This window comes from Ranitomeya imitator, chromosome 3 (genome assembly GCF_032444005.1).
Source record: "Ranitomeya imitator isolate aRanImi1 chromosome 3, aRanImi1.pri, whole genome shotgun sequence".
NCBI lineage: Eukaryota > Metazoa > Chordata > Amphibia > Anura > Dendrobatidae > Ranitomeya > Ranitomeya imitator.
In genome coordinates, this window is record NC_091284.1 from 826,368,469 (window position 1) to 826,440,557 (window position 72,089).

The window sequence follows — 72,089 nt, forward strand, 5'->3', positions numbered from 1 at the left end:
CGCCTGCTGAGCAAAATTATGATGTGGGCAATCGAGAGTTGCTGGCCATGAAGTGGGCATTCGAGGAGTGGCGTCATTGGCTTGAAGGAGCTAAGCATCGCGTGGTGGTCTTGACTGATCATAAGAACTTGACTTATCTCGAGTCCGCCAAGCGGTTGAATCCTAGACAAGCTCGTTGGTCGTTGTTTTTTGCCCGTTTTGACTTTGTGATTTCATATCTTCCGGGCTCTAAAAATGTGAAGGCGGATGCTCTGTCTAGGAGTTTTGTGCCCGACTCTCCTGGTGTATCTGAGCCGGCGGGTATCCTCAAAGAGGGAGTAATTGTGTCTGCCATCTCCCCTGATTTGCGGCGGGTGCTGCAAAAATTTCAGGCTGATAAACCTGATCGTTGCCCAGCGGAGAACTGTTTGTCCCTGATAGGTGGACGAATAAAGTTATCTCTGAGGTTAATTGTTCGGTGTTGGCTGGTCATCCTGGAATCTTTGGTACCAGAGAGTTAGTGGCTAGATCCTTTTGGTGGCCATCTCTGTCGCGGGATGTGCGTACTTTTGTGCAGTCCTGTGGGATTTGTGCTCGGGCTAAGCCCTGCTGTTCTCGTGCCAGTGGGTTGCTTTTGCCCTTGCCGGTCCCGAAGAGACCTTGGACACATATCTCTATGGATTTTATTTCAGATCTTCCCGTCTCTCAAAAGATGTCAGTCATTTGGGTGGTCTGTGATCGCTTTTCTAAGATGGTCCATTTGGTACCCTTGTCTAAATTGCCTTCCTCCTCTGATTTGGTGCCATTATTTTTCCAGCATGTGGTTCGTTTACATGGCATTCCAGAGAATATCGTTTCTGACAGAGGTTCCCAGTTTGTTTCGAGGTTTTGGCGAGCCTTTTGTGGTAGGATGGACATTGACTTGTCTTTTTCCTTGGCTTTCCATCCTCAGACTAATGGCCAGACCGAACGAACCAATCAGACCTTGGAAACATATCTGAGATGCTTTGTTTCTGCTGATCAGGATGACTGGGTGTCCTTTTTGCCTTTGGCTGAGTTCGCCCTTAATAATCGGGCCAGCTCGGCTACCTTGGTTTCACCGTTTTTCTGCAACTCTGGGTTCCATCCTCGTTTCTCTTCAGGGCAGGTTGAGTCTTCGGACTGTCCTGGTGTGGATGCTGTGGTGGACAGGTTGCAGCAGATTTGGACTCATGAAAACACAAAAAAGCACAGTAAAACCAAAAACACTCTGTTGCAAAAAAATCACAGTGGACAGCAAGTGCTGGTAAAAAGATGGAAAAAACAGGGTATTTGGTTGATACGTTTTTTGCAAAAAATGTATATTAAGCCGCTCTACCAAACGTCAAGGTATACCCGTATCAGAGCAGTCCTAGCTAATGTATGTAATCCCTATCTGATGTATTTAAAACCTGGTCATATGTACAATACCTGTATGAGCAGGATTCTGAAAAGGAATGTCCATGTGGACACGCTGGACAGAACGGCTCCTGTGCGCACAGCTCAAAAAAAGAGGGGTGGAGGCCTCCCCAGTCTTGTGGACACAAGAAAACAATAATGTAAAACCAGAACACATGAGCTGCGCGCACAGTGAACAAGCCCGTAGAGACATGTTCACACCACCAAGATTTGGACTCATGTAGTGGACAATTTGACCTTGTCCCAGGAGAAGGCTCAACGTTTCGCTAATCGCAGACGCTGTGTGGGTCCCCGACTTCGGGTTGGGGACTTGGTTTGGTTATCTTCTCGTCATATTCCTATGAAGGTTTCCTCTCCTAAGTTTAAACCTCGTTTTATTGGTCCGTATAGGATTTCTGAGGTTCTTAATCCTGTGTCTTTTCGTCTGACCCTTCCAGATTCTTTTTCCATCCATAACGTATTCCATAGGTCAGAGGCATAGCTAGAGCTTTTGCCGCCCGGGGCTGTTCCCGAGTTTGGCGCCCCCCCCCCCCCCCCCCCCCCCCCCCCCCCCCCCCCGGCTCAATACACACGAAGGTTACCAAAAATGGTTTTCCTGTTTTGTAGAACTTAAACTGGGCCTAATGGTGTCACCCCCACATGCCAAACCTGTGACTTAATACCACCACACCGTGACCACACCACATAGTGACCGAATAATACTACATACAAGGGACAAATACCACCGCACCATTTCCAGACCACATATTACCACCACATAGTGACTGAATACTACAATACTGATCAGTAATAAAAAAAAAAAACCACAATACTATCACCATAAGTGCCAGTATTCACAGGAGATCTGTACTTAGTATGCAGTGTCTGTGTAGAGGTAATACAGTGATCACCGGTGACATTGTACACAGGACCTCTGTATATAGTATACAGTGTATAGTGTCAGTGTATAGGTAACACTGACTCACCAGTGACGTCTCTAGGTGAAGTCCTTCATCTTTCATCCAGCACAGACAGCCATCATTCCTTCCAGCCAGGACTCGTTTCTGCAGGAAATAACAGTTATCTCGAGCTCCGCTTGCAGAACACATTACTTAATTTTTCACAACTTCTACATTACACCACATGAAGACAAAAAGGCGATATAGTGTCACTCTGCACAATAACAGTACCGCCCCCCCATTTAAAACAGTATACTCAAAAAATAAAATAAATACATCACTGCAGTAATAATATCCCTTAATTAGCCCCTATGGTAACACTATTCCCCACCCTGGCCCCGTTTATCTCATTCCTGGCTCCAGCCATATGTTCTCGTATCCTGCCCTCATGACTATCCATTCTACACCATATGATCTCCCCATCCTGCCCCATATGATCTCCCCATCCTGCCCCACCAGCCTCCATCGTATCCGTCCTGCCCCATGATCCAATCCTGCCCCGTGTCTCCAATCATGCCCCATGTCTCCAATCATGCCCCAAGTCCTGCCCCCAGTGTGTCCAGCAATCTGCCCCAGTGTGTCCAGTATATTACCCCCATGTTGTCCAGCAATCTACCCCAGTGTGTCCAGCATATTACCCCCATTGTGTCCAGCATATTACCCCCAGTGTGTCCAGCAATCTGCCCCAGTGTGTCCAGCATTCTGCCCCATGGTCTCCAGTATTGCCCCAGTGTGTCCAGCAATCTCCCCCATGGTCTCCAGTATTGCCCCAGTGTGTCCAGCAATCTGCCCCATGGTCTCCAGTATTGCCCCAGTGTGTCCAGCAATCTACCCCATGGTCTCCAGTATTGCCCCGGTGTGTCCAGCAGTCTGCCCCATGGTCTCCAGTATTGCCCCAGTGTGTCCAGCAATCTGCCCCATGGTCTCCAGTATTGCCCCAGTGTGTCCAGCAATCTACCCCATGGTCTCCAGTATTGCCCCGGTGTGTCCAGCAATCTGCCCAATGGTCTCCAGCATTGCCCCCAGAGTCAGACATAAATAAAAAAAAAAAGTAAAATCCTCACCTCTCCCGTTCCCAGCGCAGGTCCGGTGCAGTCAGCGTCTCTCCGGCTCTGCGACGCTCAGGACAGAGAGGCAGAGCGGCGCGCACAGTAGTGACGTCATCGCGCCCTCTGCTCTGAGACGTCGCAGAGTCAGAGGGCGCTGTAGCTGCCGGCGCCGCAGGAACCAGGAGAGGTGAGTATTAGAGCGGGGGGCGGGGGCCCCGGGGGTGGGGAGAGCCTGGTCGCGGCGGCGGACGGCGCCGCCCGAAGATTTAAAGGGGCGTCTTTTTTTTTTTTTTTCCTTTCTCCTGCAGCGCCGGCCGCCCCCCGCATTGTGCCGCCCGGGGCGGACCGCCCCCCCCGCACCCCCCTTCCTACGCCACTGCCATAGGTCATTGTTGCGGAGATACGTGGCACCTATGGTTCCATCTGTTGATCCTCCTGCCCCGGTTTTGGTGGAGGGGGAGTTGGAGTATATTGTGGAGAAGATTTTGGATTCTCGTGTTTCAAGACGGAAACTCCAGTATCTGGTTATGTGGAAGGGTTATGCTCAGGAAGATAATTCCTGGGTCTTTGCCTCTGATGTCCATGCTCCCGATCTTGTTCGTGCCTTTCATATGGCTCATCCTGGTCGTCTTGGGAGCTCTGGTGGGGGTTCGGTGACCCCTCCTCAAGGGGGGGGGGGGTACTGTTGTGAATTCTGTGGCAGAGCTCCCTCTTGTGGTCACAAGTGGTACTTCGGCTGATTCTCTCTGTGAGCTTCCATTGGTGGAGGAAAGTGGTATTGCGGCTTCTGAATTTCCTTCCTCGGGTGATATGGTGAGGTCATTAGGTGCTGCTCTATTTAACTCCACCTAGTGCTTTGATCCTGGCCTCCAGTCAATGTTCTAGTATTGGACCTGTCTCCTCCTGGATGGTTACTGTGGCCTGCTGCTCTGCATAGCTAAGTTATTCTTTGCTATTTGTTTGCTGTTTTTTTCTGTCCAGCTTGTCTATTTGTTTTTTTTCCTGCTTGCTGGAAGCTCTGGGACGCAGAGGGTGTACCTCCGTGCCGTTAGTTCGGTACGGAGGGTCTTTTTGCCCCCTTTGCGTGGTTTTTGTAGGGTTTTGTGTTGACCGCAAAGTTACCTTTCCTATCCTCGCTCTGTTCAGAAAGTCGGGCCTCGCTTTGCTAAATCTATTTCATCTCTACGTTTGTCTTTTCATCTTAACTCACAGTCATTATATGTGGGGGCTGCCTTTTCCTTTGGGGATATTTCTCTGAGGCAAGGTAGGCTTATTTTCTATCTTCAGGCTAGCTAGTTTCTCAGGCCGTGCCGAGTTGCATAGGGAGCGTTAGGCGCAATCCACGGCTGCCTTTAGTGTGGTTGGAGAGGATTAGGGATTGCGGTCAACAGAGTTCCCACGTCTCAGAGCTCGTTCTTGTTTTTTGGGTTATTGCCAGGTCACTATATGTGCGCTGACCTCTATGTCCATTGTGGTACTGAATTACCTTTCATAACAGTTTTCCTACTTCACATTCTTGAATTTCACTGTTGGTTTGTTAAGGTTTTGAGTCAGCTCACGTAGAGAACATACCGACAACTGTGAACATTTGGTTTTCTTTTTATTGTTATGCAAATAATAAGACAAAATAACTGAAAACTTCAGTGTGCATAACTATTCACCCCCTAAAGTCAGTACTTTGTAGAGCCTCCTGTTGCGTCAATTCCAGCTGCAGTCATATTGGATAAGTCTATGAGCTTTCCACATCTGGCCGCTGGGATTTTTGCCCTTTCGTCAAGGCAAAACTGTTCCAGCTCCTTCAGGTTAGATGTTTCCTCTGATGAACAGCGATGTTCACATCTGACCACTCATTCTCCTTTGGATTAAGGTGTTTGGAGATCTCCCTGGTCGTCATGGTGGTGTTTGGAGATCTCCTGTGTCTTCATAGTGGTGTTTGGAGCTCTCCTTGGTCTTCATGATGTTGCTTGGAGATCTCCTTGGTCTTCAGGATGGTGTTCGGAGATCTCCTTGGTGTTCATGGTGTTTGGAGATCTCCTTGATCTTTGTGGTGGTGTTTGGAGATCTCCTTGGTCTTCATTGCGATGTTTGGAGGTCTTCATGGTAGTGTTTGGAGATCTCCTTGGTCTTCATGATGTTTGGAGATCTCTTTGGTTTTCATTATGTTGTTTGGAGAAATCCTTGATTTTCATGGTGGTGTTTTGAGATCTGCTTGGTCTTCATTGTGATGTTTGGAGGTCTCTTTGGTCTTCATGGTGTGGTTTGGAGATCTTTGTTATTTCTCCTTGGTCTTCATGATGTTGTTAGGAGATCTCCTTGGTCTTCATGGTGTGGGGATCTAACTGCATGCAGCTATATTCCTTCCAATGTCTCCCCCTAGTGGACGATGCTGGTAGGTACAATTGAATCATTGATCTCTATGGTAGAGCTAAGGAAGGAAGGCACAGAGGGGCATCAAGCAGAGAATATTCTTATATTGGGGGTCTTTCCTGCCTGTTTATGGAGCCATACTGATGGCACTTTGAATACAACTTTTTCCCATTTCAGGAGCTTTTCATTTTTGATCTCATATTGCTCTAACGGGTCTTTTTTTGTTGTTGTTGGGAGGGGGGGGGGGGGTTGCGGTTTGATTTTTCCATGTTTTATTTTCCATGACTTACGCTGTCACCGATCAGGCATTGATCTACGATAGCGGTTCTCGCCCTCTGAGGACGCCAGTAATCAGTGCCCGGTGTGGCGTCTGCTCCTGCACATTATTAGCCTCTCTCAGCGCCGGATGAGACGACATCGCCCCACAGTTGTTATAGAGACATTCCATTGTACAAAACAAATCTGTTTTATAAGATTTTATTATTTTATTCCACATATAATTCCAGGTGTTCTTTTTATCTTACCCCAATGTCACCTGCTCCTTCTCTAAATCTGACCATTGTATTATAGAGGAAGTAAACTGCTTCAAATTAGTCCCCTTCCAGGCCAGGGTCCCCTCTCCAGGCCAGTGTCCCCCTTCATACCAGTGTCCCCCCTTAAGGCCAGTGTCCCCCTTCAGGGCAGTATCCCCCTCCAGGCTCGTGTCCTCCCTCCAGACATGTATCCTTTTCCGACATCCCACTTCATACTCCTGTTATCTTCCTCCTCCGGGCTCCTGCATCCCCCTCCAGACCCGTGTCATCTTCCACCAGGCCCCTGTGTTTCTCTCCTGACTTACGTGTTCTCCTCCTCCGGACTCCTGTGTCCCCCTCCAGACTCGCGTCCCCCCAGGCCTGTGTGTCCTCCTGTTGGAGATCAATATCCGGGTAGTATAACATATATGCACATGCAGATGTTTATCTTACATACATGTATATCTACGTCTCCAAATTGTCTGGAAATTGAGGAGTGGGCTGTCTCGTTACCGAATCCACAGCCCTGATTTATATATGAAATGTATTTATTTCTTTAAGGTGTAATTAAAAAAAAAAAAAAACCCGGACATTAACCGCAAGAGACTTGCCCATACCCTATATGTCGGTATGGAAGTATGAAGTGGGCATGTTCTAATCTGCAGAAAGGAGGTGAGCTGCAGTATCACCTATTATGTATGGTGGCTCCTGTGTTATCTCCTGTATATAGAGGTGTTATCAGTCATTGTACAGGAGGAGGAGGTGAGCTGTGATATCACCTATTGTGAATGGTGGATCCTGTGTTATCTACTGTATATAGAGGTGTTATCAGTCATTGTACAGGAGGAGGTGAGCTGTGACATCACCTATTATGAATGGTGGATCCTGTGTTATCTACTGTATATAGAGGTGTTATCAGTCATTGTACAGGAGGAGGAGGTGAGCTGTGACATCACCTATTGTGAATGGTGGATCCTGTGTTATCTACTGTATATAGAGGCGTTATCAGTCATTGTACAGGAGGAGGAGGAGGTGAGCTGTGACATCACCTATTGTGAATGGTGGATCCTGTATTATCTACTGTATATAGAGGTGTTATCAGTCATTGTACAGGAGGAGGTGAGCTGTGACATCACCTATTGTGCATGGTGGATCCTGTGTTATCTACTGTATATAGAGGTGTTATCAGTCATTGTACAGGAGGAGGAGGTGAGCTGTGACATCACCCATTGTGAATGGTGGATCCTGTGTTATCTACTGTATATAGAGGTGTTATCAGTCATTGTACAGGAGGAGGAGGTGAGCTGTGACATCACCTATTGTGAATGGTGGATCCTGTGTTATCTACTGTATATAGAGGTGTTATCAGTCATTGTACAGGAGGAGGAGGTGAGCTGTGACATCACCTATTGTGAATGGAGGATCCTGTGTTATCTACTGTATATAGAGGTGTTATCAGTCATTGTACAGGAGGAGGTGAGCTGTGACATCACCTATTGTGAATGGAGGATCCTGTGTTATCTACTGTATATAGAGGAGTTATCAGTCATTGTACAGGAGGAGGAGGTGAGCTGTGACATCACCTATTGTGAATGGTGGATCCTGTATTATCTCCTGTATATAGAGGTTATCAGTCATTGTACAGGAGGAGGAGGTGAGCTGTGACATCACCTATTGTGAATGGTGGATCCTGTGTTATCTACTGTATATAGAGGAGTTATCAGTCATTGTACAGGAGGAGGAGGTGAGCTGTGACATCACCTATTGTGAATGGTGGATCCTGTGTTATCTACTGTATATAGAGGTGTTATCAGTCATTGTACAGGAGGAGGAGGTGAGCTGTGACATCACCTATTGTGAATGGAGGATCCTGTGTTATCTACTGTATATAGAGGTTATCAGTCATTGTGCATGTTCTTTTAAGAGAAGCAGACATATATATGTAGATTATGCACTGTCATGTAATCAGCCTCAGGAAGAGATCGGAGCACATACTCTTATACCCATGGAAAAAATGGATTTTTATTAATACCAAGAGAAATAACATAGTCAAGTGGTGCTGACGACAGACAGAAGACCTTGTGCTGCGCCAATCCCGTGCCGGCTGTGAACTGCCGACCTCATCGCTGCGATAATAAAAGGGGAGTAAACTTTTCTGTAAATAAAGCTGAATTAACTATACATAACGAAAAAAAAAAAAAATCAATTCAACGCATTTTGTTCCTTTAACCTTTACATTGGATGTAGCCGGCAGTGTAAAGAATGGCGCTTTTGCCATGCCTGCACCCACACATCTCTATGGCAACAGTTTCTTTAAAGAGATCTGCACGTTCCCAACTCGTCACTCACGTAGCAGGAAGCGTAGAGCTTTAACTAGAATTAAATCCTCCATGCTTTACACTGCAGGATGTCTCTAAAGAAGAAAATGATGCCAAATGGGAAAGAAAAAAAAAGTAGCTTTAGGTAGAGAAAAGTTTAAGACCCCCGGCAAAGCGGGATGGGAGAATATCACCCACCCCCCAGGCAGCATGGTGGCGGCAGCTTCCGCCGTACGTTTATAGAGGGCGGTCGGACTTCCGGGGCGGGACGCGGCAGTTCATGCGTTTCATTGTCAGGACCGTGCTCCTCCGCCACCCCCCGGCACGGCGAGATTCTGCTTGGCCACATTACAAAGTGCATTATTTATACTTTATTTTAATTAAAAAAAAAAAATCAAAAGAACAAACAACAAATGTTAATAAAAACAAACAAAAAAAACTATCGAAAAGCAGCAATTCACACCTCGGAAGCAGGGACATGCTGCGATATAAGACAACGGCGGGTATGACCAAACCCAGCGCACGGTGGAAGCTGCCATTTTCTGGGACGGACCATTATTTTTGGTGGGGGGGCCGTCTATGCTATTAGTGTGAAGATGCCTTACTGAGGCGCGGGGCTGCCGGTGCCTCGCACCTCGGAGAGGTTACTGGTCAGCCCATAAAATGGAAGTGTCCGCTGGGAGCACACGCTGTATCCCATCGATGCGAGTCTTCGGGGCCAGGCGTCCTGTAATACCGCCACTCACCAAGGGACGATGTGACCAAGAACAGGCAGATTCTTTCCTTGATGCCATTAGTTTCATTTACATTATGAAGACGCTGTATAGATTTATATATATATATCATTAACGATCCTTGCAGAACCAGAGATGGACAGGCGAGAAGGGTGAGCCCGTATTCACACTGCGGTTAATGAAGAGTTAATGGAGCGGGGGGGAGGGGGGTCTGGGAGGATCGGGAGAAGTAGTGACATGTCTGACGATGGAGGAGACGGGACGCGGAGGAACCGGGAGATTAACAGGAGCAGCCGCCTTCGCTGACAGGAGCTTCCTGAGGCTTATCCAGTCTGACGTCAATCACTGGGGAGGAAAGGGTTAAAGAAAATGCAATGAACAGATTAAAATGCCTAAAAAAAAACAAAAAAAAAACGCCCACCTAGATCAAGGATGATCGTCCGCTCAGCACACACAACTACATAAGTACCAGCACCACCTAGTGGCGAGGAAGTGCATTACACTGAGACCAATGTGTAACCAGTGCGTTATTAATGCTTCCACGCTCATGTCCTGCATAAGCCCATCCCCCTCGCCTGCTTTCTTCGCGCCACTGCATGATCCAGAACAAAATCACGAAAACAGCAAAGGGAAAATAATCCAGGACAAGACAATCAGTCAGGTCCAGACAAAAGCTTCAAATCGCAACCCAGAACTCACCCCAATTACTGCCGTATAACGAGCTCCTCACAAGTACAAGAAGTTCATCATCCGAGAGGAAACGTCAGCTCAACCGCAATCTATCTCCAGCGCGACCATCATACGACCACAACAATAAAATCGATCTCAACCTATGTGTCTGCAATTCAACATCACCCCACATTCAATTCATATTCACGGCCACAGGAGGCAGCATCATAGCAGTTATATTCCTTTACATAGGAGCGGTATTATAGTAGTTATATTCTTGTATATAGGAGCAGTATTATAGTAGATATATTCCTTTACATAGGAGCGGTATTATAGTAGTTATATTCTTGTACATAGGGGCAGTATTATAGTAGTTATATTCTTGTACATAGGAGCAGTATTATAGTAGTTATATTCCTGAACATAGAGGCAGTATTATAGTAGTTATATTCTTGTACATAGGAGGCAGTATTATAGTAGTTATATTCTTGTACATAGGGGGCAGTACTATAGTAGTTATATTCTTGTACATAGGAGCAGTATTATAGTAGTTATATTCTTGTACATAGGGGCAGTATTATAGTAGTTATATTCCTGAACATAGAGGCAGTATTATAGTAGTTATATTCTTGTACATAGGGGCAGTATTATAGTAGTTATACTCCTGAACATAGAGGCAGTATTATAGTAGTTATATTCTTGTACATAGGGGGCAGTATTATAGTAGTTATATTCTTGTACATAGGAGCAGTATTATACTAGTTATATTCTTGTACATAGGGGCAGTATTATAGTAGTTATATTCCTGAACATAGAGGCAGTATTATAGTAGTTATATTCTTGTACATAGGGGGCAGTATTATAGTAGTTATATTCTTGTACATAGGAGCAGTATTATAGTAGTTATATTCTTGTACATAGGAGCAGTATTATAGTAGTTATATTCTTGTGCATAGGGGCAGTATTATAGTAGTTATATTCCTGAACATAGGGGGCAGTATTATAGTAGTTATATTCTTGTACATAGGGGGCAGTATTATAGTAGTTATATTCTTGTACATAGGAGCAGTATTATAGTAGTTATAGTCTTGTACATAGGAGCAGTATTATAGTAGTTATATTCTTGTACATAGGGGCAGTATTATAGTAGTTATATTCTTGTACATAGGGAGCAGTATTATAGTAGTTATATTCTTGTACATAGGAGCAGTATTATAGTAGTTATATTCTTGTACATAGGAGCAGTATTATAGTAGTTATATTCCTGAACATAGAGGCAGTATTATAGTAGTTATATTCTTGTACATAGGAGGCAGTATTATAGTAGTTATATTCTTGTACATAGGGGGCAGTATTATAGTAGTTATATTCTTGTACATAGGAGCAGTGTTATAGTAGTTATATTCTTGTATATAGGGGGCAGTATTATAGTAGTTATATTCTTGTACATAGGGGGCAGTATTATAGTAGTTATATTCCTGAACATAGAGGCAGTATTATAGTAGTTATATTCTTGTACATAGGAGGCAGTATTATAGTAGTTATATTCTTGTACATAGGGGGCAGTATTATAGTAGTTATATTCTTGTACATAGGGGGCAGTATTATAGTAGTTATATTCTTGTACATAGGAGCAGTATTATACTAGTTATATTCTTGTACATAGGGGCAGTATTATAGTAGTTATATTCCTGAACATAGAGGCAGTATTATAGTAGTTATATTCTTGTACATAGGGGGCAGTATTATAGTAGTTATATTCTTGTACATAGGGGGCAGTATTATAGTAGTTATATTCTTGTACATAGGAGCAGTATTATACTAGTTATATTCTTGTACATAGGGGCAGTATTATAGTAGTTATATTCCTGAACATAGAGGCAGTATTATAGTAGTTATATTCTTGTACATAGGGGGCAGTATTATAGTAGTTATATTCTTGTACATAGGGGGCAGTATTATAGTAGTTATATTCTTGTACATAGGGGGCAGTATTATAGTAGTTATATTCCTGAACATAGAGGCAGTATTATAGTAGTTATATTCTTGTACATAGGAGGCAGTATTATAGTAGTTATATTCTTGTTCATAGGGGGCAGTATTATAGTAGTTATATTCTTGTACATAGGAGCAGTGTTATAGTAGTTATATTCTTGTATATAGGGGGCAGTATTATAGTAGTTATATTCTTGTACATAGGGGGCAGTATTATAGTAGTTATATTCCTGAACATAGAGGCAGTATTATAGTAGTTATATTCTTGTACATAGGAGGCAGTATTATAGTAGTTATATTCTTGTACATAGGGGGCAGTATTATAGTAGTTATATTCTTGTACATAGGGGCAGTATTATAGTAGTTATATTCTTGGGTAAAAGGATACTGTCTTCTTTACTCTTGTCCTGTGAGCTTTCCATACCAGGTAGAGCGGCTGCAACACGTCTGAAGAGCTGAAAGACACAGGAACATTCAGAAGCGAGAATTAAAGGAACAGTTTTCATGGAGAAGTAGATGAACCGACAATAATCTGCGTTCATCAATGTGAATGGTTGGTGCAACTGGTCGGGTAGGATTCAGACATTTAATGTTAAAAAAATAAATAAATAAATATTGCGGCAATAGCCTCTTAATCAATCAGTTGATAAAAACGTCATGTAGTCTCTGTATGGAGTGGAATCGACAACTTCCCACCCATCCATCCTCTTGACTGCTTTGGCCTTTGACTGATGGATGGAATGTCATCACTTTGATGGCCTTAAGCCAGGAGTTCAGTGTGGAGACTTTGTATTGTATCTTAATTAACCTTAATTTGCTTGTTTTTAGCAAACCAAGAACAATAGACTTATCTGTGTGTTGGCTTTTGAATTTAAGTTGATTTCTGGTTGGTCAAGAAAACAGACTTTTGTTGGTGTAAGCCAGTAATATTGACTTGTATTGTGCTTATCCTTGATCACTAGTGATGTTTGCCGATATGCTAATTATGCATTGTGTTATGGAGCCAGTTTGTTGACTTCAAAAGCAGAGAGGGAAAAACTAAGCAAATAGTTTAAATAATCAAGTAATGCTACTTGATCTCATCTCCATTCTTAACCCCTTCATGACCCAGCCTATTTTGACCTTAAAGACCTTGCCGTTTTTTGCAATTCTGACCAGTGTCCCTTTATGAGGTAATAACTCAGGAACGCTTCAACGGATCCTAGCGGTTCTGAGATTGTTTTTTCGTGACATATTGGGCTTCATGTTAGTGGTAAATTTAGGTAAATAAATTATGCGTTTATTTGTGATAAAAACGGAAATTTGGCGAAAATTTTGAAAATTTCGCAATTTTCACATTTTGAATTTTTATTCTGTTAAACCAGAGAGTTATGTGACACAAAATAGTTAATAAATAACATTTCCCACATGTTTACTTTACATCAGCACAATTTTGGAAACAAAATTTTTTTTTGCTAGGAAGTTATAAGGGTTAAAATTTGACCAGCGATTTCTCATTTGTACAACGAAATTTACAAAACCATTTTTTTAGGGACCACCTCACATTTGAAGTCAGTTTGAGGGGTCTATATGGCTGAAAATACCCAAAAGTGACACCATTCTAAAAACTGCACCCCTCAAGGTACTCAAAACCACATTCAAGAAGTTTATTAACCCTTCAGGTGCTTCACAGCAGCAGAAGCAACATGGAAGGAAAAAATGAACATTTAACTTTTTAGTCACAAAAATTATCTTTTAGCAACAATTTTTTTATTTTCCCAATGGTAAAAGGAGAAACTGAACCACGAAAGTTGTTGTCCAATTTGTCCTGAGTGCGCTGATACCTCATATGTGGGGGTAAACCACTGTTTGGGCGCACGGCAAGGCTTGGAAGGGAAGGAGCACCATTTGACTTTTTGAATCAAAAATTGGCTCCACTCTTTAGTGGACACCATGTCACGTTTGGAGAGCCCCCGTGTGCCTAAAAATTGGAGCTCCCCCACAAGTGACGCCATTTTGGAAACTAGACGCCCCAGGGAACTTATCTAGATGCATAGTGAGCACTTTGAACCCCCAGGTGCTTCACAAATTGATCCGTAAAAATGAAAAAGTACTTTTTTTCACAAAAAAATTCTTTTAGCCTCAATTTTTTCATTTTCACATGGGCAACAGGATAAAATGGATCCAAAAATGTGTTGGGCAATTTCTTCTGAGTACACTGATACCTCATATGTGGGGGTAAACCACTGTTTGGGCACACGGCAGGGCTCGGAAGGGAAGGCGCGCCATTTGACTTTTTGAATGGAAAATTAGCTCCAATCATTAGCGGACACCATGTCGCGTTTGGAGAGCCCCTGTGTGCCTAAACATTGGAGCTCCCCCACAAGTGACCCCATTTTGGAAACTAGACCCCCCAAGGAACTTATCTAGATGCATATTGAGCACTTTAAACCCCCAGGTGCTTCACAGAAGTTTATAACGCAGAGCCATGAAAATAAAAAATAATTTTTCTTTCCTCAAAAATGATTTTTTAGCCTGGAATTTCCTATTTTGCCAAGGGTAATAGGAGAAATTGGACCCCAAATGTTGTTGTCCAGTTTGTCCTGAGTACGCCGATACCCCATATGTGGGGGTAAACCACTGTTTGGGCGCACGGCAGGGCTCGGAAGGGAAGGCACGCCATTTGGCTTTTTAAATGGACACCATGTCACGTTTGGAGAGCCCCTGTGTGCCTAAACATTGGAGATCCCCCAGAAATGACCCCATTTTGGAAACTAGTCCACCAAAGGAACTAATCTAGATGTGTGGTGAGGACTTTGAACCCCCAAGTGCTTCACAGAAGTTTATAACGCAGAGCCATGAAAATAAAAAATAAAAAATTATTTTCTCAAAAATGATCTTTTAGCCTGCAATTTTTTATTTTCCCAAGGGTAACAGGAGAAATTTGACCCCAAAAGTTGTTGTCCAGTTTCTCCTGAGTACGCTGATACCCCATATGTGGGGGTAAACTACTGTTTGGGCACATGCCGGGGCTCGGAATTGAAGTAGTGACGTTTTGAAATGCAGACTTTGATGGAATGCTCTGCGGGCGTCACGTTGCGTTTGCAGAGCCCCTGATGTGGCTAAACAGTAGAAACCCCCCACAAGTGACCCCATTTTGGAAACTAGACCCCGAAAGGAACTTATCTAGATGTGTGGTGAGCACTTTGAACCCCCAAGTGCTTCATAGAAGTATATAATGCAGAGCCGTGAAAATAATAAATACGTTTTCTTTCCTCAAAAATAATTATTTAGCCCAGTATTTTTTATTTTCCCAAGGGTTACAGGAGAAATTGGACCCAAAAAGTTGTTGTCCAGTTTCTCCTGAGTACGGTGATACCCCATGTGTGGAGGTAAACCACTGTTTGGGCACACGTCGGGGCTCAGAAGGGAAGTAGTGACTTTTGAAATGCAGACTTTGATGGAATGGTCTGCGGGCGTCACGTTGCGTTTGCAGAGCCCCCCTGGTGTGCCTAAACAGTAGAAACCCCCCACAAGTGACCCCATTTTGGAAACTAGACCCCCCAAGGAACTTATCTAGATATGTGGTGAGCACTTTGAACTCCCAAGTGCTTCACAGACGTTTACAACGTAGAGCCGTGAAAATAAAAAATCATTTTTCTTTCCTCAAAAATGATGTTTTAGCAAGCAATTTTTTATTTTCACAAGGGTAACAGGAGAAATTGGACCCCAGTAATTGTTGAGCAGTTTATCCTGAGTACACTGATACCCCATATGTGGGGGTAAACCACTGTTTGGGCACACGTCAGGGCTCGGAAGTGAGGGAGCACCATTTGACATTTTGAATATGAGATTGGCTGGAATCAATGGTGGCGCCATGTTGCGTTTGGAGACCCCTGATGTGCCTAAACAGTGGTAACCCCTCAATTCTAACTCCAACACTAACCCCCCCACACCCCTAACCCTAATCCCAACTGTAGCCATAACCCTAATCACAACCCTAACCCCAACACACCCCTAACCGCAACACACCCCTAACCCTAACCACAACCCTAATTCCAACCCTAACCCTAAGGCTATGTGCCTACGTTGCGGATTCGTGTGAGATTTTTCAGCATCATTTTTGAAAAATCCGCGGGTAAAAGGCACTGCGTTTTACATGCGGATTTCCAGTGTTTTTTGTGCGGATTTCACCTGCGGATTCCTATTGAGGAACAGGTGTAAAACGCTGCGGAATCCGCACAAAGAATTGACATGCTGCGGAAAATACAACGCAGCGTTCCCGCGCGGTATTTTCTGCACCATGGGCACAGCGGATTTGGTTTTTCATATGTTTACATGGTACTGTAAACCTGATGGAACACTGCTGCGGATCCGCAGCCAAATCCGCACCGTGTGCACATAGCCTAATTCTAAAGGTATGTGCACACGCTGCGGAAAACGCTGCGGATCCGCAGCAGTTTCCCATGAGTTTACAGTTCAATGTGAACCTATGGGAAACAAAAATCGCTGTACACATGCTGCGGAAAAACTGCACGGAAACGCAGCGGTTTACATTCCGCAGCATGTCACTTCTTTGTGCGGATTCCGCAGCGGTTTTACAACTGCTCAAATAGAAAATCGCAGTTGTAAAACCGCAGTGAAATGTGCAGAAAAACGCGGTAAATCCGCCATAAATCCGCAGCGGTTTAGCACTGCGGATTTATCAAATCCGCAGCGGAAAAATCCGAAGAGGACCAGAATACGTGTGCACATACCGAAGCCCTAACCCTACCCCTATTCTAACATTAGTGGAAAAAAAAAAAAATTCTTTATATTTTTATTGTCCCTACCTATGGGAGTGACAAAGGGGGGGGGGGGGGGTCATTTACTATTTTTTTTATTTTGATCACTGAGATATAATCTATCTCAGTGATCAAAATGCACTTTGGAACGAATCTGCCGGCCGGCAGATTCGGCGGGCGCACTGCGCATGTGCCCGCCATTTTGGAAGATGGCGGCGCCCGGGGAGAAGACGGACGGACCCCGGCAGGATCGGTAAGTATGATAGGGTGGGGGGAAAGCACGGGGGGGGGGGGGGGGGGAGGGGAATCAGAGCATGGGTGGGTGATTCGGAGCGCGGGAGGGGTGGAACGGAGCACGGGGGGGGGGGGGGGTGGAACGGAGCACGGGGGGGTGGAACGGAGCACGGAGGGGGGTGGATCGGAGTGCAGGGGGGGTGATCGGAGCACGGGGGGAGCGGACACGAGCACGGGGGGGGGGGGGGGGGGGGGGTCCGGAGCACAGGACAGAGGGGAGCCGGAGCAGTGTACCGGACAGATCGGGGGGGTGGGGGGGGGGGCGATCGGTGGGGTGGGGTGGGGGCACATTTGTGTTTCCAGCCATGGCCGATGATATTGCAGCATCGGCCATGGCTGGATTGTAATATTTCACCCGTTATAATAGGTGAAATATTACAAATCGCTCTGATTGGCAGTTTCACTTTCAACAGCCAATCAGAGCGATCGTAGCCACGAGGGGGTGAAGCCACCCCCCCTGGGCTAAACTACCACTCCCCCTGTCCCTGCAGATCGGGTGAAATGGGAGTTAACCCTTTCACCCGATCTGCAGGGACGCGATCTTTCCATGACGCCGCATAGGCGTCATGGGTCGGATTGGCACCGACTTTCATGACGCCTACGTGGCGTCAAAGGTCGGGAAGGGGTTAAGGTACCGTCACACTAAGCGACGCTGCAGCGTCGCTGTTTGGTCGCTGGAGAGCTGTCACACAGACCGCTCTCCAGCAACCAACGATCCCAAAGTCCCCGGGTAACCAGGGTAAACATTGGGTTACTAAGCACAGGGCCGCGCTTAGTAACCCGATGTTTACCCTGGTTACCAGTGTAAAAATAAAAACAAACAAACAGTACATACTTACCTACCGCTGTCTGTCCCCGGCGCTCTGCTTCCCGCACTGACTGTGAGCACAGCGGCCGGAAAGCACAGCGGTGACGTCACCGCTCTGCTTTCCGGCTGACCGGCGCTGACACAGGATGCAGGAGGAGTGCAGAGAAGCAGAGCGCCGGGGACAGACAGCTGTAGGCAAGTATGTAGTGTTTGTTTTTTTTACTTTTACGCTGGTAACCAGGGTAAAACATTGGGTTACTAAGCGCGGCCCTGCACTTAGTAACCCGATGTTTACCCTGGTTACCAGTGAATATATCGCTGAATCGGTGTCACACACGCCGATTTAGCGATGTCTGCAGGGAGTCCAGCGACGAAAGAAAGTTCTGGACTTCTAGCTCCGACCAGCGATGTCACAGCAGGATCCTGATCGCTGCTGCGTGTCAAACACAACGATATCGCTAGCCAGGACGCTGCAACGTCACGGATCGCTATCGTTATCGTTGTGAAGTTGTTTAGTGTGAAGGTACCTTTAAGGTACCGTCACACTCAGCGACGCTGCAGCGATATAGACAACGAGCCGACCTAAACTAGATCGCTGTAGAGACGTCAAACACAGCAACTCCAGAACGATGCAGGAGCGATCCAGTGACGTAACGGCGACTCAATTATTGTTCTCGCTGGTTGTTGGCTCCATGTAAAACATTGCTGGCATCGTTGCTTTTGATGTCAAATATGACGATACACGCCGACCTGACAACGAAATAAAGTTCTGGACTTCTAGCTCCGACCAGCGATATCACAGCGGGATCCAGATCGCTGCTGCGTGTCAAACACAACGAGATCGCTATCCAGGACGCTGCAACGTCACGGATCGCTGTCGTTCTCGTTGGAAAGTTGCTCAGTGTGAAGGTACCTTTACCCTTTATGTAAATACTGAATCAGGGACACTTGTTAAGTCTAAAAATAGGTTACATGCCTCTGTATAAAAGAGAGAAGGAGAGACAGTCAGATTCTGCCAAGAAATCCATACATCCAAAAGGACCAGAGACAGGACAGCAGCCATTTTACATCATGGCTCCATCAAGAGAGACAAGGATCTATCATTCTACAGGAAACTATCTAGGGGTTTTCAGCCCCGGTTGGAAGAATACAGATCTGCTCCATTGACCATCACTGAACCATGGATACAATTGGAGAAGCCAGGTCGTGATCCTCGGATCAACTGGTCTTGTACCTTTTATGGACTCAATGGACTGTCATCTTCCTACTCTTGTCATTACCTCCTCTCTGCCACAGGTGGGGTAGCAACCTTGGAAGTTCTGAAGTAACATCTGCCATTATCCCGGCGAATCAGTTTAAGGGTGAGACTAATGTGCAACCATCTTGGGTACTGTGCTGGGACTGTTCTATGTGTTATCTGCCTGTTTTGTGGTTCAATAAAGTATTGCCGCACTGTTTTACACTCACCCTGTGTTGTCCAAGTAGCATTATGCCCACATTAAAGGGAGAGCGGGTGTTCGGCGGGACAGTCCCTGGTCCATGCGGTTTCGGCTAGCGGACCAGGGCGCCCGCCGTCCCCCCATGTCTCCACATTCAGCCCCCCTCTTTTGTGCACATATAATTCGCCCAACATCAGCGGCCGCCCTGGGCATGGGCCTACTCTATTTCACGGTGACTCCTCACCTGTTTTACATTATATCCGGCTTTTGCGCTGGTCTCGATAAACATTACATTCAGCTCCTTGGCTTTCCTCTCTCCTTCCTCGATGGACACTTGCCTGCAGAGTAATCACAAGACATAGAGGATTACCAAAGACCGCCTGCTGCCAGAGATCCCAGCAGAAGCTGAATTATTATTGGCCGATGACGTCGCAGAATCTCGTAGACGACACGGGAGCTGCACGCCTGCTGCAATCATGGCTGCCGTTTTACCTTTTGTCAGCGAGGTCGGTTTTATTCCCCACCAGCATGATGATCACATCACTGCCTCGCTCCGTCCTGACGTCATCGATCCATTTTGTCGTTTGTTGGAACGAGTTCACATCTGACGGGAAACAGCAGGTTACAGATTAATGGGCAAAAACAGGGAAAAGGGGGTGGGCAGCACTGGGAAGGTTGGATGTGCCAAGGAATGCCGACAGGAGCCCTGGTATCAAGTAGTGAGAGAGGAACCCCGAAAAATGCCAAGGAATCAGATCCTGCTGCATCCAGTCTTATACCTCGGAGCTGCACTCATGATTCAGCTGCAAGTTACGGATAAGGCTCATCAGTAGATCCCCCACAGCCAAGCTCCAATAAGGGCCACGGCTGTAGTGGGCAGAGCATCAGACAACTGTAAGGGGCTCCACAACTGATGGGGGCCATCACCATGCAAACACAAGGTGCAGATAGTGATAGATATGGATAGAGTTGAGTGAATATGTTCGGAGAATTTATGTTTGATGATCGGTTCCAAACATTCGGTAATTTCTACTCCAATGACGTTTGGCTGTGTTCAGCGAATAATGCAAAAATATTCGTCGCCGATCGTAATCGGAACTAAATTTTGAAAAATTTGCTCAACTTTTGTTAAGGACATACTCCCTGTCCCGTGACCTCGCCGCGCGCATCACTCCCTGTTCCGTGACCTCGCCGCGCGCATCCCTCCCTGTCCCGTGACCTCGCCGCGCGCATCCCTCCCTGTCCCGTGACCTCGCCGCGCGCATCCCTCCCTGTCCCGTGACCTCGCCGCGCGCATCCCTCCCTGTCCCGTGACCTCGCCGCGCGCATCCCTCCCTGTCCCGTGACCTCGCCGCGCGCATCCCTCCCTGTCCCGTGACCTCGCCGCGCGCATTCTCCCTATCCCGTGACACCACCACATGCATCCACCATGTCCTGTGACCTCATTGCGCGCATCCTCCCTGTCCCGTGACTTCGCCGCGCGCATTCTCCCTGTCCCGTGACCACGCCGCGCGCATTCTCCCTGTCCCGTGACCTCGCCGCGCGCATTCTCCCTGTCCTGTGACACCACCACACGCATCCACCATGTCCTGTGACCTCATTGCGCGCATCCTCCCTGTCCCGTGACCTCACTGAGCGCATTCTCCCTGTCCCATGACCTCGCCGCGCGCATCCTCCCTGTCCCGTGACCTCACTGAGCGCATTCTCCCTGTCCCGTGACCTCACTGAGCACATTCTCCCTGTCCCACGACCTCGCCGCGCGCATCCTCCCCGTCCTGTGACCTCGCCGTGTGTGTTCTCTGTGTCCCTGATTAGTAATTGCATTTTGTCATCTTTGGGGGGCTTGTGCCCCTTTATATCTTACAGTGTGTACTAGAGATCTTTGGCACATTCTACTACAGAGCGATGGAAATCGTCCTCTAGTGAATAAAACGATGTTTCCCCAGCGAGATCCTGCGGTATAACAGCAAGTGACGAGGAACATGGGACGACACATGGACACATCGGTGATGACACATTAAAGGGCTGTGAGCAGAACATGCACAAGAGTGAAACGTGCAAGACACAAGCACAAGACACGACGCGGCACAGAAAGCAAGCACACGACATGCACGCACCGCACGGCGCCCTCTGCTTATAACGGACCAAGGAGACTAGTAGAAGCCGGGTACTAGATGTGACCCGTACCACCAACACTGCCCCTTTAAGGGAGGGTCTCACTGGGGAAGGCTGACTTTATATTACAGTATCGGTATCAGAGAGACAAGGGGGCGCTATGATATCAAATAAAGTGCCCAATCGGTGAAGAAAGATTTAAGCTCCGGACTCTTTAGAAAAACAGGACTATACTAGTAGACAAAAGTACAGGAGTCTGTGACTCTTACACATATAATGCGGCATGGTATGTCCTAGTGGGGGAGGTCACATAAAGAACTCCCCCCAAAAAGGTAATGGGGGGTCTTATAACCCGATCTACAAGTGCATATATTAATAAATGGGCCTGGAACATCCCGGGCGTGACAATGCCGTCTAATGGGACACTACTAGGACCCCAACTGGTGTTACCAGCCTCAGCAGGGCGGGGGTCTTCTTCCCGCACATCGGTTGACGTTATTGGGAGGTACCGACTTATTTTATGGAGATCCAGGTGGTTGATGGGGAAAATATGCAAATGAGCTTTCCACCAGAAGGAAAAAGATTGCCTCTCTAGAGCCACCTGTAGGTAGCGACCATGTAAGTGGAGCTCTGGGGGTCCTGGCCTGCAGAATACAGTCGGGGGGGGGATAGTCCGTTATAGACAGATCTGCACGGCGGCAGCGACGGCCACCAGACGACATTATAGGAAGGCGAAGACGTTCTCGTCCACACTCACTTGTGATATCATAAACCACAACAGCCACAGTGGAGTCTCGGATGTAGCTAGGGATCAAGCTCCTGAAGCGCTCCTGCCCTGCTGTGTCCCAGAGCTGCAGCCGGACCTAACAAGTGTGCGGGGTGGAGGGGGCGCCGCGACGGGGAGAGAAAAAACAAACACACCGTCAGAAGGCCGCCAGCCGGGGTACCTACTTGTGATGTCGTAAACTACTACGGCGGCTGCGGAGTCGCGGATGTAACTGGGGATCAGGCTGCGGAATCGTTCCTGCCCCGCCGTATCCCAGAGCTGCAATCTGATCTGCGGGAAGGAAGACAATCAAATGCGCTGACGGAGGACACCCGCTATACCCCAGCTCCACCCGCGAGGAATACCGCACAACGGGTGAGCTCTGACGCCAGCACTTCCACGGACAGTCTGGATGCCGCCACTCACCTTGGGTCACCGCCATCATGTGGTGCACAGTACTGACAAGGGGAATAGATACTTACTGTTCGGTCCTCCAGGTACATGGTCTTTGATAAGAAGTCGATACCAATTGTTGCCTGTGAGGACGTAAAACACAGGGGGGGGTTAGGACGGGGAGGAAAAAAGACGATTAAAATGAGGAACAAGCAAAGTAGTGCCACAATAATACTGCCGCATATGGCCCACATAATGCCAGTATATGACATCAGGTATCCAAGTAATAGTTCTTAGAAAATCATCGAAGCACAGAACAGAGCGCCCACATACAATGCTGCCACGGAGAACACAATACCGCCACAGAGTGCCTACCCACCCACACAATACTGCCACAGAGAGCCAAAACACACACACAAAATACCGTCATGGAGCGCCCACCCACCCACACACAATACTGCCAAGGAGAGCCAAAACACACACAATACAATCATGGAGTGCGCCCACACACACACACAAATACTGCCACAGAGCGCCAAAACACACACACACACACACACACACAATACCGTCATGGAGTGCGCACACACACAGACACACACACAATACTGCCACAGAGAGCCAAAACACACACAATACCGTCATGGAGCGTCCACACACAATACCGCCACAGGCCACCCACACACACAATACCGCCACGGAGAGCACACACACAATAACGCAACAGAGCGCCAACACACACACACACACACACAATACTGCCACAGAGCCCCCACGCACATACAAAAACGGCCATGGAGCATCCTTGCACGTACACAATACCGATACAGAGTGCCCACACACAAAACCGCCACAGATCACACAATACCGCCACGGAGAGCCAACACACAATACCGTCACAGGGCACCCACACAAAATGCCGCCACACACACAATAATGCAAAAGTGCACACACACACACAATACCACCACAAAGCGCCAACACCCACACACATACACAATACCGTTACGGAGCCCCCATGCACGCACACTCATACAAACAACACCATGGAGTGCCCTTAAACACACATAATACCGATACAGAGCACCCACACACAATACCGCCACAGAGCACACACACACACACACAATACCGCCACGGAGCGCCCACACACACACACACACACACACACAATACCGCCACAGAGCACCCATACAGTACCGTAATTTACTAGCTACTAAAGCTATTGATGATAGTATTGGTTCACAACAACTCTAGTAACTCCGTGATACCGCCATGTAACAGCCACATAAAACTGACATACATACTCACATACTGATATAGTACAACCGACATAATACTGCCATGTAGTGATGAGCGAACGTGCGCTGAATGATAACGTCTTATCCGAACACCCACGGGTGTTTTCCTAGCATCTGGATGTGCTCCTATATTATTTCCAAGTCCCGGCGGCTGCATGATTTGTGGCTGTTTGACAGCCTGGACACGTGAGCGTTCTCTAACAAACAGGCAGTCCCTCATGTGTCCAGGATGTCTGTTAGAGAACGCCCACGTGTCCAGGCTGTCAAACAGCCACAAATCATGCAGCCGCCGGGACTTGGAAATAATATACGAGCACATCCAGATGCTAGGAAAACACACGAGCATGGCGGATAAGACGTTATCCGAGCACGTTCGCTCATAACTACTGCTATGTAAAATCCCCTTCAATACCGTCATATAGTACCCACATAATACTGCCATATAGTACTCACATAATAGTGTAACTTAGTACTCACTTAATACTGCCATATAGCACCAAAATTACACAGTACAAAGTTAATATAAAAGTAGCTCAAATTTGTGTCCCCCAATTCCCTATCCACAGTGAGCCCCTATAAGACGGGAGTCCAAGACATCTGCCCAGTTTGCCCCTCCCCCCGGGAATAGCACACTGCCCATACATAATATACGTTGTCACATCAAAATTAAACTAGTGGGCGACATGCAGAGGCCAATCAGGGTCCAGAGGAGTGAGGACTCACCTCACCGTCATCAGCAAAAAGTATATCATGTGACCTTAGTTGGCCGGGAAGCTATTGTGGCACATTGGCAGCACATCAGACGGTCCGGTGGCAGCGGATGTCGCCACGAGGCCAGAGTTACTGGAGCGTATTCTGCCATCTTACCTGGTACGTGTTGTCGAAGCTGTCATACATGAATCGTGTGATTAAGGATGTTTTCCCAACTAGAAGAAAAAAGAAAAAAGGAGACATTATATACAGGCAACGACATAGTGTATACCACCGCCATACAGTGCATACAGAAAAGTATACAGGACCGAGAGCACCATTGGGAATAGAGACGATAGTGACTATCAGAGGACACGGAGGAGTCGCTTCACACTTTAACATGTATATATGTAAAAATAATGGAGATCGATGAGCAAACAGTCAAGAAGAAGGCGCCTTAGCCAGAACAGAGAGGCAGCGGGTAGTGTGAGAAAAAGCAACCAAGCAAACGTTTACTCTGCCACGTGTGTAAAAGAGCCTGGAGGCTGCCAGATACAATACACAACTAGGCACATAAAAGAAACCGCAATACTGACAACTAGAGTTGAGCGACCTTGACCTTTTTAGAGTCGAGCCGGGTTTCGCGAAACCCGACTATCTCAAAAATCGGGTCGAGTGAAATCGGCCGATTATGACGTAAAGTCGGGATCGACCGAAACACGAAACCCAATGCAAGTCAATGGGGCAGCATAGTCGGCAGTGAGTGGGGGCCAGGAAAACACCTAGAGTGCCCATTTTAATGTAAAAACCATCCATTCTTCTTAATGAAGCTTGTCAAGCGTAATTTACCTTATAATAATTGGAAGGCATTTGAAATTGGGGGTCATTTGGCTAAAGTTGTGTGGGGTAGGGCTGGTTCAAGTAATTAGTGGGCCCAGGAAATCTGGACCACGTCACGGCAGTGGAGCAGGGAGAGGTAAGTATTTCAACTTTGCAAGTGCTGTGATCCTGAGCAAGCAGGGGGGGCCCACTCGTTGGCATTGGCACTGGCACAGGGCCCCTCAAAGTACAGCGGTGTGTTTGCACGGCGGGGGCGCCTCCCACCGGCAGCAACACTTTTGCGTACTATGAGAGGCCCTGTGCCAGTGACGTCGCCAACTAGTATTCCTCCCCCCACCTGATGAAGGAACCTGCACTTTCATCTGCACCTTCCTCTTTGTCCCCGTGTAAGGTGGTATGGTATGCGGGAAGAGCAACCTGACTTTCAGCAGGGTCACAATGTTGTTGTGTAGCGTGCACGGGGAATGTTGCGTTATGGGTCAATGTACCAGCAGACTCATCTATCACTGGCTGGGCAATGGGCAGGATGAGGAGGAAACACAGATATAGGCCCAAAGAATAAAGTGGGCTAAATGCAGTTCAAAATTGGTAACACAGGAATAACCAGGGGGCATTGCAGTGGAGGACAACTGGAATGAGAGGCTGACACAGAGAGTAGGGCCAAATCAGTAAGTAGTCGAAATGCAGTTCAAAATTGGCAACCGTAGTAAACAGGCGGCACAGCTTTGTTCAGTGGAGGAGAACAGCAAGGAGTGGCAGACACCGATAGTAGGCCCCAAACCAACTAGTAGGCCAAATGCAGTCTAACATTAACAACTACTTAACGAGAGCCTGAAAATGGAATTTCAGGACAGGAAACCAGGAGAACAGCAAGGAGTGGCAGACACCGATAGTAGGTCCCAAACCAACTAGTACGCCAAATGCAGTTGTTCCATTTAACCACAATTTAATGAGAGCCTGAAGATAGAAGTTCAGGAAAGGCAACCTGGGGAACACCTTGGAGTGTAACACACCATCTCTCTCCACCCCATACCCATTTTGTAGGCCTAATGCAGTGTACTTTTCTACAACTACTAAACGAGAGTCGGAAGACCGAAGCAATGGCAAGGAAACCTGGGGAACACCTTGGAGTGTAACACACCCTCTCTCTACACCCCATACCCAATTTGAAGGCCTAATGCAGCGTAGTTTCCAAGAACTACTAAACGAGAGCCGGAAGATCGAAGCTCAGGAAAGGCAACCTGGGGAACACCTTGGAGTGTAACACACCATCTCTCTACACCCCATACCCAATTTGAAGGCCTAATGCAGCGTAGTTTCCAACAACTACTAAACGAGAGCCGGAAGATCGAAGCTCAGGAAAGGCAACCTGGGGAACACCTTGGAGTGTAACACACCATCTCTCTACACCCCATACCCAATTTGAAGGCCTAATGCAGCGTAGTTTCCAACAACTACTAAACGAGAGCCGGAAGATCGAAGCTCAGGAAAGGCAACCTGGGGAACACCTTGGAGTGTAACACAACGTCTCTCTACACCACGGAAGGGCTGATTCTTAGGAAGGAAGGCTGTCGGAAATAAGCATTGCGCGTCCGAGGGTGATTATATTCTTATTAGGTATATACTCACCCTCGGACGCGCCCTGCTTCTTTATTTGGAATTAATGTTTATTTGCAATGTGGTGTTGACTTTCTCTATTATTTTGGTAATTAATGATTTTATTATTTTCATTGTTTTGCATCTTCTCGGCAATAATATAAAGAAGACGCGACAGGACAACACTCGGTGGATGCCATATCTGTGTTTTCAATTGAAAAAACCTTTCAGTTAACTACTTGTAGGAGAAAGTAATTGTAGCTGGTGGCCATTTTTAGTACTGTACCAGATTTTAGTTGTGTGTTTGTTTTTAATGTTAAAATGTCTGCATTTGATATCTCTCAGTATTTTCTTTTTTATAAGCAAAATACTTTTTTTTTTATTTTATGATGTTGGTTCAAGGGGTACACGGGCAGCAGTGGTGTGGTCAGTGGAGGCCTAGTGGAAGGAGTCACCGCAGACAGGCATCGAAGGCCTAAAATAATAACACATGGCTGTAGGCAATTTTAAATTGGTTCCAGGGGTACACGGGCAGCAGTGGTGTGGTCAGTGGAGGCCTAGTGGAAGGAGTGACCACAGACAGGCATCGAAGGCCTAACATAACAAAAATGTCAATACAATGGTATTGTCAGTGGCAGGCATTGAAGGATGTCAGCGCATAGACTAAACATTGGTGGAGCTGTGAGATAATTTTGCAAGTGGTAGAGCACTGTTTGAGCTGGGGTGGGGGGAAACTGTCTTGTGGCCGGCGGTACAGGCCCAGGGCCCCTCATATTACAACGGTGTGTCTGACGTTGGGTGCGCACCACCACCGCCAGAGACACTTTATTGTACTAGGAGGGACCCAGTGGCAGTGCCGTCGACCAAAAGCGGGCTCACCCACCTCTTCAGACAAACTGCACTCTCACGGGTGCTGTCGCCAAGTGTCGATACCACGGCCCCGTGTGGGGAGTTTGGCCATTTAGTGAGGTGTAAACATGTCGTATGCTGGACAATCAGGTGCAGAAAATTACGAGATTGGAAAAGTCATTCAGAATAGTCCACAGGCAAGACCTTTTCATAGGAAAGCTAGGTGTCAGCCGGGCAAGGTGGGGCAAAAGATTTCGAAATCCAGTTGTGGTTCATTTTAATGAAGGTTAGATCATCTACATTTTGGGTAGCCAGACGAGTCCTTTTTTCTGTTAGTATTGAACCTGCAGCACTGAATACTCTTTCTGATAGGACACTAGCTGCCGGGCAAGCAAGCTCCTGCAATGCATATTCTGCCAATTCTGGCCAGGTGTCTAATTTTGATGCCCAGTAATCAAATGGGAATGACGGTTGAGGGAGAACATCGATAAGGGATGAAAAATAGTTTGTAACCATACTGGACAAATGTTGTCTCCTGTCACTTTAAATTGATGCTGCAGTACCTGTCCTGTCTGCGGTCATAGCAAAATCACTCCACAACCTGGTCAGAAAACCCCTCTGGCCAACGCCACTTCTGATTTCTGCCCCTCTAACACCTCTGGTCTGCTGGCCCCTGGAGCTCGTGTGAGAACGATCACGGGCGCTGTGTGCAGGGAATGCCAGAAGCAAACGGTCAACAAGAGTTGATTGTTTGGTTGCTAATATTAGTTCCAAGTTCTCATGTGGCATTATATTTTGCAATTTGCCTTTATAGCGAGGATCAAGGAGGCAGGCCAACCAGTAATCGTCATCATTCATCATTTTAGTTATGCGTGTGTCCCTTTTGAGGATACGTAAGGCATAATCCGCCATGTGGGCCAAAGTTCCAGTTCTCAAATCTGTGGTTGTGCTTGGTTGAGGGGCAGTTTCAGGCAAATCCACGTCACTTGTGTCCCTCAAAAAACCAGAACCCGGCCTTGCCGCGCCACCAATTTCCAGTGGCCCCGGAAAAGCTTCCTCATTAAAAATATAATCATCCCCATCATCCTCCTCCTCCTCTTCGCCCGCTACCTCGTCCTGTACACTGCCCTGGCCAGACAATGGCTGACTGTCATCAAGGCTTTCCTCTTCCTCAGCTGCAGACGCCTGATCCTTTATGTGCGTCTAACTTTGCATCAGCAGACGCATTAGGGGGATGCTCATGCTTATTATGGTGTTGTCTGCACTAACCAGCCGTGTGCATTCCTCAAAACACTGAAGGACTTGACACATGTCTTGAATCTTCGACCACTGCACACCTGACAACTCCATGTCTGCCATCCTACTGCCTGCCCGTGTATGTGTATCCTCCCACAAAAACATAACAGCCCGCCTCTGTTCGCACAGTCTCTGAAGCATGTGCAGTGTTGAGTTCCACCTTGTTGCAACGTCTATGATTAGGCGATGCTGGGGAAGGTTCAAAGAACGCTGATAGGTCTGCATACGGCTGGAGTGTACGGGCGAACGGTGGATATGTGAGCAAAGTCCACGCACTTTGAGGAGCAGGTCGGATAACCCCGGATAACTTTTCAGGAAGCACTGCACCACCAGGTTTAAGGTGTGAGCCAGGCAAGGAATGTGTTTCAGTTGGGAAAGGGAGATGGCAGCCATGAAATTCCTTCCGTTATCACTCACTACCTTGCCTGCCTCAAGATCTACAGTGCCCAGCCACGACTGCGTTTCTTTCTGCAAGAACTCGGACAGAACTTCCGCGGTGTGTCTGTTGTCGCCCAAACACTTCATAGCCAATACAGCCTGCTGACGTTTGCCAGTAGCTGCCCCATAATGGGAGACCTGGTGTGCAACAGTGGCAGCTGCGGATGGAGTGGTTGTGCGACTGCGGTCTGTGGACGAGCTCTCGCTTCTGCAGGAGGACGAAGAGGAGGAGGAGGGGGTGTGAACGGCTACAGCCAATTGTTTCCTAGACCGTGGGCTAGGCAGAACTGTCCCAAACTTGCTGTCCCCTGTGGACCCTGCATCCACCACATTTACCCAGTGTGCCGTGATGGACACGTAACGTCCCTGGCCATGCCTACTGGTCCATGCATCTGTTGTCAGGTGCACCTTTGTGCTCACAGATTGCCTGAGTGCATGGACGATGCGCTCTTTAACATGCTGGTGGAGGGCTGGGATGGCTTTTCTGGAAAAAAAGTGTCGACTGGGTAGCTCGTAGCGTGGTACAGCGTAGTCCATCAGGGCTTTGAAAGCTTCGCTTTCAACTAACCGGTAGGGCATCATCTCTAACGAGATTAGTCTAGCTATGTGTGCGTTCAAACCCTGTGTACGCGGATGCGAGGCTAAGTACTTCCTTTTTCTAACCATAGTCTCATGTAGGGTGAGCTGGACTGGAGAGCTGCAGATCATGGAACTAGCGGGGGTGCCGGTGGACATGGCAGACTGAGAGACGGTGGGAGATGGTATTGTTGCCACCGGTGCCCTAGATGCAGTGTTTCCTACTACGAAACTGGTGATTCCCTGACCCTGAAGGCTTTGGCCTGGCAAAGAAACCTGCACAGATACAGCAGGTGGTGCGCTAAATGGTGGTCCTACACTGCCGGAAGGGATGTTGCGTTGCTGACTAGCTTCATTGGCCGAGGGTGCTACAACCTTAAGGGACGTTTGGTAGTTAGTCCAGGCTTGCAAATGCATGGTGGTTAAATGTCTATGCATGCAACTTGTATTGAGACTTTTCAGATTCTGTCCTCTGCTTAAGGTAGTTGAACATTTTTGACAGATGACTTTGCGCTGATCAATTGGATGTTGTTTAAAAAAATGCCAGACTGCACTCTTTCTAGCATTGGATACCTTTTCAGGCATTGCAGACTGAGCTTTAACCGGATGGCCACGCTGTCCTCCAACAGGTTTTAGCTTTGCCACGCGTTTTGGGCAAGATACGGGCCCGGCAGATGGAACCTGTTGCGATGTTGATGCCTGCTGCGGCCCCTCCTCCTCCGCTTCAGAACTGCTGCCGCCTGCACCCTGTTCCCCCAATGGCTGCCAATCTGGGTCAAGAACTGGGTCATCTATTACCTCTTCTTGTAGCTCGTGTGCAACTTCGTCTGTGTCACCGTGGCGGTCGGTGGTATAGCGTTCGTGATGGGGCAACATAGTCTCATCAGGGTCTGATTCTTGATCAGCACCCTGCGAGGGCAATGTTGTGGTCTGAGTCAAAGGACCAGGATAGTAGTCTGGCTGTGGCTGTGCATCAGTGCACTCCATGTCAGATTCAACTTGTAATGGGCATGGACTGTTAACTGCTTCACTTTCTAAGCCAGGGACGGTATGTGTAAAGAGCTCCATGGAGTAACCCGTTGTGTCGCCTGCTGCATTCTTCTCTGTTGTTGTTTTTGCTGAAGAGGACAAGGAAGCGACTTGTCCCTGACCGTGAACATCCACTAACGACGCGCTGCTTTGACATTTACCAGTTTCACGAGAGGAGGCAAAAGAGCTAGAGGCTGAGTCAGCAAGATAAGCCAAAACTTGCTCTTGCTGCTCCGGCTTTAAAAACGGTTTTCCTACTCCCAGAAAAGGGAGCGTTCGAGGCCTTGTGTAGCCAGACGACGAACCTGGCTCCACAGCTCCAAACTTAGGTGCAATATTTTTTTTCCCACGACCAGCTGATGCTCCACCACTACCACTACCCTCATTACCAGCTGACAATGAACGCCCCCGGCCACGACCTCTTCCACCAGACTTCCTCATTGTTTTAAAAACGTAAACAAACTAACGGTATTTGTTGCTGTCACACAACTTACACGGTGAGCTATAACTTCAGTATGATTTAGCTACCCCTTTACAGGTGAGTGAGACCACAACGAAAATCAGGCACAATGTTACACACTCTGTTGTTGGTGGCAACAAATGAGAGAGATGCCACACACGCAGGACTGTCACTGAAGCACAAATGTAAATATTAATCTCCCACTGATTTGTGTTTGTTTTTTTTAAAAGGGAGACTTCAGAAAAAAAAAAATTAAAAAAAAATTATTTTTTACAGAAGAATTTATAAAACAAATAAAATGAAATGATTGTTTCAGGGAGAATTTAGGAAAAAAAAAAAAAAAAAAAAAAAAAAAAGGCTTTGTAGGGCCCACTGAGTGAGAGAGGACGCACACAGGAGTCAGGAGTGGCACACAAGCCCAGAGGCCAATATTAATCTCCCACTGATTGATTTATTGATTTTTTTTGGTAGATTTTGGAACCCAAATCAAGCAAAAAAATTAATAGGCTTTCTATGGCCCACAATTGGGGAGAGAGAGAGAGATGGCACACCCAGGAGTCAAGACTGGCACACAAGCAGAAGGGGCAATATGAATCTCCCACAGATTTTTTTTTTTTTTTTTTTTTCAGGGAGACTTGAGAGAAAAAAAAATACAAAAAAAATGATTTTTTTCAGGAATAATTTAGAAACCAAAGAAAATAAAATGATTGTTTCAGGGAGAATTTAGAAAACAAATAAAACAAAAAATAGGCTTTCTAGGGCCCACTGAGTGACAGATGACGCACACAGGAGTCAGGAGTGGCACACAAGCCCAGAGGGCAATATTAATCTCCCACTGATTGATTTAGTGATTTTTTTTCAGGTAGATTTTGGAACCCAAATCAAGCAAAAAAATTAATAGGCTTTCTATGGCCCACTATCTGAGAGAGAGAGATGGCACGCTTAGGACTGGCACACAAGCCCAAAGGCCAATACTAATCTCCCACTGATTGATTGATTGATTTTTTAAGGTAGAATTATTATTATTATTATTATTTATTATTATAGCGCCATTTATTCCATGGCGCTTTACATGTGAGGAGGGGTATACATAATAAAACAAGTACAATAATCTTGAAAAATACAAGTCACAACTGGTACAGGAGGAGAGAGGACCCTGCCCGCGAGGGCTCACAATCTACAAGGGATGGGTGAGGATACAGTAGGTGAGGGTAGAGCTGGCCGTGCAGCGGTTTGGTCAATCGGTGGAACCCAAATCAACCAAAAAAATAAATAGGCTTTCTATGGCCCACTATTTGTGAGAGAGATGGCACGCTCAGGACTGGCACACAAGCCCAGAGGCCAATATTAATCTCCCACTTTTTTTTTTTCCAGGGAAAATTTATAAACCCAATAAAATAATAAAAAAATAGGCTTTCTATGGCCCACTATCTGAGAGAGAGAGAGATGGCACGCTTAGGACTGGCACACAAGCCCAAAGGCCAATATTAATCTCCCACTGATTGATTTATTGATTTTTTCAGGTAGAATTTAGAACCCAAATCAAGCAAAAAAATTAATAGGCTTTCTATGGCCCACTGAGTGAGAGATGGCACACACAGGAGTAAGGAGTGGCACACAAGCCCTGAGGCCAATATTTTTCTCCCACTGATTGATGTTGTGATTTTTTCTGGAAGATTTTGGAACCCAAATCAAGCAAAAAAATAAATAGGCTTTCTATGGCCCACTGAGTGCGAGATGACACAGACAGGGATGGCACTCTAGCAGAAATGTCAATCTTAATCTCCCACCAAAAAAAAAAAAAGGAACTGTCCTTCAATTACTATCTCCCTGCAGTAATCTCAGCCAGGTATGGCAGGCAGCAATAAGGAGTGGACTGATGCACAAATTAAATAAAAAGTGTGGACAAACAAACAAGATAGCTGTGCAGAAAGGAAGGAACAAGAGGATTTGTGCTTTGAAAAAAGCAGTTGGTTTGCACAGCGGCGTACACACAGCAATGCAGCTATCAGGGAGCCTTCTAGGGCAGCCCAATGAGCTACAGCGCTGAGGAAAAAAAAAAAAAATGTAGCTTCCACTGTCCCTGCACACCGAAGGTGGTGTTGGGCAGTGGAAATCGCTACAGCACAAGCGGTTTGGTGGTTAATGGACCCTGCCTAACGCTATCCCTGCTTCTGACGAAGCGGCAGCAACCTCTCCCTAAGCTCAGATCAGCAGCAGTAACATGGCGGTCGGCGGGAACTCCCCTTTATAGCCCCTGTGACGCCGCAGACAGCAAGCCAATCACTGCAATGCCCTTCTCTAAGATGGTGGGGACCAGGACCTATGTCATCACGCTGCCCACACTCTGCGTTTACCTTCATTGGCTGAGAAATGGCGCTTTAAGCGTCATTGAAACGCGACTTTGGCGCGAAAGTCGCGTACCGCATGGCCGACCACGCACAGGGGTCGGATCGGGTTTCATGAAACTCGACTTCGCCAAAAGTCGGCGACTTTTGAAAATGTTCGACCCGTTTCGCTCAACCCTACTGACAACTGCAGCACAAAGTGATTCAAGGACAAGAAATTAAGCTGCTAAACTGTCACTAAAACTGAAAAGAAGTATCCATAGAATATTCTTGGGGGCAGTGGTATAGTAGTTATATTCTTGTACATAGGAGCAGTATTATAGTAGTTATATTCTTGTACATAGGAGCAGTATTATAGTAGTTATATTCTTGTACATAGGAGCAGTATTATAGTAGTTATATTCTTGTACATAGGGGCAGTATTATAGTAGTTATATTCTTGTACATAGGTGCAGTATTATAGTAGTTATATTCTTGTACATAGGGGCAGTATTATAGTAGTTATATTCTTGTACATAGGGGGCAGTATTATAGTAGTTATATTCTTGTACATAGGAGCAGTATTATAGTAGTTATATTCTTGTACATAGGAGCAGTATTATAGTAGTTATATTCTTGTACATAGGGGGCAGTATTATAGTAGTCATATTCTTGTACATAGGGGCAGTATTATAGTAGTTATATTCTTGTACATAGGGGGCAGTATTATAGTAGTCATATTCTTGTACATAGGGGCAGTATTATAGTAGTTATATTCTTGTACATAGGGGCAGTATTATAGTAGTTATATTCTTGTACATAGGGGCAGTATTATAGTAGTTATATTCATGTACATGGGGACAGTATTATAGTAGTCATATTCTTGTACATAGGAGCAGTATTATAGTAGTCATATTCTTGTACATAGGGGCAGTATTATAGTAGTTATATTCTTGTACATAGGGGCAGTATTATAGTAGTTATATTCTTGTACATAGGAGCAGTATTATAGTAGTTATATTCTTGTACATAGGGGCAGTATTATAGCAGTTATATTCTTGTACATAGGAGCAGTATTATAGCAGTTATATTCTTGTACATAGGAGCAGTATTATAGTAGTTATATTCTTGTACATAGGGGCAGTATTATAGTAGTTATATTCTTGTACATAGGGGCAGTATTATAGTAGTTATATTCTTGTACATAGGGGCAGTATTATAGTAGTTATATTCTTGTACATAGGGGCAGTATTATAGTAGTTATATTCTTGTACATAGGAGCAGTATTATAGTAGTTATATTCTTGTACATAGGGGCAGTATTATAGTAGTTATATTCTTGTACATAGGGGCAGTATTATAGTAGTTATATTCTTGTACATAGGGGCAGTATTATAGTAGTTATATTCTTGTACATAGGAGCAGTATTATAGTAGTTATATTCTTGTACATAGGGGCAGTATTATAGTAGTTATATTCTTGTACATAGGAGCAGTATTATAGTAGTTATATTCTTGTACATAGGGGGCAGTATTATAGTAGTTAGAATCTTGTACATAGGAGCAGTATTATAGTAGTTATGTTCTTGTACATAGGGGCAGTATTATAGTAGTTATATTCTTGTACATAGGAGCAGTATTATAGTAGTTATATTCTTGTACATAGGGACAGTATTATAGTAGTTATATTCTTGTACAGAGGAGCAGTATTATAGTAGTTATATTCTTGTTCAGTACAGACCAAAAGTTTGGACACACCTTCTCATTTAACCCCTCTGTGACCTTAGACGTACTATCCCGTCGAGGTGCCCTGGGCTTATCTGACCCTGGACGGGATAGTACGTCATAGCCGATCGGCCGCGCTCACGGGGGGAGCGCGGCCGAGTGTCAGCTGCTTATCGCAGCTGACATCCGGCACTATGTGCCAGGAGCGGTCACGGACCGCCCCCGGCACATTAACCCCTGGCACACCGCGATCAAAGATGATCGCGATGTGCCGGCGGTGCAGGGAAGCACCGCGCAGGGAGGGGGCTCCCTGCGGGCTTCCCTGAGACCCCCGGAGCAACGCGATGTGATCGCGTTGCTGCGAGGGTCTCACCTCCCTCCCTGCTCCCTCCAGCCCCGGATCCAAGATGGCCGCGGATCCGGGTCCTGCAGGGAGGGAGGTGGCTTCACAGAGCCTGCCCGAAAATGTTTTCAATAAAAACGTCAACTCGTCCCGCAAAAAACAAGACCTCACATGACTCTGTGGACCAAAATATGGAAAAATTATAGCTCTCAAAATGTGGTATTGCAAAAAATATTTTTTGCAATAAAAAGGGTCTTTCAGTGTGTGACGGCTGCCAATCATAATAATCCGCTAAAAAACTCGCTATAAAAGTAAATCAAACCCCCCTTCATCACCCCCTTAGTTAGGGAAAAATAAAAAAAAATGTATTTATTTCCATTTTCCCATTAGGGTTAGGGTTAGGGCTAGGGTTAGGGTTGGGGCTACAGTTAGGGTTGGGGCTAAAGTTAGGGTTAGGGTTTAGATTACATTTACAGTTGGGAATAGGGTTGGGATTAGGGTTAGGGGTGTGTCAGGGTTAGAGGTGTGGTTAGGGTTACCGTTGGAATTAGGGTTAGGGGTGTGTTTAGATTAGGGTTTCAGTTATAATTGGGGGGTTTCCACTGTTTCGGCACATTAGGGGCTCTCCAAACACGACATGGCGTCCGATCTCAATTCCAGCCAATTCTGCGTTGAATGGTGTCACACTTGGGTATTTTCTATCATATAGACCCCTCAAAATGACTTCAAATAAGACGTGGTCCCTAAAAAAAAATGGTGTTGTAAAAATGAGAAATTGCTGGTCAACTTTTATCCCTTATAACTCCCTAACAAAAAAAAAATTGGTTCCAAAATTATGCTGATGTAAAGTAGACATGTGGGAAATGTTACTTATTAAGTATTTTGTGTGACATATCTCTGTGATTTAATTGCATAAAAATTCAAAGTTTGAAAATTGCGAAATTTTCAAAATTTTCGCCAAATTTCCGTTTTTTTCACAAACACAGGTACTATCAAAGAAATTTTACCACTATCATGAAGTACAATATGTCACGAGAAAACAATATCACAATCCGTTGAAGCGTTTCTGAGTTATAACCTCATAAAGGGACAGTGGTCAGAATTGTAAAAATTGGCCCGGTCATTAACGTGCAAACCACCCTTGGGGGTAAAGGGGTTAAAGATTTTTCTGTATTTTCATGACTATGAAAATTGTACATTCACACTGAAGGCATCAAAACTATGAATTAACACATGTGGAATTATATACTTAACAAAAAAGTGTGAAACAACTGAAATTATGTCTTATATTCTAGGTTCTTCAAAGTAGCCACCTTTTGCTTTGATGACTGCTTTGCACACTCTTGGCATTCTCTTGATGAGCTTCAAGAGGAAGTCACCGGGAATGATTTTCACTTCACAGGTGTGCCCTGTCAGGTTTAATAAGGGGGATTTATTGCCTTATAAATGGGATTGGGACCATCAGTTGTGTTGTGCAGAAGTCTGGTGGATACACAGCTGATAGTCCTACTGAATAGACTGTTAGAATCTGTATTATGGCAAGAAAAAAAGCAGCTAAGTAAAGAAAAATGAGTGGCCATCATTACTTTAAGAAATGAAGCTCAGTCAGTCCAAAAAATTGGGAAAACTTTGAAAGCATCCCCAAGTGCAGTTGCAAAAACCATCAAGCACTACAAAGAAACTGTCTCACATGAGGACCGCCCCAGGAAAGGAAGACCAAGAGTCACCTCTGCTTCTGAGGATAAGTTTATCCGAGTCACCAGCCTCAGAAATCGCAGGTTAACAGCAGCTCAGATTAGAGACCAGGTCAATGCCACACAGAGTTCTAGCAGCAGACACATCTCTACAACAACTGTTAAGAGGAGACTTTGTGCAGCAGGCCTTCATGGTAAAATAGCTGCTAGGAAACCACTGCTAAGGACAGGCAACAAGCAGAAGAGACTTGTTTGGGCTAAAGAACACAAGGAATAGACATTAGACCAGTGGAAATCTGTGCTTTGGTCTGATGAGTCCAAATTTGAGATCTTTGGTTCCAACCACCGTGTCTTTGTGCGACGCAGAAAAGGTGGTTGGTGGTTCCCACCGTGAAGCATGGAGGAGGAGGTGTGATGGTGTGGGGGGGGGGGGGGGGGGGGGGCTTTGCTGGTGACACTGTTTTGGATTTATTCAAAATTGAAGGCATACTGAACCAGCATGGCTACCACAGCATCTTGCAGCGGCATGCTATTCCATCCGATTTGTGTTTAGTTGGACCATCATTTATTTTTCAACAGGACAATGACCCCAAACACACCTCCAGGCTGTGTAAGGGTTAATTCACCAAGAAGGAGAGTGATGGGGTGCTAAGCCAGATGACCACCAGACCTGAACCCAATCGAGATGGTTTGGGGTGAGCTGGACCGCAGAGTGAAGGCAAAAGGGCCAACAAGTGCTAAGCATCTCTGGGAACACCTTCAAGATTGTTGGAAGACCATTCCCGGTGACTACCTCTTGAAGCTCATCAAGAGAATGTCAAGAGTGTGCACAGCAGTCATCAAAGCAAAAGGTGGCTACTTTGAAGAACCTAGAATATAAGACATGTTTTCAGTTGTTTCACACTTTTTTGTTAAGTATATAATACCACATGTGTTAATTCATAGGTTTGATGCCTTCAGTGTGAATATACAATTATCATAGTCAGGAAAATACAGAAAAATCTTTAAATGAGAAGGTGTGTCCAAACTTTTGGTCTGTACTGTACATAGGGCCAGTATTATAGTAGTTATATTCTATGGTTCTGTTAGCCGCTGTTCAGCTTTATTAATGGAACCATATATTTCATACAAAAGCTGACTTTACATTGAGTACACTATATAATTAATTTGGGCAGTCGCCAGGTGGATTGCTGATGCAGCTCGGTATCCATTAGCTACGTTTATCGGTTCTTGGGGAATAGAAGCCTTCTTCTTTATGCATTCCCTCACAAATGAGCTGCTGCTGGATCTACATACACCAGATGTCTATGATAATACTAGTCAATGATTTCCGCAGTTTACCCTATGTAAATGAGTTTATACTGCCCCTTATGTACAAGAATATAACTACTATAATACTGCCCCTTATGTACAAGAATATAACTACTATAATACTGCCTCCTATGTACAAGAATATAACTACTATAATACTGCCCCTTTGTACAAGAATATAACTACTATAATACTGCCCCTATGTACAAGAATATAACTACTATAATACTGCTCCTATGTACAAGAATATAACTACTATAATACTGCCCCTTTGTACAAGAATATAACTACTATAATACTGCCCCTATGTACAAGAATATAACTACTATAATACTGCCCCTATGTACAAGAATATAACTACTATAATACTGCTCCTATGTACAAGAATATAACTACTATAATACTGTCCCTATGTACAAGAATATAACTACTATAATACTGCCCCTTTGTACAAGAATATAACTACTATAATAATGCCCCTATGTACAAGAATATAACTACTATAATAATGCCCCTATGTACAAGAATATAACTACTATAATACTGCTCCTATGTACAAGAATATAACTACTATAATACTGCTCCTATGTACAAGAATATAACTACTATAATACTGTCCCTATGTACAAGAATATAACTACTATAATACTGCCCCTATGTACAAGAATATAACTACTATAATACTGCCCCTATGTACAAGAATATAACTACTATAATACTGCTCCTATGTACAAGAATATAACTACTATAATACTGCTCCTATGTACAAGAATATAACTACTATAATACTGCCCCTTTGTACAAGAATATAACTACTATAATACTGCCCCTATGTACAAGAATATAACTACTATAATACTGCCCCTATGTACAAGAATATAACTACTATAATACTGCTCCTATGTACAAGAATATAACTACTATAATACTGTCCCTATGTACAAGAATATAACTACTATAATACTGCCCCTTTGTACAAGAATATAACTACTATAATAATGCCCCTATGTACAAGAATATAACTACTATAATAATGCCCCTATGTACAAGAATATAACTACTATAATACTGCTCCTATGTACAAGAATATAACTACTATAATACTGCTCCTATGTACAAGAATATAACTACTATAATACTGTCCCTATGTACAAGAATATAACTACTATAATACTGCCCCTATGTACAAGAATATAACTACTATAATACTGCCCCTATGTACAAGAATATAACTACTATAATACTGCTCCTATGTACAAGAATATAACTACTATAATACTGCTCCTATGTACAAGAATATAACTACTATAATACTGCCCCTTTGTACAAGAATATAACTACTATAATACTGCCCCTATGTACAAGAATATAACTACTATAATACTGCTCCTATGTACAAGAATATAACTACTATAATACTGCCCCTTTGTACAAGAATATAACTACTATAATACTGCCCCTATGTACAAGAATATAACTACTATAATACTGCCCCTATGTACAAGAATATAACTACTATAATACTGCTCCTATGTACAAGAATATAACTACTATAATACTGTCCCTATGTACAAGAATATAACTACTATAATACTGCCCCTTTGTACAAGAATATAACTACTATAATAATGCCCCTATGTACAAGAATATAACTACTATAATAATGCCCCTATGTACAAGAATATAACTACTATAATACTGCTCCTATGTACAAGAATATAACTACTATAATACTGCTCCTATGTACAAGAATATAACTACTATAATACTGTCCCTATGTACAAGAATATAACTACTATAATACTGCCCCTATGTACAAGAATATAACTACTATAATACTGCTCCTATGTACAAGAATATAACTACTATAATACTGCTCCTATGTACAAGAATATAACTACTATAATACTGCTCCTATGTACAAGAATATAACTACTATAATACTGCTCCTATGTACAAGAATATAGCTATATAGCTACTATAATACTGCACCCTATGTACAACAATATCTACTATATAATTGTCTAAGGGTCACTTCCGTCTTTCTGTCCTTCTGTCTGTCACGGATATTCATTGGTCGCGGCCTCTGTCTGTCATGGAATCCAAGTTGCTGATTGGTCTCGCCAGCTGCCTGTCATGGCTGCCGCGACCAATCAGCGACGGCCACAGTCCGATTAGTCCCTCCCTATTCCCCTGCAGTCAGTGCCCGGCGCCCGCTCCATACTCCCCTCCAGTCAGCGCTCACACAGGGTTAATGCCGGCGGTAACGGACCGCGTTATGCCACGGGTAACTCACTACGTTATCGCCGCTATTAACCCTTTGTGACCAAGTTTTTACTATTGATGCTGCCTATGCAGCGTCAATAGTAAAAGGATCTAATGTTAAAAATAATTTTAAAAAATCATCATATATTCACCTTCCGCCGCCTTTCCCGCTCCTCGCAACGCTTTGGTAATCGCTCCATGCAAGCGGCAGGTTCCGGTGGCAAGGATGGTATGCGACAAGGACCTGCCATGACGTCACGGTCATGTGACCACGACGTCATCACTGGTCCTGCACTCATACCAAACCTGTGACCGGAAGCTGCCGCGTGCACCGCACACAGGCGCCAGGACTAGAAGGGCTCTCTCGGAAGGTGAGTATATATTAATTTATTTTTTTAACCTGTGACATACATGGCTGGGAAATATACTATATGGCTCTGTGCAATATACTACATGGATATGCATATTCTAGAATTCCCGAATCTAGAATTCTAGAATCTAGATGGTGGCCCGATTCTAACGCATCGGGTATTCTAGAATATGTATTTATGTATGTATATAGCAGCCACACTACTATAATACTGCTCCTATGTATAAGAATATAACTACTATAATACTGCCCCTATGTACAAGAATATAACTACTATAATACTGCCCCTATATACAAGAATATAACTACTATAATACTGCCCCTATGTACAAGAATATAACTACTATAATACTGCTCCTATGTACAAGAATATAACTACTATAATACTGCCCCATGTACAGGAATATAACTACTATAATACTGCTCCTATATACAAGAATATAGCTACTATAATACTGCTCCTATGTATAAGAATATAACTACTATAATACTGCCCCTATGTACAAGAATATAACTACTATAATACTGCCCCTATGTACAAGAATATAACTACTATAATACTGCCCCCTATGTACAAGAATATAACTACTATAATACTGCTCCTATGTACAAGAATATAACTACTATAATACTGCTCCTATGTACAAGAATATAGCCAGTATAATACTGCCCCTATGTACAAGAATATAACTACTATAATACTGCCCCTATGTACAAGAATATAACTACTATAATACTGCCCCTATGTACAAGAATATAACTACTATAATACTGCCCCATGTACAGGAATATAACTACTATAATACTGCTCCTATATACAAGAATATAGCTACTATAATACTGCTCCTATGTATAAGAATATAACTACTATAATACTGCCCCTATGTACAAGAATATAACTACTATAATACTGCCCCTATGTACAAGAATATAACTACTATAATACTGCCCCCTATGTACAAGAATATAACTACTATAATACTGCTCCTATGTACAAGAATATAACTACTATAATACTGCTCCTATGTACAAGAATATAGCCAGTATAATACTGCCCCTATGTACAAGAATATAACTACTATAATACTGCCCCCTATGTACAAGAATATAACTACTATAATACTGCTCCTATGTACAAGAATATAACTACTATAATACTGCTCCTATGTACAAGAATATAACTACTATAATACTGCTCCTATGTACAAGAATATAACTACTATAATACTGCTCCTATGTACAAGAATATAACTACTATAATACTGCTCCTATGTACAAGAATATAACTACTATAATACTGCCCCTATGTACAAGAATATAACTACTATAATACTGCCCCTATGTACAAGAATATAACTACTATAATACTGCTCCTATGTACAAGAATATAACTACTATAATACTGCTCCTATGTACAAGAATATAACTACTATAATACTGCCCCTATGTACAAGAATATAACTATAATAATAATAATAATAATTTTATTTATATAGCGCCAACATATTCCGCAGCGCTTTACAAATTATAGACGGGAAGTGTACAGACAATAGACATTACAGCATAACAGAAATACAGTTCAAAACAGATACCAGGAGGAGTGAGGGCCCTGCTGCTCGCAAGCTTACAAACTATGGGGAAAAGGGGAGACACGAGAGGTGGATGGTAACAATTGCTTTAGTTATTCGGACCGGCCATAGTGTAAGGCTCGGGTGTTCATGTAAAGCTGCATGAACCAGTTACCTGCCTAAGTATGTAGCAGTACAGACACAGAGGGCTAATACTGCATAAAGTGTATGAGAACATGATGCGAGGAACCTTTTTTTTTTTTTATTTTTTATTATAAATAGGCCACACAGGGATCGTTAGGTTAATGCATTGAGGCGGTAGGCCAGTCTGAACAAATGAGTTTTTAGGGCACGCTTAAAACTGTGGGGATTGGGGATTAATCGCATTAACCTAGGTAGTGCATTCCAAAGAATCGGCGCAGCACGTGTAAAGTCTTGGAGACGGGAGTGGGAGGTTCTGATTATTAGGGATGCTAACCTGAGGTCATTAGCGGAGCGGAGGGCACGGGTAGGGTGGTAGACTGATACCAGGGAGGAGATGTAGGGTGGTGCTGAGCCATGGAGTGCTTTGTGGATGAGGGTAGTAGTTTTGTACTGGATTCTGGAGTGGATGGGTAGCCAGTGTAATGACTGGCACAAGGTAGAGGCATCGGTGTAACGGTTGGTGAGGAATATGATCCTGGCTGCAGCATTCAGGACAGATTGGAGCGGGGAGAGTTTTGCAAGAGGGAGACCGATTAGTAGAGAGTTACAATAGTCCAGACGAGAATGAATAAGTGAAACAGTCAGAGTTTTTGCAGAGTCGAAAGTAAGAAAAGGGCGAATTCTAGAAATTCTACTATAATACTGCCCCTATGTACAAGAATATAACTACTATAATACTGCCCCTATATACAAGAATATAACTACTATAATACTGCTCCTATGTACAAGAATATAACTACTATAATACTGCCCCTATATACAAGAATATAACTACTATAATACTGCCCCTATATACAAGAATATAACTACTATAATACTGCCCCTATATACAAGAATATAACTACTATAATACTGCCCCTATATACAAGAATATAACTACTATAATACTGCTCCTATGTACAAGAATATAACTGCTATAATACTGCTCCTATGTACAAGAATATAACTACTATAATACTGCTCCTATGTACAAGAATATAACTACTATAATACTGCTCCTATGTACAAGAATATAACTACTATAACACTGCTCCTATGTACAAGAATATAACTATTATAATACTGCCCCCATGTACAGGAATGTAACTACTATCTGCCCACGTACCTTAGTACAGTTCTCATAGTGTGGGCGCCTTATTAGAGGGGGCAGAGACGTACATAATAGCTTACCTGATCATACCAGGCATGCAAGCTATTTTCCCAGTTATCTGACTAACAACATTACTTTCCCTCACTGTAATCATATAAATAAATAAATAATAATAATAATAATAATAATCAGCCATGAGGGTGGTGTGTGTGGGGGTGTAAGGGCCATCAGAGAACATCGACATCATCTTAATGATATGTGTGAGGTGACGACACAGGATATAGACAGTGAGATCGATGCAGGATGAGGCCGATGATCAATGGCTGATAATCCCCTTGGAAGCAGGAAACATGGCTGCAGGGCAGGAGGGGGAGGGTTTCGCTCATGGAAGGTCACTGTCCCTTTAATAATGTGCTGGAAAACCTGGATCTTCTTCTGTGTGGTCTGGAGTACAATGGATGGGCGTGATGTGTAGCAGCGGATTTGCTGCGGGTATCACCCCCTTTCACAGCACCGCTAACCGCAGGGCGAAACCTCTGGATTTGCAGTAAAGTTCCTGGACGGCAGCAGATTTCCTGATTTCAGAGGACCGGGGCGCGCCGCCTGCTGATAATTACAAGGCTGCGTCTGAACTTGCTTCCCAGGCTCCAAGCTCTACAAGAAGCTCCAGCACGTGCTCTGCCGGGCGATGGGGCGAGGGATCGCTGAAGACGTCCCATCGGTGCAGAAGTGCCAGGATCTACGTCTACAAAAACCCGACAGATTGAGGCTCGTCCTAAAGATGGCCAAAATGTCCCATAATTGGGGTCACCACCAGGGTAAGCAAGATGGCGAAACCGAGCGTCCACCATACACAGGACTGGTTATAGTTTATTACCTCCCATTAAGACAAAACTGCTTTAAGATTGTAGCAATAAACCAGAGTGAATTTGGCGGCGTGACCCCTGCAGCACCAGACGGGTACGGTATAATACCGCCACTCACATGGTAGGAGACCACGTCACCCGCACCCGCTGTCCGGCGGGGGTCACCATGCTAATAGTCCCCGTAGTTTGGGATTTCACTCTGCGTTGAGCGCTCTCGTATCCGTCATTGCCAGGGTGGGCCGGCGGTCTAATTCATATCTGCCACCTCCTCGTCCCCGGGGGTCCGCGGGGGTCTCCGCTTTCCAGAGTTAATATAAATGATAAAATCGCAGCAAAGCTTCTAAAATCAGAATCATTGGGAAGTAATTAAGTCTTCACAGATGAGCGTTCTGCTAATGAGCAAAGACCCCGGGACGAGAGGACGACTTCACTCACTTTCTGAGCGGTAGAAATAACGAGACTCTTAAAGGGATCACAATTCAGGAAAAGAAAAAAAATATGTTACCCTCCAACGTCAACCATTGGGCTACACTTAAAGGGGCACTCCAGTCTAAACTGGAATCGCTGGAAGGACGATGACCGGAGGTGGGCACCCGAGGACCCCTTGCCAGGCGGAGTTTAAAGGGGCAGACCGGATGCAGCAGCGCGACCGTCCATTCATCTGCTCCCGGTCATGTCAGGGGAGAAGGAGATGCACCCCTACAGATCCCTGCGGGCGCAGGAGCGAGACCCCATATATAATGCAGGAGGTCCCGCCGCAGAGAGCACAGGCCGGATAAGGTTGCTGCTGTTAATTATTCAGCCGCCATTATCCTGCCTGTGATAACTCGCGAGGAGCATCCGTTACACTGGGAAAAAAGGGTAACGATCAACATTGCCGCCTTTATAGGTAGTCACTCAGCTTTTCCAGACTCCTGATGAGCAAACACGCGGTATACACTGTTCTCATAGCTCCGCTCATAGCAACAGAAGGGTGATTGCTGCCATATTGGTCACATCGTAGACTTAAGAATAGTCTCAGGACTGGCCCTTTAAGAGAGAAGCCTCATTGAGGCGGCCTCGAGCTGCGGCACATTGTGCCCGAGGGGGCGGCCGGGCACGTGGTCTGCGGAATGTGTGCAACGCGGCTACATACAACCCACCCATCACTGCCACCGAAGCCAGACCCCCCGAACACGCGGGGAGCAATTAGGACAAACACGAGAGACCTTGCCCCAATCTGCCGCTGTGGGTTATGGGGCTCATACATGATGCGGCCGCGGCTAACTGCAGCCCCTGTGTGCCGACAATGGGCCGCGTGACCCCGACAGCGGCCATTAGCCAGGGCGGTGTTCTCCCGGTGGCCGCCTCGGGTCATGTGCATCTGATGATATCGAGGAGGAGTAACAGACACTGACGGACGGGTAAATGCAGAGCGCTGCTTTATTGATCGGTGCAATCACCACATGATGGCGCACGCTAAGGAGCCGGCAATGCAAAAACGGATCGGACATTGGTGTAGATGATACATGTTCGGCCATGTTCACACAATGCACTTTGCGGGAAAAAAAAAAAAGATTTAACGGAATTTTTTGGAAAATCGCGGCAAAGAAATAATCAGCGGCGGTCTGTGCAACTGCTTAAATCTGGTCACAACTGTAACCAATCCTTGTGACACATATCCTGGACTGATACATTGTAACAAGCCTCCGGCACTCAGCGTATTTGTAGACTGGATGCAATTGTAACAAACTCTCAGCGGTGAGGAAGCAGCCGTGGCGCGGGGACCGGTATACGGCTTCAGGATACGTAGCAGCGCAGAGAAGGCGAAAAGTCACAGGGGGCGCGGAAATCCTGCAGGAATGGACCCTAAATGCATCGGGCTCACCGAGAATCAGTCACGGCGCCTGTCAGAGCAGCAGTTTGTGCTCCAGAGCTGCTCTTCCTACTTGCTATCATTGGCTATGAGCGTCACAAAGATTGCAACGTCCCGTGTCGCTGGGCTCACGTCGTGGCACCAGATGGGTTTTTGGTCGCAGGATGCATGCCACTCAATGCGGGTTAGTAAGAGGATGGATCGCCACGTGAGCAGCGCTACCCCCCCCCCCCCACTAAAAAAAAAAATAAGTACTGTCCGCAGCGCTGGGACATTGTAACGCAGCCTCACCAGTACTGAAGCAGCACATTAGGGGGTGATTTATAGAGCTGCCCGGAGAGAAGATCTATCTGAGCACCGGACACAAGACGATCGATCGGCTCCTGCCAAGAAATTCAATTTCCTGCCCCCGAGAGTCAGTGTAATGGTTATACTGGGAGGAGGCCGCCTTCCTCTGAAGGTTCCTGGAAGTCTCGGAGGCCGGGACACTCACAGAGGACAAGTGACCTGACACGTGACATCCACCATCCTGATCCCCCGCACCCTTCATGTCTGTCTGCGACTGCTCCCGAGACCCCCATATGCACGACTACTCCCGAGACCCCCACATGCACAACTGCTCCCGAGACCCCCATATGCACAACTGCTCCCGAGACCCCCATATGCACAACTGCTCCCGAGACCCCCATATGCACAACTGCTCCCGAGACCCCCACATGCACAACTGCTCCCGAGACCCCCATATGCACAACTGCTCCCGAGACCCCCATATGCACAACTGCTCCCGAGACCCCCATATGCACAACTGCTCCCGAGACCCCCATATGCATAACTGCTCCCGAGACCCCCATATGCACAACTGCTCCCGAGACCCCCATATGCACGGACGTAGGGGCCCAGGGGAGCGAGCATGGGATCTGTATGGGGATAAGGAGCTGTCAGAGACCCCTGGTGGCTGCTTGTCCCCCCACCAGTTCCTGCAGTCACAAAACTACAAAACCCGGCAAGTAAAGAAATAAATCATTCCAATAGATTTTAGGAGAAATTTCTTTAGCCTGTTTCCACTTGGACTCAAACTTTTTGAAGAGTTCATGTTCATGGCGGAAAACAAAAAAATAAAAGTTTAAAAATTTTGCACAAATCTCTTCTTTCTCCCTACGATTCTACCCCAGCATTGACGAACCCTCTCTTGAAAAAAAACTATGACATGTAAGATCTCCGCTTGCTGTCAGTGAATGAAGACAATTGGATTTAGAACCTGAGAATCCATCCAAGGTCCCGGGAAGCACAGCTGGCTGACAGTCCTTCCTACTCTCCGCGTCCGGTCACCAGAGCTGGGAACCACGAGTGCAGCTCCTGATGTTGCCCCAGAGAGAGCTGGACCCCAAAGAAAAAAAAAAGTAAGCATAACAGTGCGGCAGCGATGGGGGACGCAGCGTGACTGATGCCATAATGGTAAGCGGCGGGCACATGCTGCAACACCCAGGTCGGGGCGACTTCAGTACTCTGGGTGCAATCATAACTGCCGCCTCACACTGTGTACGTGGCGATATCCGCGGTGGTCTGCAGTGCGGCTGCCGTTGGGGTCTGGTCTCCGCTGATCATATTTCTGCCGGGACTGCGAGGAATTCCTCCAAGATGGTCAGATCCCGGAGCAGCCAATGTGCAGGTGCCAAACTACCGGACAGCAACTCCCAGCATGCCCATGACCAGTGACTGACAGCAGAGGGCTGTGAGCTCAGAGCTACCGTTCACAACAGCAGAGAGCGAGTCAGGAATGACACCCAACCACAGAAGAGATCAGTATCAACCATAGATCACACGATCAATCCCTTGGGACTTCAGAACCTTCCTCCAATAAGGCTCCAGTGCCCCCAAACGGCAGGTGACGGGCAGCGGGCGCAGCTGGCAGTGACTGATCGCAGTCTACACACCGCCGAGCACTGCAGTTAAGTGATATTGATCAGAGAAAAGTATCAGACGGCAGAAATGATGAATTCTGGGGCGGCCGCTCTGTGACCTGTGCACCCATCATGTGTGGCTGCAGCTCGTACATGGGGGCGCGACGCCACAGGACGGGGATCGGGGGCGCGACGCCACAGGACGGGGATCGGGGGCGCGACGCCACAGGACGGGGATCGGGGGCGCGACGCCACAGGACGGGGATCGGGGGCGCGACGCCACAGGACGGGGATCGGGGGCGCGACGCCACAGGACGGGGATCGGGGGCGCGACGCCACAGGACGGGGATCGGGGGCGCGACGCCACAGGACGGGGATCGGGGGCGCGACGCCACAGGACGGGGATCGGGGGCGCGACGCCACAGGGCGGGGATCGGGGGCGCGACGCCACAGGACGGGGATCGGGGGCGCGACGCCACAGGACGGGGATCGGGGGCGCGACGCCACAGGGCGGGGATCGGGGGCGCGACGCCACAGGGCGGGGATCGGGGGCGCGACGCCACAGGGCGGGGATCGGGGGCGCGACGCCACAGGGCGGGGATCGGGGGCGCGACGCCACAGGGCGGGGATCGGGGGCGCGACGCCACAGGACGGGGATCGGGGGCGCGACGCCACAGGGCGGGGATCGGGGGCGCGACGCCACAGGACGGGGATCGGGGGCGCGACGCCACAGGACGGGGATCGGGGGCGCGACGCCACAGGGCGGGGATCGGGGGCGCGACGCCACAGGGCGGGGATCGGGGGCGCGACGCCACAGGACGGGGATCGGGGGCGCGACGCCACAGGGCGGGGATCGGGGGCGCGACGCCACAGGGCGGGGATCGGGGGCGCGACGCCACAGGACGGGGATCGGGGGCGCGACGCCACAGGACGGGGATCGGGGGCGCGACGCCACAGGGCGGGGATCGGGGGCGCGACGCCACAGGGCGGGGATCGGGGGCGCGACGCCACAGGGCGGGGATCGGGGGCGCGACGCCACAGGACGGGGATCGGGGGCGCGACACCACAGGGCGGGGATCGGGGGCGCGACGCCACAGGACGGGGATCGGGGGCGCGACGCCACAGGGCGGGGATCGGGGGCGCGACGCCACAGGACGGGGATCGGGGGCGCGACACCACAGGGCGGGGATCGGGGGCGCGACGCCACAGGACGGGGATCGGGGGCGCGACGCCACAGGACGGGGACGCGACGCCACAGGACTGGGACGCGACGCCACAGGACGGGGGTCGGGGGCGCGACGCCACAGGATGGGGACGCGACGCCACAGGACGGGGACGCGACGCCACAGGATGGGGATCGGGGGCGCGACGCCACAGGATGGGGATCGGGGGCGCCACACCACATGTGAATGGAACCAACACAGCCTGCTGCACATGGCAGAGACCACCGGGCAGAAGTGCACTCCGACGAGTGCCCGCAGCACATACATCATCACATACAGGAGGTGGCACCACAGGCCAGAGCAACGGCTGCCCACAATATATACATCATCCATTAAAGGGAAGGGTGGCGGGGCAGAGGGGGCGCTATAGGCAAGAGCGATGAGTACCCCTAATACATACATCACATAAAGGGGAGGGCGGCAGGGCAGAGGGGGCACCGCAGGCCAGGGCGACGAGTGCCTGCAATACATACAGGGAAGTGGGGACACCACAGGTGTGGGCGCTGGACAATGCCAGGAAGAGCGCCAGAGGGCACCGTGCCGGGGACAGAAGGAACATCGGGGGGCGCCGTACGGGGGAAAGGGGGAGCGTCGGGGGGCGCCGTACGGGGGACAGGGGGAACGTCGGGGGGCGCCGTACGGGGGACAGGGGGAACGTCGGGGGGCGCCGTACGGGGGACAGGGGGAACGTCGGGGGGCGCCGTACGGGGGAACGTCAGGGGGAACGTCGGGGGGCGCCGTACGGGGGAAGCCGTACGGGGGAACGTCAGGGGGAACGTCGGGGGGCGCCGTACGGGGGAACGTCGGGGGGCGCCGTACGGGGGAACGTCGGGGGGCGCCGTACGGGGGAACGTCGGGGGGCGCCGTACGGGGGAACGTCGGGGGGCGCCGTACGGGGGAACGTCGGGGGGCGCCGTACGGGGGAACGTCGGGGGGCGCCGTACGGGGGAACGTCGGGGGGCGCCGTACGGGGGAACGTCGGGGGGCGCCGTACGGGGGAACGTCGGGGGGCGCCGTACGGGGGAACGTCGGGGGGCGCCGTACGGGGGAACGTCGGGGGGCGCCGTACGGGGGAACGTCGGGGGGCGCCGTACGGGGGAACGTCGGGGGGCGCCGTACGGGGGAACGTCGGGGGGCGCCGTACGGGGGAACGTCGGGGGGCGCCGTACGGGGGAACGTCGGGGGGCGCCGTACGGGGGAACGTCGGGGGGCGCCGTACGGGGGAACGTCGGGGGGCGCCGTACGGGGGAACGTCGGGGGGCGCCGTACGGGGGAACGTCGGGGGGCGCCGTACGGGGGAACGTCGGGGGGCGCCGTACGGGGGAACGTCGGGGGGCGCCGTACGGGGGAACGTCGGGGGGCGCCGTACGGGGGAACGTCGGGGGGCGCCGTACGGGGGAACGTCGGGGGGCGCCGTACGGGGGAACGTCGGGGGGCGCCGTACGGGGGAACGTCGGGGGGCGCCGTACGGGGGAACGTCAGGGGGCGCCGTACGGGGGAACGTCAGGGGGCGCCGTACGGGGGAACGTCAGGGGGCGCCGTACGGGGGAACGTCAGGGGGCGCCGTACGGGGGAACGTCAGGGGGCGCCGTACGGGGGAACGTCAGGGGGCGCCGTACGGGGGAACGTCAGGGGGCGCCGTACGGGGGAACGTCAGGGGGCGCCGTACGGGGGAACGTCAGGGGGCGCCGTACGGGGGAACGTCAGGGGGCGCCGTACGGGGGAACGTCAGGGGGCGCCGTACGGGGGAACGTCAGGGGGCGCCGTACGGGGGAACGTCAGGGGGCGCCGTACGGGGGAACGTCAGGGGGCGCCGTACGGGGGAACGTCAGGGGGCGCCGTACGGGGGAACGTCAGGGGGCGCCGTACGGGGGAACGTCAGGGGGCGCCGTACGGGGGAACGTCAGGGGGCGCCGTACGGGGGAACGTCAGGGGGCGCCGTACGGGGGAACGTCAGGGGGCGCCGTACGGGGGAACGTCAGGGGGCGCCGTACGGGGGAACGTCAGGGGGCGCCGTACGGGGGAACGTCAGGGGGCGCCGTACGGGGGAACGTCAGGGGGCGCCGTACGGGGGAACGTCAGGGGGCGCCGTACGGGGGAACGTCAGGGGGCGCCGTACGGGGGAACGTCAGGGGGCGCCGTACGGGGGAACGTCAGGGGGCGCCGTACGGGGGAACGTCAGGGGGCGCCGTACGGGGGAACGTCAGGGGGCGCCGTACGGGGGAACGTCAGGGGGCGCCGTACGGGGGAACGTCAGGGGGCGCCGTACGGGGGAACGTCAGGGGGCGCCGTACGGGGGAACGTCAGGGGGCGCCGTACGGGGGAACGTCAGGGGGCGCCGTACGGGGGAACGTCAGGGGGCGCCGTACGGGGGAACGTCAGGGGGCGCCGTACGGGGGAACGTCAGGGGGCGCCGTACGGGGGAACGTCAGGGGGCGCCGTACGGGGGAACGTCAGGGGGCGCCGTACGGGGGAACGTCAGGGGGCGCCGTACGGGGGAACGTCAGGGGGCGCCGTACGGGGGAACGTCAGGGGGCGCCGTACGGGGGAACGTCAGGGGGCGCCGTACGGGGGAACGTCAGGGGGCGCCGTACGGGGGAACGTCAGGGGGCGCCGTACGGGGGAACGTCAGGGGGCGCCGTACGGGGGAACGTCAGGGGGCGCCGTACGGGGGAACGTCAGGGGGCGCCGTACGGGGGAACGTCAGGGGGCGCCGTACGGGGGAACGTCAGGGGGCGCCGTACGGGGGAACGTCAGGGGGCGCCGTACGGGGGAACGTCAGGGGGCGCCGTACGGGGGAACGTCAGGGGGCGCCGTACGGGGGAACGTCAGGGGGCGCCGTACGGGGGAACGTCAGGGGGCGCCGTACGGGGGAACGTCAGGGGGCGCCGTACGGGGGAACGTCAGGGGGCGCCGTACGGGGGAACGTCAGGGGGCGCCGTACGGGGGAACGTCAGGGGGCGCCGTACGGGGGAACGTCAGGGGGCGCCGTACGGGGGAACGTCAGGGGGCGCCGTACGGGGGAACGTCAGGGGGCGCCGTACGGGGGAACGTCAGGGGGCGCCGTACGGGGGAACGTCAGGGGGCGCCGTACGGGGGAACGTCAGGGGGCGCCGTACGGGGGAACGTCAGGGGGCGCCGTACGGGGGAACGTCAGGGGGCGCCGTACGGGGGAACGTCAGGGGGCGCCGTACGGGGGAACGTCAGGGGGCGCCGTACGGGGGAACGTCAGGGGGCGCCGTACGGGGGAACGTCAGGGGGCGCCGTACGGGGGAACGTCAGGGGGCGCCGTACGGGGGAACGTCAGGGGGCGCCGTACGGGGGAACGTCAGGGGGCGCCGTACGGGGGAACGTCAGGGGGCGCCGTACGGGGGAACGTCAGGGGGCGCCGTACGGGGGAACGTCAGGGGGCGCCGTACGGGGGAACGTCAGGGGGCGCCGTACGGGGGAACGTCAGGGGGCGCCGTACGGGGGAACGTCAGGGGGCGCCGTACGGGGGAACGTCAGGGGGCGCAGTACGGGGGAACGTCAGGGGGCGCAGTACGGGGGACAGGGGGAACGTCAGGGGGCGCCGTCCGGGGGCGCCGTCCGGGGGACAGGGGGAACGTCAGGGGGCGCCGTACGGGGGACAGGGGGAACGTCAGGGGGCGCCGTACGGGGGACAGGGGGAACGTCAGGGGGCGCCGTACGGGGGACAGGGGGAACGTCAGGGGGCGCCGTACGGGGGACAGGGGGAACGTCAGGGGGCGCCGTACGGGGGACAGGGGGAACGTCAGGGGGCGCCGTACGGGGGACAGGGGGAACGTCAGGGGGCGCCGTACGGGGGACAGGGGGAACGTCAGGGGGCGCCGTACGGGGGACAGGGGGAACGTCAGGGGGCGCCGTACGGGGGACAGGGGGAACGTCAGGGGGCGCCGTACGGGGGACAGGGGGAACGTCAGGGGGCGCCGTACGGGGGACAGGGGGAACGTCAGGGGGCGCCGTACGGGGGACAGGGGGAACGTCAGGGGGCGCCGTACGGGGGACAGGGGGAACGTCAGGGGGCGCCGTACGGGGGACAGGGGGAACGTCAGGGGGCGCCGTACGGGGGACAGGGGGAACGTCAGGGGGCGCCGTACGGGGGACAGGGGGAACGTCAGGGGGCGCCGTACGGGGGACAGGGGGAACGTCAGGGGGCGCCGTACGGGGGACAGGGGGAACGTCAGGGGGCGCCGTACGGGGGACAGGGGGAACGTCAGGGGGCGCCGTACGGGGGACAGGGGGAACGTCAGGGGGCGCCGTACGGGGGACAGGGGGAACGTCAGGGGGCGCCGTACGGGGGACAGGGGGAACGTCAGGGGGCGCCGTACGGGGGACAGGGGGAACGTCAGGGGGCGCCGTACGGGGGACAGGGGGAACGTCAGGGGGCGCCGTACGGGGGACAGGGGGAACGTCAGGGGGCGCCGTACGGGGGACAGGGGGAACGTCAGGGGGCGCCGTACGGGGGACAGGGGGAACGTCAGGGGGCGCCGTACGGGGGACAGGGGGAACGTCAGGGGGCGCCGTACGGGGGACAGGGGGAACGTCAGGGGGCGCCGTACGGGGGACAGGGGGAACGTCAGGGGGCGCCGTACGGGGGACAGGGGGAACGTCAGGGGGCGCCGTACGGGGGACAGGGGGAACGTCAGGGGGCGCCGTACGGGGGACAGGGGGAACGTCAGGGGGCGCCGTACGGGGGACAGGGGGAACGTCAGGGGGCGCCGTACGGGGGACAGGGGGAACGTCAGGGGGCGCCGTACGGGGGACAGGGGGAACGTCAGGGGGCGCCGTACGGGGGACAGGGGGAACGTCAGGGGGCGCCGTACGGGGGACAGGGGGAACGTCAGGGGGCGCCGTACGGGGGACAGGGGGAACGTCAGGGGGCGCCGTACGGGGGACAGGGGGAACGTCAGGGGGCGCCGTACGGGGGACAGGGGGAACGTCAGGGGGCGCCGTACGGGGGACAGGGGGAACGTCAGGGGGCGCCGTACGGGGGACAGGGGGAACGTCAGGGGGCGCCGTACGGGGGACAGGGGGAACGTCAGGGGGCGCCGTACGGGGGACAGGGGGAACGTCAGGGGGCGCCGTACGGGGGACAGGGGGAACGTCAGGGGGCGCCGTACGGGGGACAGGGGGAACGTCAGGGGGCGCCGTACGGGGGACAGGGGGAACGTCAGGGGGCGCCGTACGGGGGACAGGGGGAACGTCAGGGGGCGCCGTACGGGGGACAGGGGGAACGTCAGGGGGCGCCGTACGGGGGACAGGGGGAACGTCAGGGGGCGCCGTACGGGGGACAGGGGGAACGTCAGGGGGCGCCGTACGGGGGACAGGGGGAACGTCAGGGGGCGCCGTACGGGGGACAGGGGGAACGTCAGGGGGCGCCGTACGGGGGACAGGGGGAACGTCAGGGGGCGCCGTACGGGGGACAGGGGGAACGTCAGGGGGCGCCGTACGGGGGACAGGGGGAACGTCAGGGGGCGCCGTACGGGGGACAAGGGGAGGATCCGCAGGAGGGAAATGGAGGATTGATTTTGGGGTCACAGGAAAACCATGGGGGGGGGGGGGGACAGCAGAACATCCGGGGGCGCCTGCAGGAGGATCCGGGGATCCAAATTGTAGTTTGGGGTGACAGGAGATAGGAGCTATTTTGGGGGCTCAGGAGCAGAACCTGAGGGTGGTCTCCGGGTGACAGGACGGGAATCAGACAGATGTGGGGGCTACAGTAGAGGATTGGGGGTCCCCGGGACCTCAGCACTCACCGCTCTGCTCTCCCAGGAAGACCAGCTTAAATTTCCTCAGCGGGTTCCCGAAGTCTCCTCCCGAGGACATGGTGGCGGAGGCCGGAGCAGGGCGAGCGCGGTGCCGGGGAAGCTGCCGGGGGAGGGGGCGGCCTGGGGAGCGGGGACGTCGCTGCCGAAAGAAGAGCCGCTTCCCGTGACCTCTCACACACACCTGATACAGAAACTCCGCCCCTACCAGACAACACACACAGCCCAACCCTACAGGACTCAACTACCAGGCCCTGTTTCCATGGCAGCACATCACGGCGACCAATAGCGAAGCAATACAGTCTGCCAATCACACGTGAGAAGGCGGGGCTTCGTGTCCGTTGCTGTCCGCCATTATAGGGGTGGCATGATGGCATCAATCAGTGTCTTCTTCACGTACGTGGGGAGATTTCATCTTATACCAACCAATGATGAGAAAAAGCAAAATTGTAGAGAAAAAATGTTGTAAAGTGACTCTTTGCGCGTTGCAGCACCGCTGTGGAATAACTTGAGCCAAAAACCTTGTTTGGCTTTTAACATTGTAGAAAAATGTACATTGACATATATACCGTGACCGCTGCAGCCAATCGCTGTCCTAAGCAATGACACTTATATTTTTGCAGCTGGTATTCATTATACTTGACTCCGTGAGTTAACCGAGGGCCCATCAGTGAGCTCCACTGATGATGTCACACATACCAGCCTCCCCGAAGTAAAGGGGTTGAATATCCCTTTAAGACATGTTTTTGTCTCCTGGTTTTCGTTGACGTTTCTTTGGGAGCCAAAATGTTCACAATTGGTTCATAAATTTTGCACAGAATAATAAAAAAAAATGTTCTTTATTTTATTCTGTCCCCTGTTATGTGAGGGTTTTTTTTTTAGATCAAAAAAGTTCCTGGCTTAAAATGGGGCAAATAAAATTGCACTAAAGTTTCAGACCTTCATAAATCGCCCGGGGTGGGGAGGGGGGGGGGGGGGGGGAAGGCTGTGGTACATTTACACCTCTTTAAAAAAAGACAAAAATAATGAATTGTGCAAAAGCATCTGGAAATTCGAGACACCGAATGAAAAGGTGAACTAACAAAAAAGTGGCTGCTGTGCTCTGTGTAGTGACCGCTGTGCTCAGTGTAGTGGCTGCTGTGCTCTGTGTAGTGACCGCTGTGCTCAGTGTAGTGGCTGCTGTGCTCTGTGTAGTGACTACTGTGCTCTGTGTAGTGGCCGCTGTGCTCTGTGCAGTGACTGCTGTGCTCTGTGTAGTGGCTGCTGTGCTCTGTGTAGTGGCTGCTGTGCTCTGTGTAGTGGCTGCTGTGCTCTGTGTAGTGGCTGCTGTGCTCTGTGTAGTGGCTGCTGTGCTCTGTGTAGTGGCTGCTGTGCTCTGTGTAGTGCCTGCTGTGCTCTGTGTAGTGACTGCTGTGCTCTGTGTAGTGGCCGCTGTGCTCTGTGTAGTGGCCGCTGTGCTCTGTGTAGTGGCCGCTGTGCTCTGTGTAGTGGCTGCTGTGCTCTGTGTAGTGCCTGCTGTGCTCTGTGTAGTGGCTGCTGTGCTCTGTGTAGTGGCCGTTCTGCTCTGTGTAGTGACTGCTGTGCTCTGTGTAGTGCCTGCTGTGCTCTGTGTAGTGACTGCTGTGCTCTGTGTAGTGCCTGCTGTGCTCTGTGTAGTGACCGCTGTGCTCAGTGTAGTGGCCGCTCTGCTCTGTGTAGTGGCTGCTGTGCTCTGTGTAGTGGCTGCTGTGCTCTGTGTAGTGGCCGCTCTGCTCTGTGTAGTGACTGCTGTGCTCTGTGTAGTGCCTGCTGTGCTCTGTGTAGTGGCCGCTGTGCTCAGTGTAGTGGCCGCTGTGCTCTGTGTAGTGACTGCTGTGCTCTGTGTAGTGCCTGCTGTGCTCTGTGTAGTGACCGCTGTGCTCAGTGTAGTGGCCGCTCTGCTCTGTGTAGTGGCTGCTGTGCTCTGTGTAGTGACTGCTGTGCTCTGTGTAGTGCCTGCTGTGCTCTGTGTAGTGACCGCTGTGCTCAGTGTAGTGGCCGCTCTGCTCTGTGTAGTGGCTGCTGTGCTCTGTGTAGTGGCTGCTGTGCTCTGTGTAGTGGCCGCTGTGCTCTGTGTAGTGGCTGCTGTGCTCTGTGTAGTGACCGCTGTGCTCAGTGTAGTGGCCGCTCTGCTCTGTGTAGTGATTGCTGTGCTCTGTGTAGTGCCTGCTCTGCTCTGTGTAGTGACCGCTGTGCTCAGTGTAGTGGCCGCTCTGCTCTGTGTAGTGACTGCTGTGCTCTGTGTAGTGGCTGCTGTGCTCTGTGTAGTGGCTGCTGTGCTCTGTGTAGTGCCTGCTGTGCTCTGTGTAGTGGCTGCTGTGCTCTGTGTAGTGGCCGCTCTGCTCTGTGTAGTGACTGCTGTGCTCTGTGTAGTGCCTGCTGTGCTCTGTGTAGTGACTGCTGTGCTCTGTGTAGTGCCTGCTGTGCTCTGTGTAGTGACCGCTGTGCTCAGTGTAGTGGCCGCTCTGCTCTGTGTAGTGGCTGCTGTGCTCTGTGTAGTGGCTGCTGTGCTCTGTGTAGTGGCCGCTGTGCTCTGTGTAGTGGCTGCTGTGCTCTGTGTAGTGACCGCTGTGCTCAGTGTAGTGGCCGCTCTGCTCTGTGTAGTGGCTGCTGTGCTCTGTGTAGTGGCCGCTCTGCTCTGTGTAGTGATTGCTGTGCTCTGTGTAGTGCCTGCTGTGCTCTGTGTAGTGCCTGCTGTGCTCTGTGTAGTGCCTGCTGTGCTCTGTGTAGTGGCCGCTGTGCTCTGTGTAGTGCCTGCTGTGCTCTGTGTAGTGCCTGCTGTGCTCTGTGTAGTGACCGCTGTGCTCAGTGTAGTGGCCGCTCTGCTCTGTGTAGTGGCCGCTCTGCTCTGTGTAGTGGCCGCTGTGCTCTGTGTAGTGGCCGCTCTGCTCTGTGTAGTGCCTGCTGTGCTCTGTGTAGTGACTGCTGTGCTCTGTGTAGTGACTGCTGTGCTCAGTGTAGTGGCTGCTGTGCTCTGTGTAGTGGCTGCTGTGCTCAGTGTAGTGACTGCTGTGCTCTGTGTAGTGGCTGCTGTGCTCAGTGTAGTGACTGCTGTGCTCTGTGTAGTGGCTGCTGTGCTCTGTGTAGTGACTGCTGTGCTCTGTGTAGTGCCTGCTGTGCTCTGTGTAGTGGCTGCTGTGCTCAGTGTAGTGGCTGCTGTGCTCTGTGTAGTGACTGCTGTGCTCTGTGTAGTGACTGCTGTGCTCTGTGTAGTGGCTGCTGTGCTCTGTGTAGTGACTGCTGTGCTCAGTGTAGTGGCCGCTGTGCTCTGTGTAGTGGCTGTTGTGCTCTGTGTAGTGCCTGCTGTGCTCTGTGTAGTGGCTGCTGTGCTCTGTGTAGTGACTGCTGTGCTCTGTGTAGTGGCTGCTTTGCTCTGTGTAGTGACTGCTCTGCTCAGTGTAGTGCCTGCTGTGCTCTGTGTAGTGGCTGCTGTGCTCTGTGTAGTGGCCGCTGTGCTCTGTGTAGTGCCTGCTGTGCTGTGTGCAGTGGCCGCTGTGCTCTGTGTAGTGACTGCTGTGCTCTGTGTAGTGACTGCTGTGCTCTGTGTAGTGGCTGCTGTGCTCTGTGTAGTGACTGCTGTGCTCAGTGTAGTGGCCGCTGTGCTCTGTGTAGTGGCTGTTGTGCTCTGTGTAGTGCCTGCTGTGCTCTGTGTAGTGGCCGCTGTGCTCTGTGTAGTGGCTGCTGTGCTCTGTGTAGTGGCTGCTCTGCTCAGTGTAGTGCCTGCTGTGCTCTGTGTAGTGACTGCTGTGCTCTGTGTAGTGACTGCTCGGCTCAGTGTAGTGGCTGCTGTGCTCTGTGTAGTGACTGCTGTGCTCTGTGTAGTGGCCGCTGTGCTCTGTGTAGTGACTGCTGTGCTCTGTGTAGTGGCCGCTGTGCTCTGTGTAGTGACTGCTGTGCTCTGTGTAGTGGCCGCTGTGCTCTGTGTAGTGACTGCTGTGCTCAGTGTAGTGGCTGCTGTTCTCTGTGTAGTGCCTGCTGTGCTCTGTGTAGTGACCGCTGTGCTCAGTGTAGTGGCCGCTCTGCTCTGTGTAGTGGCTGCTGTGCTCTGTGTAGTGGCTGCTGTGCTCTGTGTAGTGCCTGCTGTGCTCTGTGTAGTGGCCGCTGTGCTCTGTGTAGTGGCCGCTCTGCTCTGTGTAGTGACTGCTGTGCTCTGTGTAGTGCCTGCTGTGCTCTGTGTAGTGACTGCTGTGCTCTGTGTAGTGCCTGCTGTGCTCTGTGTAGTGACCGCTGTGCTCAGTGTAGTGGCCGCTCTGCTCTGTGTAGTGGCTGCTGTGCTCTGTGTAGTGGCTGCTGTGCTCTGTGTAGTGGCCGCTGTGCTCTGTGTAGTGGCTGCTGTGCTCTGTGTAGTGGCTGCTGTGCTCTGTGTAGTGACCGCTGTGCTCAGTGTAGTGGCCGCTCTGCTCTGTGTAGTGGCTGCTGTGCTCTGTGTAGTGGCCGCTCTGCTCTGTGTAGTGATTGCTGTGCTCTGTGTAGTGCCTGCTGTGCTCTGTGTAGTGCCTGCTGTGCTCTGTGTAGTGCCTGCTGTGCTCTGTGTAGTGGCCGCTGTGCTCTGTGTAGTGCCTGCTGTGCTCTGTGTAGTGCCTGCTGTGCTCTGTGTAGTGACCGCTGTGCTCAGTGTAGTGGCCGCTCTGCTCTGTGTAGTGGCCGCTCTGCTCTGTGTAGTGGCCGCTGTGCTCTGTGTAGTGGCCGCTCTGCTCTGTGTAGTGCCTGCTGTGCTCTGTGTAGTGACTGCTGTGCTCTGTGTAGTGACTGCTGTGCTCAGTGTAGTGGCTGCTGTGCTCTGTGTAGTGGCTGCTGTGCTCAGTGTAGTGACTGCTGTGCTCTGTGTAGTGACTGCTGTGCTCTGTGTAGTGGCTGCTGTGCTCAGTGTAGTGACTGCTGTGCTCTGTGTAGTGGCTGCTGTGCTCTGTGTAGTGACTGCTGTGCTCTGTGTAGTGCCTGCTGTGCTCTGTGTAGTGGCTGCTGTGCTCAGTGTAGTGGCTGCTGTGCTCTGTGTAGTGACTGCTGTGCTCTGTGTAGTGACTGCTGTGCTCTGTGTAGTGGCTGCTGTGCTCTGTGTAGTGACTGCTGTGCTCTGTGTAGTGACTGCTGTGCTCAGTGTAGTGGCCGCTGTGCTCTGTGTAGTGGCTGTTGTGCTCTGTGTAGTGCCTGCTGTGCTCTGTGTAGTGGCTGCTGTGCTCTGTGTAGTGACTGCTGTGCTCTGTGTAGTGGCTGCTTTGCTCTGTGTAGTGACTGCTCTGCTCAGTGTAGTGCCTGCTGTGCTCTGTGTAGTGGCTGCTGTGCTCTGTGTAGTGGCCGCTGTGCTCTGTGTAGTGCCTGCTGTGCTGTGTGTAGTGGCCGCTGTGCTCTGTGTAGTGACTGCTGTGCTCTGTGTAGTGACTGCTGTGCTCTGTGTAGTGGCTGCTGTGCTCTGTGTAGTGACTGCTGTGCTCAGTGTAGTGGCCGCTGTGCTCTGTGTAGTGGCTGTTGTGCTCTGTGTAGTGCCTGCTGTGCTCTGTGTAGTGGCCGCTGTGCTCTGTGTAGTGGCTGCTGTGCTCTGTGTAGTGGCTGCTCTGCTCAGTGTAGTGCCTGCTGTGCTCTGTGTAGTGACTGCTGTGCTCTGTGTAGTGACTGCTCGGCTCAGTGTAGTGGCTGCTGTGCTCTGTGTAGTGACTGCTGTGCTCTGTGTAGTGGCCGCTGTGCTCTGTGTAGTGACTGCTGTGCTCTGTGTAGTGACTGCTGTGCTCTGTGTAGTGGCCGCTGTGCTCTGTGTAGTGACTGCTGTGCTCTGTGTAGTGGCCGCTGTGCTCTGTGTAGTGACTGCTGTGCTCAGTGTAGTGGCTGCTCTGCTCAGTGTAGTGACTGCTGTGATCTGTGTAGTGGCTGCTCTGCTCAGTGTAGTGGCTGCTGTGCTCTGTGTAGTGACTGCTGTGCTTTGTGTAGTGACTGCTGTGCTCTGTGTAGTGACTGCTCTGCTCAGTGTAGTGCCTGCTGTGCTCTGTGTAGTGGCCGCTGTGCTCTGTGTAGTGACTGCTGTGCTCAGTGTAGTGGCTGCTCTGCTCAGTGTAGTGCCTGCTGTGCTCTGTGCAGTGACTGCTGTGCTCAGTGTAGTGGCTGCTCTGCTCAGTGTAGTGCCTGCTGTGCTCTGTGTAGTGACTGCTGTGCTCTGTGTAGTGGCTGCTGTTCTCTGTGTAGTGGCTGCTGTGCTCTGTGTAGTGGCCGCTGTTCTCTGTGTAGTGGCCACTGTTCTCTGTGTAGTGGCTGCTGTGCTCTGTGTAGTGACTGCTGTGCTTTGTGTAGTGACTGCTGTGCTCTGTGTAGTGACTGCTCTGCTCAGTGTAGTGCCTGCTGTGCTCTGTGTAGTGGCCGCTGTGCTCTGTGTAGTGACTGCTGTGCTCAGTGTAGTGGCTGCTCTGCTCAGTGTAGTGCCTGCTGTGCTCTGTGCAGTGACTGCTGTGCTCAGTGTAGTGGCTGCTCTGCTCAGTGTAGTGCCTGCTGTGCTCTGTGTAGTGACTGCTGTGCTCTGTGTAGTGGCCGCTGTTCTCTGTGTAGTGGCTGCTGTGCTCTGTGTAGTGGCCGCTGTTCTCTGTGTAGTGGCCACTGTTCTCTGTGTAGTGACTGCTGTGCTCTGTGTAGTGGCCGCTGTGCTCTGTGTAGTGGCTGCTGTGCTCTGTGTAGTGGCTGCTGTGCTCTGTGTAGTGGCTGCTGTTCTCTGTGTAGTGGCCGCTGTGCTCTGTGTAGTGGCCGCTGTGCTCTGTGTAGTGGCTGCTGTGCTCTGTGTAGTGGCTGCTGTGCTCTGTGTAGTGGCTTCTGTGCTCTGTGTAGTGGCTGCTGTTCTCTGTGTAGTGGCCGCTGTTCTCTGTGTAGTGGCCGCTGTTCTCTGTGTAGTGGCCGCTGTTCTCTGTGTAGTGACTGCTGTGCTCTGTGTAGTGGCTGCTGTGCTCTGTGTAGTGACTGCTGTGCTCAGTGTAGTGGCCGCTGTGCTCTGTGTAGTGGCTGTTGTGCTCTGTGTAGTGCCTGCTGTGCTCTGTGTAGTGGCCGCTGTGCTCTGTGTAGTGGCCGCTGTGCTCTGTGTAGTGGCTGCTCTGCTCAGTGTAGTGCCTGCTGTGCTCTGTGTAGTGACTGCTGTGCTCTGTGTAGTGACTGCTCGGCTCAGTGTAGTGGCTGCTGTGCTCTGTGTAGTGACTGCTGTGCTCTGTGTAGTGGCCGCTGTGCTCTGTGTAGTGACTGCTGTGCTCAGTGTAGTGGCTGCTCTGCTCAGTGTAGTGACTGCTGTGCTCTGTGTAGTGGCTGCTCTGCTCAGTGTAGTGGCTGCTGTGCTCTGTGTAGTGACTGCTGTGCTCTGTGTAGTGACTGCTGTGCTCTGTGTAGTGACTGCTCTGCTCAGTGTAGTGCCTGCTGTGCTCTGTGTAGTGGCCGCTGTGCTCTGTGTAGTGACTGCTGTGCTCAGTGTAGTGGCTGCTCTGCTCAGTGTAGTGCCTGCTGTGCTCTGTGTAGTGACTGCTGTGCTCAGTGTAGTGGCTGCTCTGCTCAGTGTAGTGCCTGCTGTGCTCTGTGTAGTGACCGCTGTGCTCTGTGTAGTGGCCGCTGTTCTCTGTGTAGTGGCTGCTGTGCTCTGTGTAGTGGCCGCTGTTCTCTGTGTAGTGGCCACTGTTCTCTGTGTAGTGGCCGCTGTGCTCTGTGTAGTGGCTGCTGTGCTCTGTGTAGTGGCTGCTGTGCTCTGTGTAGTGGCCGCTGTTCTCTGTGTAGTGGCCGCTGTGCTCTGTGTAGTGGCCGCTGTGCTCTGTGTAGTGGCTGCTGTGCTCTGTGTAGTGGCTGCTGTGCTCTGTGTAGTGGCTTCTGTGCTCTGTGTAGTGGCCGCTGTTCTCTGTGTAGTGGCCGCTGTTCTCTGTGTAGTGGCCGCTGTTCTCTGTGTAGTGGCCGCTGTGCTCTGTGTAGTGGCTGCTGTGCTCTGTGTAGTGGCCGCTGTGCTCTGTGTAGTGGCCGCTGTGCTCTGTGTAGTGGCCACTGTGCTCTGTGTAGTGGCCGCTGTGCTCTGTGTAGTGGCCACTGTGCTCTGTGTAGTGGCTGCTGTGCTCTGTGTAGTGGCTGCTGTGCTCTGTGTAGTGGCGGCTGTGCTCTGTGTAGTGGCCACTGTGCTCTGTGTAGTGGCCGCTGTGCTCTGTGTAGTGGCCGCTGTGCTCTGTGTAGTGGCCGCTGTGCTCTGTGTAGTGGCTGCTGTGCTCTGTGTAGTGGCTGCTGTGCTCTGTGTAGTGGCCGCTGTGCTCTGTGTAGTGGCCACTGTGCTCTGTGTAGTGGCGGCTGTGCTCTGTGTAGTGGCCACTGTGCTCTGTGTAGTGGCCGCTGTGCTCTGTGTAGTGGCCGCTGTGCTCTGTGTAGTGGCTGCTGTGCTCTGTGTAGTGGCTGCTGTGCTCTGTGTAGTGGCTGCTGTGCTTGGGCTATTTTACTCTGTGTAGTGGCCGCTGTGCTCTGTGTAGTGGCCGCTGTGCTCTGTGTAGTGGCCGCTGTGCTCTGTGTAGTGGCCGCTGTGCTCTGTGTAGTGGCTGCTGTTCTCTGTGTAGTGGCCGCTGTTCTCTGTGTAGTGGCCGCTGTTCTCTGTGTAGTGGCCGCTGTTCTCTGTGTAGTGGCCGCTGTTCTCTGTGTAGTGGCCGCTGTTCTCTGTGTAGTGGCCGCTGTGCTCTGTGTAGTGGCCGCTGTGCTCTGTGTAGTGGCTGCTGTGCTCTGTGTAGTGGCCGCTGTGCTCTGTGTAGTGGCCGCTGTGCTCTGTGTAGTGGCCGCTGTGCTCTGTGTAGTGGCCGCTGTTCTCTGTGTAGTGGCCGCTGTTCTCTGTGTAGTGGCCGCTGTTCTCTGTGTAGTGGCCGCTGTTCTCTGTGTAGTGGCCGCTGTTCTCTGTGTAGTGGCCGCTGTTCTCTGTGTAGTGGCCGCTGTGCTCTGTGTAGTGGCCGCTGTGCTCTGTGTAGTGGCCGCTGTGCTCTGTGTAGTGGCCGCTGTTCTCTGTGTAGTGGCCGCTGTTCTCTGTGTAGTGGCCGCTGTGCTCTGTGTAGTGGCCGCTGTGCTCTGTGTAGTGGCCGCTGTGCTCTGTGTAGTGGCTGCTGTGCTCTGTGTAGTGGCCGCTGTGCTCTGTGTAGTGGCCGCTGTTCTCTGTGTAGTGGCCGCTGTTCTCTGTGTAGTGGCCGCTGTTCTCTGTGTAGTGGCCGCTGTGCTCTGTGTAGTGGCCGCTGTGCTCTGTGTAGTGGCTGCTGTGCTCTGTGTAGTGGCCGCTGTGCTCTGTGTAGTGGCCGCTGTTCTCTGTGTAGTGGCCGCTGTTCTCTGTGTAGTGGCCGCTGTGCTCTGTGTAGTGGCCGCTGTGCTCTGTGTAGTGGCCGCTGTTCTCTGTGTAGTGGCCGCTGTTCTCTGTGTAGTGGCCGCTGTTCTCTGTGTAGTGGCCGCTGTTCTCTGTGTAGTGGCCGCTGTGCTCTGTGTAGTGGCCGCTGTGCTCTGTGTAGTGGCTGCTGTGCTCTGTGTAGTGGCCGCTGTGCTCTGTGTAGTGGCCGCTGTTCTCTGTGTAGTGGCCGCTGTTCTCTGTGTAGTGGCCGCTGTTCTCTGTGTAGTGGCCGCTGTGCTCTGTGTAGTGGCCGCTGTGCTCTGTGTAGTGGCTGCTGTGCTCTGTGTAGTGGCCGCTGTGCTCTGTGTAGTGGCCGCTGTTCTCTGTGTAGTGGCCGCTGTTCTCTGTGTAGTGGCCGCTGTGCTCTGTGTAGTGGCCGCTGTGCTCTGTGTAGTGGCCGCTGTGCTCTGTGTAGTGGCCACTGTGCTCTGTGTAGTGGCCGCTGTTCTCTGTGTAGTGGCCGCTGTTCTCTGTGTAGTGGCCGCTGTGCTCTGTGTAGTGGCCACTGTGCTCTGTGTAGTGGCCGCTGTTCTCTGTGTAGTGGCCGCTGTTCTCTGTGTAGTGGCCGCTGTGCTCTGTGTAGTGGCCGCTGTGCTCTGTGTAGTGGCTGCTGTGCGCGGGCTATTTTAACCCCTCCACTGTCATATGACTGCTGCCATCTCCTTGGAGTAGGACAGCCGGTGACCGCTGCAGCCAATCACAGGCTGCTGATTTTCCCCACTGGTCACATGACAATTCTAGTCAGAAAAGCAAGCGAGGAGACCGGCGGGGACATGAGCAGCTGTAAAACTGCAGGGTAACGGCAACCTACACGGAAGCGTGGACCAAGCCGATCCCTACTGGTAAAATATGGAATGTTCCAGAAAACTGGAGTTGTGACCATATTATAAGGAGATATTAACATTTCTACTGAATTGATGTTTTCAGTATTTTCCCCAAACAGTCCTCTTGTACTGCGCATGCCATGTAGGAAGTAAAACATGTGACCTAAATTACATTCTGAAAATATGAAAAGAATTCAGAAAAGCAAAATGCCTCCCCCAACATGGCGCTGTATCATGACCGGCCTTTTCTCGGTGACGTCATCAAAAGGGAAATGCTGATAGGAGGACAATACGGAACGGTCGCTATTGGTCACTCGTCGCTCCTCCCCCTTTAGCAGTGTAGGGCGTGTTTCTACGTCAGTAGGCCGGGGTTGAAGAGCTAGTTCGGTTGCAGCGTGCACAGCGGACGCCACGTTACATGCTGTCACTTCCGGGTGATGTCATCAGAGATCTTTGCACCACAAAGTGCCATCATCAGCAGTGGGCGGGGCCAGCACTAGGGCGGGGGCGGGTCATGTGATATTGGATTGTAGTGGAACTACAAATATCAGCATGACTTTTCTATCACTGTAGTATCAGTACATATAAACACAGATCTACTCATATCGTTCACATGGTATAAAAGGCTGCAGATGAGAAGGACGCACTGTTATGGGGGATCTGTGGATGCTGCACTGTTATGGGGGATCTGTGGATAACGCACTGTTATGGGGATCTGTGGATAACGCACTGTTATGGGGATCTGTGGAGGACGCACTGTTATGGGGGATCTGTGGATAACGCACTGTTATGGTGGATCTGTGGATAACGCACTTTTATGGGGGATCTGTGGGTGGCGCTCTGTTATGGGGATCTGTGGATAACGCACTGTTATGGGGATCTGTGGATGACGCACTGTTATGGGGGATCTGTGGATAACGCACTGTTATGGTGGATCTGTGGATAACGCACTGTTATGGGGGATCTGTGGAGGACGCACTGTTATGGGGATCTGTGGATAACGCACTGTTATGGGGATCTGTGGATAACGCACTGTTATGGGGGATCTGTGGGTGACGCACTGTTATGGGGATTTGTGGATAACGCACTGTTATGGGGGATCTGTGGATGACGCACTGTTATGGGGGATCTGTAGGTGACGCTCTGTTATGGGGGATCTGTGGATGACGCTCTGTTATGGGGGATCTGTAGATGACGCTCTGTTATGGGGGATCTGTGGATGACGCACTGTTATGGGGGATCTGTGGATGACGCACTGTTATGGGGGATCTGTGGATGATGCACTGTTATGGGGGATCTGTGGAGGATGCACTGTTATGGGGATCTGTGGATAACGCACTGTTATGGGGATCTGTGGATGACGCACTGTTATGGGGGATCTGTAGGTGACGCACTGTTATGGGGGATCTGTGGATAACGCACTGTTATGGGGGATCTGTGGATGACGCACTGTTATGGGGGATCTGTGGATGATGCACTGTTATGGGGGATCTGTGGAGGATGCACTGTTATGGGGATCTGTGGATAACGCACTGTTATGGGGATCTGTGGATGACGCACTGTTATGGGGGATCTGTAGGTGACGCACTGTTATGGGGGATCTGTGGATAACGCACTGTTATGGGGGATCTGTGGAGGACGCACTGTTATGGGGGATCTGTGGATAACGCACTGTTATGGGGGATCTGTGGGTGATGCACTGTTATGGGGGATCTGTGGGTGACGCTCTGTTATGGGGAATCTGTGGATGGTGCACTGTTATGGAGGATCTGTGGATGACGCACTGTTATGGGGGATCTGTGGGTGACGCACTGTTTTGGGGAATCTGTGGATGGTGCACTGTTATGGAGGATCTGTGGAGGACGCACTGTTATGGGGAATCTGTGGATGATGCACTGTTATGGGGGATCTCTCGATGATGCACTGTTATGGGGAATTTGTGGATGGTGCATTGTTATGGGGATCTGTGGAGGACACACTGTTATGGGGATCTGTGAATGACGCACTGTTATGGGGAATCTGTGGATGACGCACTGTTATGGGGAATCTGTGGATGACGCACTGTTATGGGGGATCTGTGGAGGACGCACTGTTTTGGTGGGATCTGTGGATGACACACTGTTATGGGGGATCTGTGGTTGGCGCACTGTTATGGGGATCTGTGGATAACGCACTGTTATGGGGGATCTGTGGATGACGCACTGTTATGGGGATCTGTGGATAACGCACTGTTATGGGGGATCTGTGGATGACGCACTGTTATGGGGGATCTGTGGATGACGCACTGTTATGGGGATCTGTGGATAACGCACTGTTATGGGGGATCTGTGGATGACGCACTGTTATGGGGGATCTGTGGATAACGCACTGTTATGGGGGATCTGTGGATGACACACTGTTATGGGGAATCTGTGGATAATGCACTGTTATGGGGATCTGTGGATGACGCACTGTTATGGGGATCTGTGGATGACGCACTGTTATGGGTGATCTGTGGATGACGCACTGTTATGGGGGATCTGTGGATGATTCACTGTTATGGGGGATCTGTGGATAATGCACTGTTATGGGGGATCTGTGGATGATGCACTGTTACGGGGATCTGTGGATGACGCACTGCTATGGGTGATCTGTGGATGACGCACTGTTATGGGTGATCTGTGGATGACGCACTGTTATGGGGGATCTGTGGATGACGCACTGTTATGGGTGATCTGTGGATGACGCACTGTTATGGGGGATCTGTGGATGATGCACTGTTATGGTGATCTGTGGATGACGCACTGTTATGGGGGATCTGTGGATGATGCACTGTTACGGGGATCTGTGGATAACGCACTGTTATAGGTTATCTGTGGATGACGCACTGTTATGGGGATCTGTGGATAACGCACTGTTATGGGGGATCTGTGGATAACGCACTGTTACGGGGATCTGTGGATAACGCACTGTTATAGGTTATCTGTGGATGACGCATTGTTATGGGGGATCTGTGGAGGACGCACTGTTATGGGGGATCTGTGGATAACGAACTGTTATAGGTTATCTGTGGATGACGCACTGTTATGGGGATCTGTGGATAACGCACTGTTATGGGGGATCTGTGGATAACGCACTGTTACGGGGATCTGTGGATAACGCACTGTTATAGGTTATCTGTGGATGACGCACTGTTATGGGGGATCTGTGGATGATGCACTGTTATGGGGGATCTGTGGATAACGCACTGTTATGGGGGATCTGTGGATGACACACTGTTATAGGGAATCTGTGGATAATGCACTGTTATGGGGATCTGTGGATGACTCACTGTTATGCGGGATCTGTGGATGGTGCACTGTAATGAGGGATCTGTGGATGGTGCACTGTTAAGGAGGATCTGTGGATGATGCACTGTTATGGGGGATGTGGATAACACATTGTTATGGGGATCTGTGGATGATGCACTGTTATGGGGATCTGTGGATGATGCACTGTTATGGGAATCTGTGGATGATGCACTGTTATGCGGATCTGTGGATGATGCACTGTTATTGGGGATCTGTGGATGTCGCACTGTTATGAGGGATCTGTGGATGATGCACTGTTATGGGGATCTGTGGATGATGCACTGTTATGGAGGATCTGTGGATGGTGCACTGTTATGGGGGATCTGTGGATGATGCACTGTTATGGGGGATCTGTGGATGATGCACTGTTATGGGGATCTGTGGATGATGCACTGTTATGGAGGATCTGTGGATGGTGCACTGTTATGGGGGATCTGTGGATGATGCACTGTTATGGGGGATCTGTGGATGGTGCACTGTAATGAGGGATCTGTGGATGGTGCACCATTATGGGGCATCAGTGGGTGACGCACTGTTATAAGGGATCTGTGAATGATGCACTGTTATGGGAATCTGTGGATGGTGCACTGTTATGGGGATCTGTGGATGGTGCACTGTTATGGGGGATCTGTGGATGGTGCACTGTTATGGGGATCTGTGGATGGTGCACTGTTATGGGGATCTGTGGATGACGCACTGTTATGGAGAATCTGTGGATGGTGCAGTATTATCAGTGGTCTACGTCCCGTTGTCCTCCTGTTCTCAGTATCACCTCCCCTATATGATGCCACTTTGTAAGGCCTTTTTCACACGACCTGATATTTCCGTTACCGAAAATCCAGTACCGGAGATATCAGTGTCTGTGTCTTTAATACTTGCTTCAAACGCATGCCGCCCGTGTACCGCATCAGCACCACACTTATCGGTGCCTGGGAAGCAGCGGAACAGTAAGTGCTGTTCCCCGGCACCAGGTGCTGAAGATGACTCTCATCATTCTCCTCTGCTCTGCCGGTGAGCAGGGGAGAATGATGAGAGTTATAGTAAACTGATAACAGTGAGAGCAGGCGGCATCTGATGGGAGTATTAATCAGCCACCTGCACTATAAATTAGGGCTCCTTTCCACTTGCGAGATAAACGTCCGTGTCTCGCATGTGAAATCCAAGCTCTGGCACCGGCACTTGGGAGCGGAGCGTGCAGCTCCATGTGTTGCTATGAGGCCGCACGCTCCGCTCTGGAGTGCCGGCGCCACAGTTTGGTTTTCACATGCGAGACACGGACGTTTATCTCGCAAGTGGAAAGGAGCCCTTAAAAATACGGTGTGGGTTCTCTCGTATTTTTGATAAGCAGCCAGGCAAAACTGACAGGTGCGTGCTCCAACACACAGCTGGCACCTTCAGCAAGGTTGGTTATGAAGAACAGAGGGATCCCCCAATTTTTGACAACCAGCCAAATTAAAGCCGACAGTTGGGGGCTGGTATTGTCAGCCTGGTAAGGGACCATGGATATTGTTCCCCCCAATCTAAAAATAGCAGCCTGCAACTGCCCATAAAAGGCACATCTATTAGATGCACCAATTCTCGCGCTTTGCCTGGCTCTTCCCACTTGCCCTGTAGCAGTGGCAAGTGAGGTTCATATTTGTGGGGTTGATGTCACCTTTGTGTTGTCAGGTGACATCAAGCCCACGGCTTAGTAATGGAGAAGCGTCTATAAGACACCTATCCATTACTAATACTATAGTTATATGGTAAATAAAGACATGGCCAAAATAAAGTCCTTTATAAGAAATAAAAATACACCCTTTTACAAATGTATTTAAAGTAACAAACAAAGTTATAGTCACCTAACGCCTAATTCCACTGAAGCCCTTGTCTCCTGTAATAAAGCAAAAATAAAAAAAAAATCATATCCCTCACCTCTCCTTCATTCTGTCCCATAATCCATGTCTGGGGATTAATAGATTTCAACTTGGATGGTGTCAAGACGTGACCGTCCAGTCTGAGACCCACTGGTGAATAAGTTGCGTCAGTGACTGGCGGTGACGTCATCAAGGTTACCTACGGTCACTGAGGCTCCATTTCCAGCTTGGCTGAACTGCGGTGACCACGGTGAGATCCCCGCTAGCACCTTGAGAAAAAGCCTCATGATGAACTCAACTCTACATTTTCGCATCGTCTAGGTTGAAAACTATATATCCCCCAGCCATGGATTACGGCGTGGGACAGAACGTCGGAGAGGTGAGAGATATTGTTGATTTTTATTTTTGTTTTATTACAGGAGACGAGGGATTCAATGGAATGGGCAATGATGTGAGTATGGTTTAATTTAGATTAAAGGAGTCTGTGTCATTTTTTCAATTAATAGACTTTATCCTGGCTGAGTGTTTATTTACCATACAAC

General features: G+C 50.1%; 1 protein-coding gene across 2 annotated transcripts; it reads right to left on the minus strand.

Moving 5' to 3' along the window:
• Positions 1–8,279: 8,279 nt before the first annotated feature.
• RAB6A (RAB6A, member RAS oncogene family) lies at positions 8,280–56,374 on the minus strand. Of its 2 annotated transcripts, none has more exons than XM_069759430.1 (8): positions 56,169–56,374; positions 24,745–24,803; positions 22,666–22,719; positions 22,175–22,280; positions 19,795–19,906; positions 19,547–19,640; positions 12,387–12,453; positions 8,280–9,679 (listed from the first exon to the last, which is right to left on the minus strand). In XM_069759430.1, the coding sequence occupies exons 1-8, from the start codon at positions 56,236–56,238 to the stop codon at positions 9,615–9,617; spliced, it is 627 nt and encodes a 208-aa protein (XP_069615531.1). In that variant the 5' UTR covers positions 56,239–56,374; the 3' UTR covers positions 8,280–9,614. The 2 variants fall into 2 exon arrangements, with proteins under 2 accessions (XP_069615531.1, XP_069615532.1); XM_069759431.1 differs by lacking the exon at positions 22,175–22,280 and adding an exon at positions 22,369–22,474.
• Positions 56,375–72,089: the final 15,715 nt, after the last annotated feature.

Bases quoted from the DNA above. Each gene is read 5' to 3' on its own strand.
- RAB6A (XM_069759430.1), bottom strand. From the start codon at position 56,238: ATGTCCTCGGGAGGAGACTTCGGGAACCCGCTGAGGAAATTTAAGCTG. The intron at 24,804-56,168 runs GTGAGTGCTGAG...TTTTTCTTCTAG, and splicing joins CTTCCTGGGAGAGCAGAGCG to TTGGGAAAACATCCTTAATC. The intron at 22,720-24,744 runs GTAAGATGGCAG...ACGTCCTCACAG, and splicing joins GCTTCGACAACACGTACCAG to GCAACAATTGGTATCGACTT.